This window comes from Plecotus auritus (genome assembly GCF_963455305.1).
Source record: "Plecotus auritus genome assembly, chromosome: 6".
Taxonomy (NCBI): domain Eukaryota; kingdom Metazoa; phylum Chordata; class Mammalia; order Chiroptera; family Vespertilionidae; genus Plecotus; species Plecotus auritus.
Window position 1 is genome coordinate 52,554,183 of NC_137773.1, and position 50,651 is coordinate 52,604,833.

Consider the following 50,651-nt stretch of genomic DNA (forward strand, 5'->3'; position numbering starts at 1 on the left):
TTAGTTTGTTTACTTAGTTTGTTTACTAATACAAGAAAGCAGGGACTCTTCAGTACTACTCAAAAATATTACCAAACTCCAGTATGTTGCAGCCTTTGTTTTCCATGATAAGGCCAGGTAAAAGCACACAGCTTAGTTAGAAACCTAAGTAGGTCCCACTTTTTTCCTGATGCCAGAATTCTAAGCTTAGGACTTAACCACCATTAAGCCAAGCTACATAGAAGAAGGAAATCTGAGAATATGAGAGAAAGAGAGGAAGTCAATCTTCCCAGAGGGACAGATCTGGCTCAATATATTTGCCAGTTACATGCAAATAGGCAGTCACATGCACATGACAATTTAATGTACAGGGCCCTGCTTCCAATAAGTGCAGTTCAATTCCTTTCTCGGGTTCTGACCAAACAGACTAGCATTCTCTTCTCTTGGAGAAAAAGATGATTGAAGTGGGCCAACAGGCAGCATGAAGACAAGAAGAGCTCTCTGCACTCCCTACCTTCAGTACAGCACATTGAAAAGGTAAAAGGATTCTATCACTTTGTGACAGGATTATATCACTTTCTATTTCACAAAGGTCTTGTGAACAAATGCAGAGACCCCTGAAACAGAAGTTTGTTTCTACTTCTTAATTTGCCAAATTGGCTGTATATTTTGCCTTTCTGAATCTTCTTATGTGCAATAAAAATATTCAATGAGGTGATCTTCAAGTTCCTTTCAAGACCTAAGATTCCATGATTTTATTATTATATGTCCAGATTTCATTACCAAGTTGACCATCAGTTGCTTCTAGGGGTGGGGATAATGGCTTATGCAAGCTTCACATGTCTAGTGTTTTACAATTTTTTAAAAATATATTTTATTGATTTTCTTACAGAGAGGAAGGAAGAGGGATAGAGATTTTGAAACATCGATGAGAGAGAAACATCTGTCAGCTGCCTCCTGCACACCCCCTCCTGAGGATGTGCCGGCAACCAAGGTACATGCCCTTGCCCGGAATCGAACCCGGGACACTTGAGTCCGCAGGCTGACGCTCTATCCACTGAGCCAAACCAGTTAGGGCTAGTGTTTTACAATTAGTACCTCTTAAAAAATGTTGGTTGAGGTGTGGAAAAGTGTGTTTTACTGCTTCAATTTGTGTTAACAAGGATATGAAAGGAATCCTATCTAATAAAGAGGGAATATGCTAATTGACCATCCTCCATCACAAAGATGGCTGTACCCACAGCTGAAGCCAAGTTCCCATAAAAAGCCTTAACGAGCAATCAGCAGGGACCTGAGGCTACACCCTCCCCAACCCCCGTAGGGCTTGACAGGGGACCTCAGGCTGGGGGACCTCAGACCACACACCCTTCCCCGACGCCAGACCAGGGGACCTGAGGCCATGCCCCCCACCCGGAGGGGCTTGACAGGGGACCTCAAGGTGCACTTCGCGTCCTGGTACTGGGCTAGTGGACCTCAGGATGCTCCCCTAGCTCCAGCGCCAGGCTGGGGGACCTCAGGCCGCGCCCCCCACCAGGTGGGGCTTGACAGGGGACTTCAGGCTGTGCCCCCCACCCTGGCACCAGGCCAGGGGACCTCAGACCGCAACCCCCGCCCAGTGGGACTAGACGGGGGACCTCAGGCCACGCCCCCCACCCAGCACCGGGCCAGGGGACCTGAGGCTGCACCCCCCTGCCTGGCTGGGCTTGACAAGGGAACTCAGGCCATGCCCCCCACCAAGAAGGGCTTGACAGGGGACCTCAAGGTGCACCCCCAGTGCTGGGTCAGGGGAATTCAGGCCTTGCCCCCCACCCAGCGGGGCTTGACGGGGGACCTGAGGCTGCACCCTCCCCCCCGCTGGTGGGGCTTGATGGGGGACCTCAGGCCATGCCCCCCGCCCCAGCACTGGGCCAGGGGACCTGAGGCTGCGCCCCCCGCCACAGCACCGGGCCAGGGGACTTGAGGCTGCGCCCCCCCCGGCCTGGCGGGGCTTGACAGGGGACCTCAGGCCATGCTCCTCACCCAGCGGAGCTTGACGGGGGACCTCAAGGTGCACCCCCAGTGCTGGGTCGGAGGAACTCAGGCCTTGCCCCCCCACCCAGCGGGGCTTGATGGGGGACCTGAGGCTGCACCCCCCTGCCGGTGGGGCTTGATGAGGGACCTGAGGCTGTGCCCCCCTCCCGGTGCCGGGTCAGGGGACCTGAGGCTGCACACCCCTGCCTGGTGAGGCTTGACAGGGACCTCTGGCCATGTCCACCCAGCAGAGCTTGACAGGGGATCTCAGGCCATGTCCCCCACTTGGCGGGGCTTGACGGGGGATCTCAAGGCATGCCCCCCACCCCGGTCTGGGCTGGGGGACCTCAGGCCATGGCCCCGTCCTGGTGCTGGGCCAGGGGACCTGAGGCTACGTCCCCTGCCCGGCGGGGCTTGACAAGGGTGGGACTGGCCAGGTCTGGATCTAGCCCAATGGGGGTGGGAGCCGGCTGGATCTGGGTCTCACGCGATTTTGAGGTGCATGTGGGTGGGCAGGGACTTGACTCTGGGTCTCATGATACGCCCCAGACTCTGACAGGAGGGAAGTTTCATATATATTTTAATAATTTTCTTTCATCTCTGACACTTCTATTATAGAGAAAGGGCAAATAGCAATATTAAATTATTTCCTTTAATTAATCCCCTTTTAATGTGCACGATTTCGTGCACCAGGCCACTAATATACATATATATACACACTTACACAGAATATTCCTGGAGGTTTAAAACAGAAACTAATACTGCTTGTTTTCGAGCAAGGGGGCTCAAGCACCAGGAGTCTTGGGTGTGTGTGTGTATAGGTGGAGTTATTTTTCAATATAAATTGTCCTTTATACTTACATTCTGCGTTTCCCTTGTTCTTTCTCCTCCAGCCACACTGGCCTTCTTGCTATTCCTCCAATTTACTAAGTATGTTCCTGGTTCAAGGCCCTTGAACTTGCCGTTCTAGTGCCTACAATACTTTCTCCACGCACTCATAAGGTTCACTGCCTTACTTCATCTGGACACTGCTCAAATGTCACCTTAACACAGAGACTCCCCTGACTACCTATATGTAAAAACTCCCTTCCCCATATGCCTTATTTTAGGACCACCTGGCAATAAATATTTGTGTTTATTTACTGTAAGACTACCTTTTGGAACCCTGACTGGTACATAACAGGCAAACAAGTGCTTAAATTAAGAGATGAGACTTTTTAAAATCAGTACATACATTTCTTTGTCAAGAAAAACAACCAGAGGGAAAAACCAAGATGGCGGCATAGGTAAGCACCTAAACTGCTGCCGCGCACAACAATTTCAAAACTACAACTAAAAGACAGAATGGACAGCATCCAGAACCACAGGAAAGCTGGCTGAGTGAAAATTCTACAACTAGAAGGAAAGAGAAAAGCTCACAGAATTGGAGGTACGGCAAAGGGTCTTTGTGCGCGCAGAGAGAAAGGGCGGCTGAGAGCCTGGCTGACTTTCTCTGGCGGAAGGGGGAAGGAAGCCCCCGACCACACTGAACCCCAGTTCTGACTGCACTGAACCCCAGTTCCGGGCGAGCCCCTGGGGCCCATGCTCTTGTGGGGGGAATCTGGACTCTCGGGCGGAGACTCGGGAGCCGGGGAAGGCAGAGGTCTGAAGGAGCACGTGTGCCAGTGCGCACAAAGGCTGCGGAGGTTGCCACAGGCTTTCCCTAGTGGAAGGGAGTCAGAAGCTCCTGACTGCACTGAGCCCCAGTTCTGACTGCACTGAACCCCAGTTCCAGGCGAGCCCCTGGGGCCCACGCTCTTGTGGGGGGAATCTGGACTCTCGGGCGGAGACTCGGGAGCCGGGGAAGGCAGAGGTCTGAAGGCGCGCACATGCAGGTGCGCACAAAGGCTGAGGAGGTTGCCACAGGCTTTCCCTAGTGGAAGGGAGTCAGAAGCTCCTGACTGCACTGAGCCCCAGTTCTGACTGCACTGAACCCCAGTTCCAGGCAAGCCCCTGGGGACCCATGCTCTTGTGGGGGGAATCTGGACTCTCTGGCGGAGACTCAGGAGCCGGGGAAGGCAGAGGTCTGAAGGCGCGCGCGTGCGCGCAAGGGAAAGGCTGACTGGAAGCCAAGACTGTCTGCTCCGCCCTGAGACTCCACCCCATCCAAGCTGAGCACAGAGGCTATTGCAATTTGGCAAATCTAATCCTATAAGGCTGTCTCCAGCACCGAACTTCTCCCAGCATAGACACAGCTGATCCTTACAGCCAACTGGCCTGGAGGTCAATTCCTCCTAGTGATACCAATAACAATCAAGACTTAATTACAACAAGGCTGTACACACAGTCCACAAAGGGGTGCACCAAGAGTGTCCACCTCAGGTTAACTGGGGAGGCAGACCCACTGGGCCATATAGGAAACCTAGCACACAAATCTACCCTACTAACTCAGGGAAGCAGTGAAAATGCGGCATCAAAGAATCAGATCACAAACGAAAGAAATGAAGGAAAACAAACGACTGGATATAGAATTCAAAACCACAGTTATAAGGCTTTTCAAGAATATCCTAGAAAAGGCCGATAAATATAACGAGACCCTCGAAGATATGAAAAAGGACCAACTAGAAATTAAACATACACTGACTGAAATAAAAAATATTATACAGAGACCCAAAAACAGACTAGAGGAACACAAGAATCAAGTCAAAGAATTGAAATACAAAGAAGCAAAAAACACTCAATCGAAAAAGCAAAAAGAAAAAAAAATCCAAAAAGTTGACGATAGTATAAGGAGCCTCTGGGACAACTTCAAGCGTACCAACATCAGAATTATGGGGGTGCCAGAAGAAGAGAGAGAGCAATATACTGAAAATCTATTTGAAGAAACAATGACAGAAAACTTCCCCCACCTGGTGAAAGAAATAGACTTACAAGTCCAGGAAGCGCACAGAACCCCAAACGAAAGGAACCCAAAGAGGACCACACCAAGAACCATCATAATTAAAATGCCAAGAGCAAAAGACAAAGAGAATATTAAAAGCAGCAAGAGAAAAACAGTTAATTACCTACAGGGGAGCACCCATACGACTGTCAGCTGATTTTGTAAGGCCTTGAAGACCCCCGGTGGGTCCTTTGGCAGAGCGACGACCCCAAATCAAACGCCGAACTCGAGTCTCGATGCAAAAGCAAGAGGTTTCTTTATTCAAGTGCAGCGCAGGGACTCACAGGCAACAATTCTCACAAGAGACTGCTGACTGGAGCCCTGAACCAGGGTTGGTTACAGGCTTTTAAAGGCAAAAAAACCACACGCAGGTAGGGGGCAAGATAGAATGTTGACTTATTCTCACGGGAATGGTATGTTTTATCTCACAGAAAACTTTGTGAAAACAAGAACTTTAACAGAAACCAGAAGCTAGGACGTTTACTGATAAGCGCTGAGGGGGAGGTCAGCATGCTCTTCTCTGGGAACAGAGCTGTGCCTGCTTTATTTTAACTATTCCTGCGCCTGCTCTGAGAGTGCGTTCTTTCAATTTCTCAACAGAAACTATGCAGGCCAGACGGGAGTGGCAAGAAATTTTCAATGTGATGAATAGCAAGAACCTACAACCAAGATTACTCTACCCAGCAAAGCTATCATTCAGAATTGAAGGTCAAATAAAGAGCTTCACAGATAAGAAAAAGCTAAAGGAGTTCATCACCACCAAACCAGTATTATATGAAATGCTGAAAGGCATTCTTAAAGAACAGGAAGAAGAAAAAAGTAAAGATAAAAATTATGAACAACAAATACATCTCTATCAACAAGTGAACCTAAAAATCAAGTGAATTAAAAACCTGAGGAACAGAATAATCTGGTGAATATAATAGAATCAGGGGCATAGAAAGGAAGTGGACTGATAATTCTCAGGGGGAAAGGGGTGTGGGGGGTTCAGGAAGAGACTGGACAAAAATCATACACCTATGGATGAGGACAGTGGGGGGGAGGTAAGGGCAGAGGGTGGGGTGGGAACCGGGTGGAGGGGAGCTATGGGGGGAAAAAGGAGAAACAATTGTAATAATCTGAATAAAGATTTATTAAAAAGAAAAAAAAGAAAAACAACCAGTTAAGGAATAAGTGATGAATTAACAGTTAGATGTTTATTATTATAGTACTAAGTCCAAACTTCTTTCCTCAACATACTGGACTCTCCTTATCTGCCATTGATTAGCCACGAACAAGTTATTAAACGTTCTGTTTCCTCATCCGTAAAGTGGGACCATAAATAATTACAGCTGACCTTTGAACGTGGGGTTGGGGTCCAATATACAGTAGAAAATCCATGTAGAATTTAAGTCGGCCCTCCGTAAATGTGAACGGCAGGTGGAAAATACACGGAATTAAGATTAAATGTAGGTGAAAGCGCAATGATAGCTATCAAAAGCACACTGCTTCTTCCGCGCCTGGGGTGTAGAAGCCGCACACGGTGTCAACTTGCGCAAAAGACCGCGAGAGAAGGCTCCAGACCAGCCCCAGGTGAGACCAATCTTTGGGGCGGGGCGGGGGCGGGGCGGGGCGGGGCGTGCCTCCAGGTAGCCGTTGCTAGGGAAACCGTCTAGCGTCCCTTCAATATTTGCACGCGCACGCCAAAGCAACTCCGCTAGACCCTTCTTGTTGCGTTGGCAATTGGTGGAGCAGGGACCAATCAGAGGAGGCCGGGGGGCGGGGCGGGGCGGGGCGGGCCACGTCTCGGGAAAGGCGTTCCCGTTGCCTTGCTCCCCGACTTCCGGGTCACCGTGCTAGTGGGGAACGCAGTGCGAGTAGCGTCGTTTCCGTTGCCGGCTGTTTGCAGTTGGGGAAACCGAGGCAGACTCCAGCTTCCCCTAGTTCTTCCGCTCCTGTGAGGTGGCTGCTCTTTCTTTTCTCTCGCCCCGTGCTGCTTCCGTGCGGGGGCGCGAGCCCCGCGGTGTCCCACAGCAGATCCGCGGGGCGCCGGACCGGCGGGGCTTTGTGCGAGCCGTTCCCTCCCACTCGCGGGCAGAGATGGAGCCGGGCTCCTCGGGGCTCCTCCGGGCTCCGAAACGGGCCCTCGGCCTAGCAACTCCCCAGGTCTGGGGAGCTCAGGCGCCGCGAGGCTTGCTCTCCCTCCGCTTGGCAGTTCTTTTGTCTCCATGAGCGCGGATGGGATGGGTTCACGTTCACGTTACAGTTCAGCCCATCTCTGATGAGCACCGTTTCTGCTCTGACCTGCGGGGATTTCGAAATTGACAATCTCACAGGCCCTGCTCTAGAGATGATGTATAAGTGGGAATGTCTAAGACAGGAAGGAGATGAGCATTTTTGTTTATTTTTAAGTAATTACTCACTTGAGTTGCCCCCATTGCGCTTCATTTAGGAGCTGAAGGTTTTTCTTACGACGTAAAGATTCCGTTTTATTGAGGGTGTAGTCCATTTCCCTCTTTAGTATTCAGCCCTTCACCTGTTGGAAGGAAAATCAAGACTTAGGCAGAATTTGATCTACTCAGTGTTCGACTTGTGTACTTAAATTTGTAAGCCATGTTAGTGTTTTTATTTGCTGGCATCACCTGACAGGAATAGATGCAACTGGAATCATCCACAAGGAATTAAGAAAAGCTTATTCCTTATAATAACCGTTCTGATACATGGGGTATTTTATTTAGTTGTTGTTTAGTTGGGTGTTTTGTTGTGTTTTTTTTTGTTGTTCGTGAACTGTTGAGCCCCAGTTCTCAAAGAATGAAAAATTAAAATAGGGAACTGGGAGCTTTAAGTAAGTAGTTTTGATTTGACAGTTAATTTTTTAAAAAGTGATAAATTGGCCATTTGACCAGCCATCATTTAATCTAAATAGTATATATTACACCTGTCATTGTTTCCTTAGATTTCTAAAACACATCTACAGTGGAATAGCATAAGAGATATTATAGTTTGAGATTTGGTAAGTTGGATAAACTAATTTTTTCCATTTTAAAATCCAGTTTAAGGTAATTAAACCTGTCATATATTTCTTTCTCCAGGAAAAAAAAATGTTTATTTCTTTGTGGGACTTCTTCTATGGGCACTTTTTTCGATTTTGGATGAAATGGCTCTTACGACAGATGACTGGAAAGTGTGAATTGCAGCGAATTTTTGATACCTATGTAGGTGCACAAAGGACACACAGGATAGGTAATGTTATTTGAAAAAGAATAATTAAAACTAATGAAATTTTTACTCGGAATTAATATTTTTTTTCTCAATATTCAGTGACAGATGCACTCATTGTGTGTCTTGATCAAGTCACCTAAACTCAGTTTTATAATTGTTGGAATCTAGCATTGAATCCTTTCAGCTCTAAAACTATGGCCTTGTAGAAAACGAAAAGGATTATTATTTAATTTCCCATCTGTATGAATAATTATTTTCTCTGGCTCCTGAAATTCATTAGTTGTGCCTTAGATTATAGTTATAACCTATATTCTAGAGAAAAATCTCTAGACTTTTATAAGCCCTTTGAAATTTTCATCCAAGTGATTAGAAAGAGCGAGTATCTCTATCTAGATCCATTTTTATACTCAGCATCCTTCATCAATCTTTTAATTTCTTATGTAATTCATGAAAGGACAGTACTAGGTATACAGTGATCCCTAGGAATCATTATTAGACTCAAAATATGCACTGCTTAGTACTCTAGCTAGCCAGTAGCCACAGGCGTCGATTGGGCACCTGAAATGTGATTTGAGTGGAAGTATAAACTATGCACTGGGTTTTAAAGAATTCATATACAAAGGCTGTAAAAATATCTCATTAGTAATTCTTCATATTCATTATATGTGGAAATACTTTGGGTATATTGGTTTAATATATTTTGGATATGTTGGTTTAAAATAGTAAAATTTATTTTATGTTTCTTTTACTCTAATGTGGCTACTCGAGAAGATTTTAAAGTACACATGTGGCTCACATTTTGTCTTGCATTATATTTCTCTTGAACAATACTGCTCTAGTACCTTTTGAAGTTCATCCTTTCAATGCATAATTGAAAATATTACTTTAAATTAGAACACAGATGAGTGACAAATGTGGCAGAGGTCATTTCTCTTTGTCCAGGGCAAAGAAGGCCAGGGATAAACTGCAGTTGATGCTCACTGTGTTGAATGGAAAACCATGACTTAACCAGGCTTTCTTTGAATTGAACAAGGGTACTTCAACTACGAAATCCACCCCTGTAAGATCTGGGGAGTGGGTGTTGGTATCCAAGGCAACATGAAAGGATGACAGACATAAAGAGAGAGTAAGCCTCAGGGCAGCTGGATGATTGAAGTTTGTTTACTTCCCGACTTCTCTCACAACTTTGTGGCTGACTTAAATTATTGCCTGCTCTTTTGATTTGCCCTTTTAACTGTTCTGAGAAGAACAAAGTACCTCTTGATAAGAAATCTTGGCAGCATTGGTGTTTTATAGTGTGTTTGTGTGGAGGGTGGGGGGACATACATTAATGCTTTACTTTGTGGCAAAAGCATTTTTCTGGAATTTTTCAAATTGCTAAGAAAAACACTTTAAGCAAATATGCCAGAAAAAAAATGTTTAATAAACCAATAAAAATGTTACTCATTCTTATTGAAATAGAAAGCAAGAACAAAGAAGCTGTTTTGCTATTTGTCTGGTTTGAGGATGGGTAAATAATCTAAAGTCTTTTCATTTTTGCCACTGTGTTGTTTGATTCAGTTGCTAGCTCCTGAAATTGAAATGCTTACTCCTTAAGGCTAACAAATGAAGAAAATGTAGTAGAGAGCACTCTCACTTTAGTCTTACCACGAGTCTCTGGGACATGAGCTATTCCGAGATAGCCATGTGTGAATTTGCGGTGTTTAGTACACTTGGAGGTCTGCACAGAAACAGATGATGGGGAAATTAGGTTGACCTCACCACTTTGGTTGTAGTATGTTGTGTTGGGTTGAGGATTTTGGAATCATTTAGTTATCTATAAGGATACTGTAAGGATAAAATTTTTAAATGTTTGCTATGTTATTCAAGTAAAAGTAATATCTTCTAGAACTATGAAAGTAATGTATTATTGGCTTGATATTTATACTCTTTGACTATGGAGTAATTTACAAACAATATTTAAGTGATAATGTCCTCTTTTTTTTTTCATTTCAGAAAATTCCTTGATGTACTCCAAGAATAAGGTAGGATCATATCAAGGTGATAATTCCAGAAAATTTAACTGCGAGATAACTTTCCTTTTAAAAGGATGCTTCAATTTTATTTTATTTTATTTTATTTTATTTTAAAAAATATATTTTATTGATATTTTTACAGAGAGGAAGGGAGAGGGATAGAGAGCTAGAAACATCGATGAGAGAGAAACATCGATCAGCTGCCTCCTGCACACCTCCCACTGGGGATGTGCCCGCAACCAAGGTACATGCCCTTGACCGGAATCGAACCCGGGACCCTTGAGTCCACAGGCCGACGCTCTATCCACTGAGCCAAACCGGTTTTGGCAGATGCTTCAATTTTAGAATTAATTATTAATGTCCTACCAGAAGAGTCTTTCCTGTATAAAGTATTGAGTGAAATTTTCCCACTTTATAAGTAATTTTTAATTTAAAAAATATTTCCTCTGCGTGTGTATGTGTGCGCTATTCATGCCCAAAGAAGGTATTTGAATAATTTGTCCTGTTCTTAAGTTTTGCTTGTTTATTTTGTCTCAAGACTCGATAGTTTTGGGGGAAGCAGGTCTTGGGGGAAAACATTCTTTTAGACTGTGTCCTTAGGATAGGTTCTTATACACTTGCTTATTTCATGGAAGGAAGGATCCAGTGGACATTTATAGGTTATATTATTTAAGAAATCTGTTTTGTATGCATAGAACAAAAACCAGAGGCATATATGCTAATCTGTTACTGGTGGCTATCACTGGTGGTAAGATTACAAGATTATTTGCGTTTTCTACTTTGTGTTCTTCTGCATTTAAAATTTTTTTTTCTGACTTCTGCCTTTAAAATTTTTGTACATATACTTTTATGTAATTTTGAATTTTATAAAAAGTGTCTACTTCATAAGCACACTATGGTGGTTGCTCATTCGCTAAGAGAACCTGTTCCTTTTCAGTTAAGGAAGTTTTCATCTGAAACATGTTACTTCTCTTTCAATTAATTAATTGCTTGAGTGATTTAAGCCCTACTGAAAATTTGAAACAAATTTGGTTTCGGTTTGCATTTAAAATCTGCATTGTAGAGTTGACTAAATACTTCAAAATTTACTGTTCTTTTTCAGTTGGGGATTTTTCTCAATCAGCTGTTTATCACATCTATAGGTTTTACAGAAAGCAACACTTGTTGTTCAGAGTGAAGTGGACAAGTGCATAGAAGATATAATGAGAGAAAAGAATATCAACCCTGAGAAGGATGTCAGGTATGCTGTTTGACAGGTTCTTTTTTGTTATGCGCCTACATCCTGTGAGTTGTGGTGATCACACACAGTTGGAAAGCGTTAGAGCTGAAGGGGTTGTGGAGAGCATCTGATTCCATGCTTTCAGGGGGTCCAGAGAGAAGAGTGACAGAAACAGATCTAAAGCCGGTATCTTTTGGTTCCCTGCCCAGTACTGTTGCCTATTTACCATCTGCCTTCTTTAAGGTAACTTAAATAACTGCAGCTACTATATGTCCTTCTTGTCCTTCAAAATTCAGTTGCCCTGTCCTTCTCCAGGAAGGTCCTCCCTGGCCCCTCCAGTCTGTGTTAGGGCCCCTGCTCTGTCCTATCACAGAGCTCTCCATCATAGCATAACCCATTGTACTGTAATCATTGATTTACTCTTGTTCTTCCCCAATAAATTTTAAGTTCTATAGGAGATGGACTTGACTTACTCCACTTCTGAGTTCTCAGGAACAGTACTTGACTTTTAAGTATTCAGCAATTTGTTCTTTAGTCAGCATTTTCTGTGTAAATATATAGGAAGGAGCAATTTATTTTGGCTGGAACAGGGAAGGGTACTGGAAAGAACTGTGAGGATAGTGTCACAGAAGAGGTGACATTTGAGCTGGACCTTGTTGAATGGGTAGGGAGGACATGCCATGCAGAGGAAGAATACCAGCTGGGCACAGGTGCTGCAGTATCTGGGAATGATCGGGAGTCTTTGTAGCTGGGGCATTGAACTCGTGCAGAGTGGTGGCTGGAGGAATGGAGTGCTGGACTACATCTCACACTGAGGGACAGATGTTGTTCTCTGGGTTTCTCTTTTTTTTTTAAGCTAACAAGTCATATTATCAGATACGTATTTTGAAGAAAATAGATGATAGAAAATTTGGGATATGGGAGGCTGGCAGAAGGAATAAGAGAGAACAGTTAGGAAACTTGAGTCCTTCAGGTAAGAGATGACAAAGCTATAAATACATCAGCATAAATGAATAGATGATGATTGCTGTGAGGGACATTTCAGAGACAGAAAGGATGAGGGTTGGGGATCTTTTGATGTATTGGTGCAGAGTGGAAAGTCAGAGCTCGGAGGGTTCTAGCTTGGGGAACTAATGATTAATGAGGTCATTAATAAGGTTAGCAACTTGTTAAGAAAAAGCATGTTTCCTCTGGGAGGACAAGCTGTTGTATTTGGGAGAACTGAGATCACCTGTCCTGGACTTGTTTGTTATATACGTACTAGAGGCCCAATGTACAAAGATTCGTGCAAGAATAGGCCTTCCTTACCCTGGCTGCCGGCACCGGTTTCCCTCCAGCACCAGGACCCGGGCCTTCGCTCTGGCCACTGCCTCCTGCCTTCACTCCAGGGTCGGGAGCTACCTCCCACCTTCACTCTGGGGCCAGGAGCCGCCTCCCACCTTCGCTACGGGTCTGCTGCTGCCATCTTTCCATGTTAATTTGCATATTCCCTCCTTATTGGCTGTGGGCACCACCATCTTTGTCGTGAAGTGATGGTCATTTTGCATATTCCATCTTTATTAGATAGGATTCTTGGAAAATTCAGTCTGTTGGTGATAATTGGCTGTAAAGATTTGGGAATATATGATATTGCCCAGGAAAAGCATGAAAAGAAGACACAGTTGCCAAGCTTGCCCTTCCTACCATGTCTTGTCCGCTTTCCAGATTCTGATTTATTATACGCTTCCTGATACTTTATATAAAGTTTTGTGTTTAAGGAGGCTATTGATGCCTATTGTATTAAACTGAAAGCTAGGAAATGGTTTCTAAATAGACTTATGAACCACAAGCTATGGAAGGCATTACTTTATTGTGAAGGAATGATTTTTTTAATAATTTTGTTATTTTCAGTTTTAAAATCTGCATGAAGGCATGCTTACTGCAGATATCTGGTTACAGACAGCTCTATTTGGATGTAGAAAGTGTGAGAAAAAAACCGTATGATTCTGATAACCTCCAACATGAAAAGCTGCTTCTCAAGGTAAGTTTTGTTTTCTGCATTTGGAGTTAGTGAACACTACAAAAATAAATCAGGCTTGAGCTAGTAAGGTCTGTGTGCAAGTTCTCGAGGCTTGTACAGCCATCCAGTGTTATTGCCCCTTAGAGAATTTTGTTCTGTCAGTGAAAGATTTTTAGTTAACTCTTTTTGTAATTTTCTGATAAGCATCATTAAAATATATTCATATAAATGTTATTTTAAATGCTTTTAATTCTATTAAATATTATAAATATATAAAGGGAAATCTGTTAATAATTTAAAGAAGGACCAGATAAAACCCAATCTAATCACTGATTTAGCTTCAGAGCCAGCAAAGTCTTACCCTATTTTAAAGCAGGGTCACAGGTCTTTGCATTTTATTTTGGGTAGCAGGATACTTTTATTAGAAGCCCTTTACTTAGCAATGCCTGAAGTTGTAGTGAAAAAAACACATATTTCTGTTCTTCCGATTTTCAGAAACTTATCAATTTTGTGAGTCTGTTTTGTTTGATGATGTGTGGTGTCAAATTTAGAAAATGATTAAGTATATTAAACTTTATGTTGCTATCTAACACTTGAAAGCTGTCTTACGTTATGTCATAATAGCTGCCTGATATTTTATCTCGGTCTTAAGGAATATATTCAGTTAAAACCAAGTCATATTATTTTCTTTTTTTAAAGCAAAAAGCCCTCATAGACACAGACAACAGTATGGTGATTACCAGAGCAAAAAGGGGCATGGAGGGGATAGAAGAGGGTTTAGGGGAGATAAATGGAGATGGAAGGACACTTGAGTTGGGATGGTGAACACACAGCACAGTAGACAGATGATGTATTATAGAATTGTACACCTGAAACCATTATAATTTTATTAACCAATGTCACCCCAATAAAATCATTTGAAAAAATAAAAAGTAAAAAGAAAAACCAAGGGGAGGGAACACAGTAGTTCACATGCAACTAACTAGTAAATTTGCTCCCCATTTTGGGAGCAGGGTAGTTGATTAAGGAGTTCCTAATCTCATTAATTAAACAAATCATATAAACTAATCAAAAAGTATATTTATATTAAATATTGCACCTTTGTTTTTTGTTCAGATATTCAAGTCAAGTAGTTCTACTGGAAAAATCCTAGAGTATTCAAGTTTCTGTTCCTTAACTAGGAAAACCTTCAGTGAGATTATTGAGAGAATAAAATTAAGATACTGGCCATTAAGAAATAGGATTAGAGGAAAGACCATAGACAATTCCATTTAACTGAACGAAGAAAGGCCAAAGGGGAGATAGAATAAATGAAACAGTTAACAATTATGATTGCCTAGATAAAGATCTTAAAGTAGCCGAAACCGGTTTGGCTCAGTGGATAGAGCGTCGGCCTGCGGACTGAAGGGTCCTGGGTTCGATTCCAGTCGGGGGCATGTACCTTGGTTGTGGGCACATCTCCAGTGGGAGGTGTGCAGGAGGCAGCTGATCGATGTCTCTCTCTCATCGATGTTTCTAGCTCTCTATTCCTCTCCCTTCCTCTCTGTAAAAAATCAATAAAATATATTTAAAAAAAAAAAAAGATCTTAAAGTAAAAAACATGAAGTACAGATCTGGCACTAAAAATGCTAAAGAAAAATCATTAGCAATCTTCAGAAGTGATATATTAGACTTAAGGAAGAAGTCCCACAAAAAAATTAAAGCTATGAAAAATTTTTAAATAGTAATAATATGGGTTGGAATACTCTATTATTTTTTCATAATCCCACTGTTAGAATAGAGCCTACTTAAATATATAGTATCAGAGGAAAGGGCCAAGTACATAACACTATTCCCATGGAAGTACTTTACCAATTCTGTTATATAATATACTAGAGGCCGGTGCACGAAATTCGTGCACGGAGGGGTGTGTCCCTCAGCCCAGCGTGCACCCTCTCCAATTTGGGACCCCTCGAGGGATGTCTGACTGCCCATTTAGGCGATCCAGGGAGAACTGGATGAAAAGCATGAAAAGAAGACACAGTTGCCAAGCTTGCCCTTCCTACCTGGATCAGGCCTAAACGGGCAGTCGGACATCCCTCTCACAATCCAGGACTGCTGGCTCCCAACTGCTAGCCTGCCTGCCTTCCTGATTGCCCCTAGCCACTTCTGCCTGCCAGCCTGATCACCCCCTAACCACTCCCCTACCAGCCTGATTGATGCCTACCTGCTCCCCTGCCAGCCTGATTGCCCCTAATTGCCCTCCCCTGCAGGCCTGGTCACCCCTAACTGCCCTCCCCTGCAGGCCTGGTCCCCCCCACTGCTCTCCCCTACAGGCCTGGTCACCCCTAACTGCCCTCCCCTGCAGGCTTGATTGCCCCCAACTGCCCTCCCTTGCAGGCCTGGTCCCTCCCAACTGCCCTCCCTTGCTGGCCATCTTGTGGCGGCCATCTTGTGTCCACATGGGGGCAGCCATCTTGTGTGTTGGAGTGATGGTCAATCTGCATATTACTCTTTTATTAGATAGGATAGAGGCCTGGTGCACAGGTGGGGGCCGGCTGGTTTGCCCTGAAGGGTGTCCCGGATCAGGGTGGGGGTTCCCTTGGGGCGTGGGGAGGCCTGGGCGAGGGGCCTGTGGTGGTTTGCAGGCCAGCCATTTCCCCCCCCCTCCCCCCCGGCGACCCAAGGGGAGGCACTGGTATCTGGGATTTATCTTCTATAATTGAAACTTTGTAGCCTTGAGCAGAGGCCAGGGCCAGCCAGGAATTTTGACTTCCTCCATCACCAGGGAAACCCAAGCCTCCTGCTCGCTCCATGGCCACAGCCATCTTGGTTGCGTTAATTTGCATACTCGCTCCTGATTAGCTGGTGGGCCTGGCTTGTGGGCGTAGCGGAGGTACGGTCAATTTGCATGTTTCTCTTTTATTAGTGTAGATATGTACTAGAGGCCCAGTGTATAGATTCATGCACCAGTGGGGTCCCTTGACCTGGCCTGCAGGAATCGGGATCAGTGGACCTCCGCGCAGCCACAGCCCCACCTTACCCACCAGCTTGTCAGGCTCCAGCCTGCTGTTCACTTTGATCCCTCACAGCACGAAGTAGTATGCGAAGCAACAGGCGGCCAGGGAGGAGCTTGAGCCCGGGTTGGGCACCGTTCCCGCTCATCTTGGCCCCGCTGTGCCTGGCACCCACTTGGGCGCCCAGAGGGAGTGTCCCCGGGAGAGGCTCTCGGCACCACAGCTGTGCTCGCCAGCCATGAGCCAGGCGTCTGGCGCCTGTTGGTCAGCTGAGCAGCACTCCCACTGTGAGAGCGCACTGACCAGCAGAAGGCATCTCCAGTGTTGAGCGTCTGCCCCCTGGTGGTCAGTGCGCCTCATAGCTACCGGCCAGTCGTCTGGTCATCCAGTCACTTAGGCTTTTATAAAAATGATTAGTTAGTAAATAAAGACATCTCATTGTTTTAGATTTCTGTATATGTGTTCCAAAACTTTTGTATGTCTTTTAAGTTGGAATAAATATACTACATTTTTTATGATAACTGAAAAGTTCTCTAAACACAGTCTTTGTCAAATCTATAATTTGTCTACAAAAGTTGTTTAATTGAAAGCATTTAACATACTAGTTATATCAGCTATGAGAAGGAAAAAATCTTGGTAACTTAAGAATATCACTATTATTTGTAATATGGAAGCATGTTTGTACAGCTTTGGAATCTTTTAATGCCCACGAAAAAATTGAAGGCTAGAATCTCCAAGCAATGGGCTGACATTGGTTTCCAGGGTGATGATCCCAAAACGGACTTCAGAGGCATGGGCATACTTGGATTAATCAACCTTGTGTAAGTGAAAATAAACTTCCTTTTCTTCTCCAAATGAAATTACATGTAATCTCCAATTTAGTTTCCTACTATCTCTAAACTTTAATAGCTGCAGTGCTAAAAGTATTTACTAAAGTGTTGACAACAATAGGAGGACATTGGAAATGTACTCGTGTATGTGTGTGTGATTTCTTTACTTACCAATACCTTTCTTCTTCTTTTCTCTTCCTGGCCTCCCTTCTGATACCTCCTACGGAATTATTTACACTCTTTTATTACTTTTAAAATATATATATGTATTGATTTCAGAGAGAGGAAGGGAGATGGATAGAGATATAGAAACATGGATGAGAGAGAAACATTGATTGGCTGCCTCTGGTAAGCCCCACACTGGGGATCGAGCCTGCAACCCCGAGCATGTGCCCTGACCAGGAATCAAATAATGACCTGGTTCAAGTACTAACGCTCAACAACTGAGCCACACTGACTGGGTTTTTATTACTTTTTTTGACCCTCTCACCTTTTGGTTGTCTGATTCCATTTTAGGAAATGTAACCAGATAAAATGATAATGAAGTCTCTTCATACTTAATCTTTACCATATGTGGCAGGTGATCTAAATCCCACGCTTTCAGAGTCTGTATGGAGTCTCTCTCCTTTTCTTCTTCAATACTTACGCTTGGGCACATTATATATGAAATTGCAAAATATGTAACTAAAATCACAATTGATAGCCAGAAATATTCTAGAAAATAGACTGGAATATAACTTTTCTCCTATAAGGTATGCAAATGAAGAGATTCTGGTGTGTGGGTGTATCCTTGAATTGTGATTTATAGATTGCAAAATACCTGGAATGGGAACCCTAATGATTAACAAGGTTCATATAGTTACTATAAAGAAATTAGTCCTGAAATTGAGCTTCATTGTGTTACAATTGAGAAAAAGTAGAGAAGGGAAAATCTGGTTAGAAATTTTATGCTTTATGAAAATTTCAGTGATTGTGCTCTAAAATTTAAATAAAATATGTAAATCTTCATCAACATCCAGTCAGTCATCATATATGTCCATGTGTATGACTCCTAGTGTACTGTGAGGTGATTTAAAAGTTGCATAGGCTCTGGCTGGTTTGGCTCAGTGGATAGAGCATCAGCCTGCAGACTGAAGGGTCCCGGGTTTGATTCCGGTCAAGGGTACATGCCCAGGTTGTGGGCTTGATCCAGCAGGAGGCATGCAGGAGGCAGCCGATCGATGATTCTCTCTCATCATTGATTTTTCTATCTCTCTCTCTTCCTCTCTGAAACCAATAAAAAAATATATATAAAAAAAAGTTGAACAGATTTAGTCTCTACCTTTAAGACTCAAGAGGTTCTATGAGTTCAAGCCAACAGGATGGATGAGCCTACAAAGAAATAGCTTTATCTGTTTCTCCTAATATTTCTGTTTTATGGCCAGAATTTTAGTTATACCACAGATCAAGGGTGGATTTTTGAGTGCAAAATGGAGTTTATTGACATTCTTCTAATTGCACTGAAAGTAGTATTAAACAATGCAGACTTAAGTTGCCATAGAAGAAATAAGCCCACGTGAAAGGACGAATGTCCTAACAGGTACGCATTGACTATTTTATAGAAAATTTAGAACAAACAAATAAAAAGAACTCTAGACTTTTTCAAAGGTAGGTATAAAGTCTTTTGTTAGTTCACTTACTTGTTACAAAAAAATCTTAAAGCCTTGTCAACGGTCTGTGGCCTGTGCTAGAGAGGCCTGATAGTTCAGAATTAAATTTTGATTGATTCAAAAGCATTCTGAGTCACTGAAATGATTTTGGATGGAGATTGATTGGGATGATTGTTGCAGTACTAGGATTATTATTTCGACAGTAACTTTTTAAAATTGCTTCTGGACAGCTCCTGTTTGAATGACTTCTGTTAATTTCATTATTTTTCTTAAACCTTTTTAGGTATTTCAGTGAAAATTATACCAGGGAAGCTCATCAGATTATTTCCCGTTCAAATCATCCAAAATTAGGGTAAGCCAGATGTATTAAAGAAACTGTAAGTTCTTAAATTTAATTGGTTAGATCATCTGATTTGAAAGTATTTCCCGAGTTATTTTTAAAAAGAGATTATCCTATCTAATAAAGCGGGAATATGCTAATTGATCATCACTCCGTTACAAAGATGGCTGCATCCACAGCTGAGGCCAAGTTCCCTTAAGGAGCCTTAACAAGCAATCAGCAGGGACCTGAGGCTACACCCTCCTGCCCCTGTGGGGCTTGACAGGGGACCTCAGGCCGTGCCCCCCACCCTAGTGCCAGGCCAGGGGACCTGAGGCTGTGCCCCCCACCAGGTGGGGCTTGACAGGGAACCTCAGGCCGTGCCCCCCACCCCAGCACCAGGCTGGGGGACCTCAGACTGCACCCCTGTCCTGGCAGGGCTTGACAGGGGACCTCAGGCCACACACCACCACCCCCGCCCCAGCACCAGGCCAAGGGACCTGAGGCTGTGCCCCCCTGCCTGTCTGGGCTTGACAGGGAACTCAGGCCGCGCCCCCCCACCAGGTGAGGCTTGACAGGGGACTTCAGGCCACGCCCCCCGCCCAGCAGGGCTTGATAGGGGACCTCAGGCTGCACCCCCCGCCCCAGCACTGGGCCAGGGGACCTGAGGCTGCACCCCCCTGCCTGGCTGGGCTTGGCAGGGGACCTCAGGCCGTGCCCCCCACCCAGTAGGGCTTGATGGGGACCTCAAGGTGCACCCCCAGTTCTGGGTCAGGGGAACTCAGGCTGCATCCCGGCCTAGTGGGGCTTGTCGGGGGACCTGAGGCTGCGCACCCCTGCCTGTGGGGCTTGACGGGGGACCTGCGGATGCACACCCCCGCCTGGCGGGGCTTGACAGGGGACCTCAGGCCATGCCCACCCAGCAGAGCTTGACAGGGGATCTCAGGCCGTGTCCCCCACCTGGTGGGGCTTGACGGAGGACCGCAAGGCACGCCCCCCGCCCCCGTCTGGGCTGGGGGACCTCAGGCCACACCCCCCATCCTGGTGCCAGGCCAGGGGACCTGAGGCTACGCTCCCTGCCCAGCAGGGCTTGACAAGGGTGGGACTGGCCAGATCTGGATCTAGCCCAATGGGGGTGGGCCGGCCGGGTCTGGGTCTCACGTGATTTTGAGGTGCATGTGGGTGGGCGGGGACTTGACTCTGGGTCCTGTGGTGAGTGCCAGACTCTGACAGGAGGAAGGTTTTCATATACATTTTACTAATTTTCTTTCATCTCTGACACTTCTATTATAGAGAAAGGGCAAATAGCAATATTAAATTATTTCTTCTAATTATTCCCCTTTTAATGTGCACAGATTTCGTGCACCGGATCACTAGTTTTAATTGATAAGAACTTTATTTATTTTTTTTTAAATATATTTTATTGATATTTTACAGAGAGGAAGGAAGAGTGATAGATAATCAGAAACATTGATGAGAGAGAAACATCGACCAGCTGCCTCCTGCACACCTCCCACTGGGGATGTGCCTGCAACCAAGTTACATGCCCTTGACCGGAATTGAACCTGGGACCTTTCAGTCCGCAGGCTGACGCTCTATCCACTGAGCCAAACCGGTTTTGGCTGATAAGAACTTTAAAGGCTATTTCATGATATATTATATTTAAGGCTGCATATGATCATATACCAATTTTGTATGTATTTAAATATTTTCATCACAAGATTTAGTTTATAAATGAGGATAAAGGACCTTTATAAAGATTTTTTGAGAAATAGATTTGAAAATAGAAATAGGAAATAGTATTGAAATAGGAATATGAGAAATAGCTTTGAAATTTGTGCCATGAAATGCAAATTGAGGTCATATTATTAGCTTTATCATATAATGTTATTTTATTTTTATATTCCAGTGATGCCTATTTTTGAAAAAACATTATAACAATATTACATTATAAAAATAAATATCCTGATAATAAAAGAGAAAAGTCAAATTACCCAGTGTATTTTAGAAATCAATGAGAATATACACTGAGTGGCCAGATTATTATGATCTCTGAACACATAATAATCTGGTCACTCAGTATATATATTAGAGGCCCAGTGCATGAATTTGTGCATGGGTGGGGTCCGGCCAGCCTGGCTATGGGGAGGGGACATGGGTGGTTGGCCAGCCTGCCTTCTGGTTGAACTCCTGGTCAAGTGGACAATTTGCATATTAGCCTTTTATTATATAGGATATACAATGAGTGGCCATATTATTATGCATTCAGAGATCATAATAATCTGGCCACTCAGTGTATATATATATATATATAGTATTCCTTTTAGTTTTTAAAGGATTTTGGTTTTAGATGTTCATATGACCAGAGCTTTATTTTTATTTTTTCAGTTATATCCAGAACATCAACAGCTTCTAAAGAACAAATTTTTTAAATCTATTCTGGTTATTTTTCTTAATATGTAGAGATTATTGTAAAGTCAGTACTGTGTTAGAAATGAATCAAAGCAACTAATTCCTTGCATAATTTCAAATTTATGACCTATTTGGCTAGCTAGTATAACTAATAATGTTTCTGACATAGGTATTCTTATGCAATAGTTGGAATCAATCTGACAGAGATGGCTTATAGCTTACTGAAGAGTGAAGCTTTGAAATTTCATCTCTATAACTTTGTTCCTGGTGTACCAACAATGGAACACTTTCATCAGTTTTATTGTGAGTATTAAAAGGAGTTAATTCTAAGGACATTTTAAAATCATTAGGAAGATATAATGTATAATTCCTCTATCATTTTGTTATTTAGGATCTTTGGAAAAATGGAAAATAATGGAAGATGAGTTCCCTGAAGTATTTTGTATTTCAGTTTCTTTATTTGCTGATTTAAAATATTCAGTGAGGCAATGTTTTCACATGTATGCAAATGTAGTGTTTATGCAGTTTTCTGTAGATATCCATCTTTTAATCAACTATAAAATGAACTTTCCCTCTTGAATACTATTTAATGAATGTTATTGACTATTTGCAGATTATTTTGTTACTCTTGTAAGAAAATTCAATTTAAAAACATCCTCCTCCCCCCTTCCTCCCCCCCCCCCGACACACATTATTTCAAGTACAGGTTGTCTTGTTTTGTTGGGGCTACTTAATAGATTTTTCTCAAGCAGTCATATTACCACTATTCCATTAGCCTTTATTATGATGACATTTGAACATTGATGATTTAATTGCATGAACTTCATCTTCAAAAGATATTTCTCAGAAGCAAAGAATTCAGATCCAGCTTAATTTTTATGCTCTACTTTTTTAATCCTTTTATGTCTTTAGAATGTCACTTACATGTTGGCAGAAAATTACTTCAGTGTAAATGGCCAAATTATAACTTCAACTCCATGCTTGAAGGTGTCATCCAGGTCTCTTTTTCCCACAATCTCCCCATCTTTATTTAATCCTTAATTCCAGGATTGTCTACTTCCTAAATTTCTTTTGTGTTCGTCTACTGTTCCCCGTTCCCGTTGTAACTGTGTGACCTCATGCCTTTGTTACTAAGTCCCTGAAGTCACCTTTTCACCAGTCTTTCTGTGATGACCTCTGGTTCTTCTCCACATTGAGGGTGCAGTTACTTAAAATGGAAATCTAGTCATTCTACTCTATGCCTAAAGTTTTCCAAAAGGACCCATAACAAGGCCTGCATAATCCATGCCTGCTCACCTCTCGGGACTCATCTTCTGCCACACACCAACTCCCCGCAGCCTGAAGTTTAAGCACACGTCCTCTGTTATTTGCACAAACATGTCATGCTCTCTCATGACTCGACCTTTCACCCAGCCTGGAACAGTTCCTGCTCCCTCCGTTCTTCCCAGGTTTCTCATAGTCACCTCGTCAATGTCAGTTTAGATGTGACCTTCTGTGGGAAGTCTTATCAGAGACTCTGTTCCTTCAGTTATCCTTTCTTTCTTTCTCCATTATTCACCTTCCCATGAACATGGGTAACTGGAGTACCTTTGGCTACTGTGGACCCCAGTGCCCTCAACACCAGCATCTTGTTTGGCTCTGGTCTAGGATGAGCATCAAAGTAGTATCTGGAGTAAAAAAGTCATTATAGGTTCAATTTAAATAGGGTTTATGAGTGATTTTAAATTCATGCTTTTTGTTATAAATATATTTTAATATTTATTTGCATTAAATACTTTTAACATATTCAGCGTTAAATTAGCTACTATAATGAGGACAGAAAATAAAAATATGAAGTCTATTTAGAGCTTATGTATTCTTTTGTTTTTAATATATTTTTATTGATTTCAGAGAGGGAGAGAGAGATAGAAACATCAGTGATAAGAGAGAATCATTGATTGGCTGCCTCCTGCACGCCCCACATCGGGGATCGAGCCTGCAACCCCAGGCATGTGCCTTGACCGAGAATCAAACTGTGACCTCCTGGCTCATAAATGGAAGCTCAACCACTGAGCCATGCTGGGTGGGCATATAGTTTATGTATTCTTTTTAAAAAGAGGAGTTGCTGATAATTCATTGGAAAAAGTGGAAATATCTCTGAATTTTAGAAATCAAATAGAAAACAGCTTTCTTGTAATTTATCCTTGTCCAACATTTTCTTGTTACTTTCATTTTTGTGTTTCAGGGGTCTCTGGGAATAATTTTTTTCCTATTCTCAAGGTATCTTTTGACAGTATTATATCTTTTAAGTTTGAGGGATTTTGTTGAAATTGCTGTTTATTTTGAACATTCTTTTAAAATGCCTCAAGTTTCTAGTAGTTTCCAATGGTTTATGATTATTATAGAATGTGGAATTCAGTGGATGTTTATATACTTTTAAAATGAGATGGTTTGGATGGCACTATTAAGCACTATGTGTTTTGTTTTTATTTTTTAACTACAGGTTATCTTGTATATGAATTTGACAAGTTTTGGTTTGAAGAAAAGCCAGAAAGCATTATGTATTTCAACATATATAGAGAGAAGTTTCATGAAAAGATTAAAGGACTCTTACTGGATTATAATGTATCACTTACTTTAAAAATATGAATCATTCCTAGTATCTTCTATTTCTACCACATTTTGCACACACAACAGAATTTATATGTTGTAATAGAAATTATCTGATCAATTACACTACGTATATATAATTTCCTACAGAAATATTTCAGAAGTTCTATTTAAGAAAGCTAGTGGACAATCAGTGTATGTTTACAGTTGTTTATACACTGTCCTCCAAAGGTACCTTATCCTTCCAAAGATCCCCTTTGTGGAGTCATAGGAACTACAGTTTGGAACTTGGGACTTAACCCATTTAGTATAAAAGTACAAATCAGGTATTTGTATTAAATTGGTTGATTAAAATGTATAAATATCAGTTTTTACTTTTATGTGTTGTAGTTCTCAAGTTGGTATCTTTGCAAAGCTCTTAACATGTTTTGTTTTTGAATTTGGAAATAATTGTTCTTTATTTTCTTTCTCTTATTTTATTTGTAGGTTAATTAGGGGGGAGAGTGGTTCTTTGTGGTTTTTTCATTTGACTCAGTCACATGTCAGTGTTGCTTCATTAGTAGCAACATGTCAGAGAGGAGGAAGAACCTTTTTGGTTTGCCTGACTATTTAGCATAATAGATAAGAGAACAACAGTATTGGTGACTAGTTTTTTTGTTTTTAAACACCACACTTTGAAATATTGCAATGTTATTTTAAAGCTTAAAGACATTTTCTCATATTCAGACTTTGCTTTTTGTCAGTTGTAGAAAAGAACCGTAGTTAATGCTTGGTATGAGAACCTTTTATGGGGTTTTTCTAGCTGTCTGTGTTTATGAAAAGAGATGTATTTGCTCAGAATATCTTGATTGTATTCAAAGGACAGTTGCTGTTTCAATAAAGCTGTCTTTGAACTTAAACAGAAAACTTAAAGCTTTATAAAAATCTCAGTTAAACGTCATTGGTTTATTTTGCTTACTGTTAATTCTTGCTTCTCTGCTTTACTCCATAGTGTTTCCAGATGATGATGTGTGAACTATATGAGTATTATCTGAGTTAGCAATTTGTGGGATTCTAAAGTAGCCTGAGGATGATGATTGTGCGTTTTGTACAGCCTTATCCTCCTAAAGTAACAAGCATGTTAAGGATTACATAGTGATGAGATTCTAATGGGAATAGTTTGTTCTGCATATGTTTTTGACATTAATTCTCATAGCAGAACTAAAAGAGTTTGAAGATGGGTTCATATGATGATAAGTTCTCCTTAAGTCCTACAGAAACCTGCCTGTTAAAGACATAATTTAATCTAAAACACGACGACAGTTGGTATATCCTTTAATATGATCTGTATTAAGTGTTGAAGGACTAGCTCTTATGTGATTTATCAAGACTTGAGACTTTTAAGTATTGTTCATGCTTATTAACAACCCACTCTTCAAACTTGCCAAAGAGAGAGTGGTAAATTATTCGATTGGAAAATAACAGATGTGGTGTTGTAAGGAAACCTTTGGAGCAGTGGTCACCAACCAGTGGTCCGCGAACCACTGATGGTCCATGAGGTCCAAAAGGTTGGCGACCGCTGGTTTAAGGAAACCTTTGGAGTAGTGGTTGCCAACCGGTGGTCCGTGAACCACTGATGGTCCATGAGGTCCAAAAGGTTGGCGACTGCTGGTATAGCACATTAAAAGTACATGCATTAAAATTATGATAAAGCATTTTAAAATTGCATTCATTTTATTACAATCATGGCAGTTTAGCTATTCAATATTACATGAGTTTAAAAATTGGTTTCTTGTGAGTATCTTAACTTGATTTTTTAAATGTTTTTAATGCTTTATCATCCATCTAGAGTTCTAGTTGTAGCAAAATCCTGATGAGGATCAAGTGTTAACCATTAAAGTTCCTTTTATCATAGGGTTTACTATTACATGGAAAGCAATTCTGTTAGTCTTTGAATTATCATGTTGAAAATACTTACCTTTATATTTTAATCTTTCAGCAGCTGAGATCTTGAACTGATTCAAATCTTTGTCGGTATCTTAATAAAAGAATGACTCAAGTATGAAAGGAGAAACTTTTTAAGTAATTTAAGTTTTTCCTTTCTAGGGAGAAAGAAATATTTTTATAATATTTTTTTAAATGTCATTAGCACGTTTCCTCAATATTATGTTCTTTAAATCCACCTCTATTTGTATAGCATAGATATTGTTCTTTTTTTTTTTTTGCTTAAACTAATCAGTAACCATTTCAGATAGCTCTATATTGAGCTGGTCTAAGCCACCCACAGATTCTTAGCTTTGACAGTCTGGAAGCCAAGCTGAGTGTCACTGGTTGTAAATTAGAGTGTGACATGTGCCTTCTGGCTTTTAGGTAAGAGGGACATAGATGAAAAGAGAAATGGGATAATTGTGTCTGCCTTCCTCCTTTTCCTTGCTGTCCACATATGTCATGTTAGAATTTTATGTAGTCTTAAAATCCATGTTGAGAACTTTTCCTGTTTCTATAATCATAACTACCAAGGTAGTTATAGAACTGAAGTAGCAGGAAAATTATGATTGTTTTAGCATGAGTAAAGTGAATCAATGTTGAAATGAACTGTTGTATGTACTAGATTGAAGAGAGTGTGCCAGTGACAAGATAGTCTAAAAAAATAATTAAGTGGTTGTAGTTCAGATATGTTCTGAAAGACAATCTTTAAAGAATGGGAGAAATCAGGGGATATCAGTGAACCAAGACCAACCTTTTTTTTGTATTAAATGTGATATAGTTAGATAGAAAAATTAGTGTCTTACTGGCACCATTTACAGTTTAAAAAACCATCCTTTTATTGAGAATGTCCATCCTGAATTTTTCTGTTTTAAGAGCTACTTGAATTTGTATGTATTTTTCTGTGTGAAAACATATGTACTCTTCATTCTTATTCCAGTGTCCACAATGGTTTATGTACATTTCTTTCCTTGGTGTTCAGTGAGGTACAACTTGCTCAAAGATTTGCCCATTACATGAGTGTGAAAAGTGAACACTCATGGCCAGAACAGGAAAGATTGCATGTTTTCATGGCATGGAAGAGAAGAGGTTTGGCTTGGAGAGCAATAATGCTTGTTATCCTTTTTGAATTAGTGAAGCAGCTATTTCCTCCAGATAAATGGTCCACCCACCTTCTCTATGAACAAGGCTGGGGAGGCTTAATTTCTATTTTCATACTTACGAACTTCTCCACATCTGCATTTTTTTTTCATGAAAATTAATGGAGTCGTTAAAAATCTGGGAGAAAAAAATCATGAGTGAACTTTTTTTTTTCTGACTTCAGCTTTTGACAAGAGAAATTTAAAATGTAGTACAGGTAAGATCCAAGTACTACAATATTATGATAAGGCGATTCCATAGTTCTGTTAAAGTATCCAGCAAATATTTAAGCAGTAGCTTTCCCTGAAGGAAAAAGCTAGTTGTCAACTTAAAAAAATAGATTTTTGTTTACTTTGGATAAAGCAGCTAATTTCTATGTAAAAGCAATAGTTGAAATATGATGTCATTGTGTTTGGAATGTTGTGAGCAAATAAAAAAACATGTTGAAACTATTGTAAACCTTGATGTTAATACTTCTCTTTTCCCATCCTCCCATCTCTTATTGAAGTCATTTGTGTTGCTGCAACATAAATGAAACATGGTTATTTAATCCTTTAGCTATGTTTCTGTAGAGTAAATCAGAATACACAGAATTCTTTTTTGTGACTTTAACTCATCTGCTAATTACCTGTTTAAGAACAATTATTAGAACAATTTGAGCTTCCTGGCTCTTCTGCCATTCCTTGTTTTACCAATATTCACATCATGGGGGTGCCGGAAGGAGAAGAGAGAGAGCAAGAAATTGAAAACCTGTTTGAAAAAAATGATAGAAAACTTCCCTAACTTGGTGAAGAAAGTAGACATACAATTCCAGGAAGCACACAGATTCCCAAGCAAGATGAACCCAAAGAGGCCCACGCCAAGACACATCATAATTAAAATGCCAAGGGTTAAAGACAGAGAGAGAATCTTAAAACCAGCGAGAGAAAAGTGGTTAGTTACCTCCATGAGAGCTCCCATAAGACTCAGCCGATTTCTCAACAGAAATTTTGCAGGCCAGAAGGGATTGGCAAGAAATATTCAAAATGTTGAAAAGCAAGGTTACTCTGTCTAACAAAGCTATCATTTAGAATCGAAGGACAGATAAAGAGCTTCCCAGACAAGAAAAAGCTAAGGGAGTTGGCTCTCATAATTCTTTTAATCTCATTTATTCTTTCCCTACTTCTTTTGCACTCAGTGAGTAGGCATGAAAAAGGTTACTACAGGTTTTAATGACAAACTTGGCTTTGCTGGAAAGAGGCCCTGAAGATTCATTTTTGCCTGAGTCTGCTGCTAACCAAAGGTACCTCGTAGATCTAAAATTCTGTGATTTTAGGAAAGATGCCATGATTCTAAACGACAATGCCCAAATGGATATGTCTTAGCATAGAACTTGTTATAGATGTCATAAAACATAGACAAAATTTTAAAACGCTAATAATAACAAGGTAAGTTTCTGCCTCTTGATTCTAAAGACCTTTGTACGGAATGTTGCTCTACACAAATATTGTAGGTGAACTTCAACTCTTACATTCACTATAGACCCAAAAAGACAAACTTTAGAAGGTATTAGCAATACTTTATTGAATATATTCACTGACAACTGGGTTAGTATATAAAAAGAAAACAGTAATATTTTTTATACCTGCTCATTTTAAGTATTTATAAATATAAAGGACACTTCACTCAATGTTCCTTTTTCATCAGTTTGAGTTATAATTAAGACGTTCAAGTTTCTCATATTCAATCATAAACCACCTCCCCTCTACACACACACACACACACACACACACACACACACACACACACACACACAATGGTAAATCAAATGCAGTAACTTATCCAGACATTACATTTGCCAGAGTGAGTACTGAATGTCTTGCTTTCCCCTCCTTAAAACACAGAATAAAAGTCACAAGAAATAAAAGGTATTAGTTTTCCTTTCGGGGGGCGGGGAATAGTTGACAATTTTCTATTCTACCAGAATTCCTTTATCTTTTTCGGTTGAAATAAAGGGAATAGTTTTTTGTTTGTTTTTTTAATCATCCAGTTGGCAAAGGCTCGCACTGGTATGTCCCAGCCTTTTCCTGAAGACGCTCATGTGGCGCTGTCTGCGGGCTGCCCTGATTTCATCAACTCTCGTTTCAGCCGCTCAAAGCACACAAACATAATGACGTTCCAGGATGCCAGTCGCAAGAAGGAAGGTAGTAACCTGGAAAAGTGCACGGCACTGGTATATTAGTTTGCTTGACATTCTCAAAGCTATTATAACACAGGCAGCTTTTGCTTTTCATGTTGCCACTCTTAAATGAAGATGCTTAAAAGTACCTGTTCTTTATCTTTTGCCTAAAATAAAGTTTCATCTATTTTTTCACCTATACTGCTTCAAAACAGCTATACAAATACATTCCCACCAAACCAAAGCTTGTCTCCTCCTTTTTCATAGCCTTTACTTCTTTTCAGAGGGGAGAGGAAATTTTTGTTATTAGGGAACGATTAAAAGATGAAGTAAGAGGAGAAATCAAAGACCATTTTCCAGAGTTGAGAAATTAGTGCTGTGTAAATGTTGGCAATTCTTATCCTTAGAGAGACTGCCCCGTGTCTAGGTATATTTTTGGGGTTTGTTTTTCTTTTTTGGTTGTTTTTTAAGAATTCTGCCAAACTGTGCAGAACAAATCATTGATTTTGAATGCTGTTTGCAGCAATGAAATATTCCAAGAGAAGATGTCATCAGTTAAATCTGCCTTGAATAAATTTTTTAAAAAGTGATCTAGCCGCCCGGCCAGTGTGGCTTAGTGGTTGAGCATTGACCTATGAACCAGAAGGTCATGGGTTCGATTCCTGGTCAGGGCACATGCCCGGGTTGCAGGTTTCGATCCCAAGTAGGGGATGTGCAGGAGGCAGCCAATCAGTGATTCTCTTCATTGATTTTTCTCTCCCTTCCTCTCTGAAATCAATAAAAACAAACAAAACTAACCCAAACAAAGAGCTAGAATATTTTTTTTAAAAAAGGTGATCTGGCCTACAGATAATCATCCCCAAAGATTTTTGGAGGGGTCTTCTTAGCATATTTCTCCTGACTCTTGGATGTGTGTATAGTATGTGTTTTAATTAAGGTATAAAGTATGCCTAACTAATTTACCATATTAACCATTTTAAGTGTATAATTCAGTAGCATTAAATACATTCACTTTGTATGCAACCATCATCATTATCCATCTCCACAACCTTTTTATCAACCCAAACAGAAATTCTGTACCCATTGAAAAGTAGCTCATTGCCCTGGCCAGTGTGGCTCAGTTGGAGCATCATCCTGTGCACTAAAGGTTCACAAGTTCCACTCCAGGCCAGGGTACATACCTAGGCTGTGGGTTCAATCCCCAGCCAGGGAGCATGTGAGAGGAAACTGTTCTCAGGTGAGGACAAAAAAAAAAAATAGTTCCCCACTCTATCTCCCTCTCAGCTCCAGGTAACTATATTCCACTTTCTGTCTCTATAAATTTGACTACTGTAAGTACCTTAGATAAGTAGAATCATATAATATTTGTCTTTCTGTATCTAACTCATTTTATTTAGCATTACATTTTCAGGATTCATCCTTGTGACATGTAGTCCCCCAAAAGGTTTTAAATTTGAAAAAATTATTGTTTAATGGCTGATGTGAATAACTGGCATATCCATTTAAAGTTAATTTTATAATGTATTTCATTTGTATTAATGTACCATAAACAGATTATGGTGAAGTCAAACCTTTTGTATAGTGTGTATAGTGAATTTATGTTTATCTTACTAGGTTTGAGACATTGCCTTACAATATTTAAGGGTTATAGAATTTTGTTATTTTACCACTGGTATAATCCTTGTTGAATATATCCATAAATTAGTTGATAATATATTTTCTTAGGAAGGTCATTATAATATAATAAAATATTGCTTTATGGAAATGTGATCCACTGTACGTTTCTATGTGAGTGTTTCTGCATCACTTTTCTAGATCAATGACAGTGATTTTTCTCTAGTTTTGCTTTAATACAATCTGAACTACAGTCCATTAAATTTAAAAAAGCAAATTCTGTTTTCTCAAAGTCCTCTATTATGCTTTTCCTTTGCTTTGTAGTTCTTCCCAGAGAAGGCAAAATATTGTCTACATTTCTAATAGATTGGGACCAATTTCTTATGTCGAATAAGTCTCATATCAAGGTTGAGAAAATTAATTTTAATTTTCCTGCACAGTGGAATTATAGGTGAGAGAAATCTATGGCAAGGAAAAGGAAACACTAATTATACTGCATAGTATACAATGTCTGCTCAGCTACATCAATTGTTTAGCTGAGACAGTGTCCCAAAGTGTGTAGATAGCCTAAGCACATATCATAGATACGGAAGATCATAGCCTACCCTTTGAAAAAAGCTGACGGTCCTTCCTTAACGAACATTGTCATTGCACAATTGTGCGCACTCTTGTACTGTCCTGGTGTGGAATTTATAAATCTGGTTTTCACTACATCCATTGGCGAAGACATAAGCGTTGCGCAAAACCCAGCGATAACAGCCGACACAAAGTGGCAGGGTAGGTCATCTAAAATGGATCAATGGAACAGGTCAACATCAGACTTTAGGGAGGGGCTACTAGTATTTATATCACTGTAAATCTGGAAGTCAACATGGGATGCCTTATAAATAAATATAATAAAGGAGATTATACTTACAATGGAAAACAGTGGCAAATAGTACATGCATTAGCATAGTGGGTTGTGTTTTAGGAAAATATCCTGTCAGTTTTCTCTGTGCCTTTAGGGTCTGGCATGATGCCTGGTACACAGACATCAGATACTTGTTTATTAAAGTCATTGTCCAAGAAGAATCTCAATGTCTTGAGAACCTATTAGAATATTAACTTCAGAAACCTATTTGATGGCTCTACATTTGGATGAAACTGCTGATGAACTCATGTAACTAGCTCATTTGGATACAGTGCAGAATGAACTCACCGCCCAAGTCCTGCTATTCTATATAATAAATATGTAATATGCAAATTAACCCTCACACCCTCACAAGATGGTTGCCTACAACCAGGCCGGCAGGGGGTGCGTGAGGGGCGACCTGGCCGGCAGCGGCGGGGGGGCGGGGGGGTGTGGTGCTGTTGGGGGTGACCAGGCTGGCGGGGGGGGGGGGGCAGTAAGAGGCAACCAGGCCAGTGGGGGCAGCAGTTAGGGGCTACCAGGCTGGTGGTGGGGGGGGGGTGCTGTTGGGAGTGACCAGGCCAGCAGGGGGGCAGTTGGGGGCAACCAGGCTGGCGGGGTGGCAGATAGGGAGTCCCGGATTGGAGAGGGTGCAGGCTGGGCTGAGGGGGACCCCCCTCAGTGCATGAATTTTGTGCACCGGGCCTCTGGTATAAAGAATAAGATGCTGCCAAAACCGGTTTGGCTCAGTGGATAGAGCGTCGGCCTGCGGACTGAAGGGTCCCGGGTTTGATTCCGGTCAAGGGCATGTACCTTGGTTGCGGGCACATCCCCAGTGGGGAGTGTGCAGGAGGCAGCTGATCGATGTTTCTCTCTCATCGATGTTTCTAACTCTCTATCCCTCTCCCTTCCTCTCTGTAAAAAATCAATAAAATATATTTAAAAAAAAAAAAGAATAAGATGCTAACAAACGTCCCATTTGTATTAAATGAGAGTAATGCTGACATAAGAATATAGTTGCATTTTGTTTCCATTGCAAAATTTGTTGCAATGCAACTTCTAAAACTTAGGGTTTTAATCTTTTTCTGCTCCTCAAAAGTTATATTTATATGTTCAAAAGTACTTCAAACTATTACAATTAAGGGATTCAGTAGAATGTGGCAAGAGAAGCTCCAAGATGAAATTGTAAATATGCAGTCCTGTTTGTTACGTCACATGGGAAGTTACCTGCAAGGATTTCGTTTTTCACAAGGGTGTCCTTCATTAGGTCGTATGCTACTAGCTCTGTACAATTGATGGTGATGTTTCTTGCCAAATTAGGAGTAGTCCCTGAGGAGATAAAAAAGAAAATGTTTAATAGCTCCCTTATATGATAAGGTGCTAATTGGATATGTGTGTTTTAATGATTTTAAAATCTACCTCGGAATTAGTTACCTTTCCAAAGGCCAGAGAAGCCTTCCGTTGTTACTATAATTCTGTAAGCATTGTAAGTCCCAGTGTAGCGAGGTTTCGGACCATAGAGATGGCTCTGCGCCTGAAGTCTGACCTTTGCGACCTCTGTGGGTTGCCCAATGAACACGGACATTCCTCCAGTCGTCAGCCCAGCTAAGATCCTGCCTCCTAAACTAGCTGTTGAAATCCACAAGGAAAAAAAAAAAATCAAGCAAAATGAAAAAACCATCAAGACCCAGAATGCAACTACATGCTTTTTAATTTTAGTGGTTAGTGTTATTGTATCTTTATATCTTTTCTACTTCCCTAATACCTATGCATGTGTGGATCATGCACTAAATACATGCTAAATCATAGTGGGGTAAGAAGACTTCAAAGCTGAAATTTTTTTTTTTAAAAATGAGGATTTTCAAGGAAAACACAATGCCTATTTAAACAGTGGCTTAGTTATTTCCTATATTTAGGTCTTTTTTTTTTTTTTTTTTTTTCAGTCCTTCCTAACTGGGGGGAGGCACTGGTTCAGATACTGAGGTTTGCTTGCCAATTTTTTCTGAAGCCCCGCACCCTGTGGGAAACAGTTTTGAACAGAGTTGGGCACAGCGCATGTCTCTGGCTGTGGGCCCAGGAATGCTGGTCGCTTACTTTCTCTGCCCTCGGTGAAGTACTCCTGGGCGGTCTCATAGAGCCCGATCCTGAGAGAGGCAGAACTTATTTGTCTCTGGAGGCCAGCAGGCAGTCCGTTATAGAGCTTCAGTGGCCCTTCCGTTTTTGCCAGAGTGATGATTGTTCTCAGGACGCCTTTATACTTAGGGGCACCGGAGTTCGGGCATTCACCTTGAATCTGGGAATGAGAAAGGTATAGGTCAAAGGGAAGGGAAGTTGACTAAGGGATCCTTCCTGGTGAGAAAATGGCAAAGGCTGGTATCAGGCTGTCCTCTGTGGAGAGACCTCAAGCCAAGATTTCTCCAGTGTTCCTATTTGAAATTCCTCTTCCCTTCCCAGCAACATCTCCCCTATCTTTCCCTTTATCTACCTGTCTTTCTATTTATCTGTTTATCTATCTAACAGCTATCACTACATACATATGGAGCATGACCAGCTACAATGTACTTTTGAACATTCACCGCCCCCCATCCCCACCCCCCATGAACTCTCCAGAAGGCAGGATGGGAAGATGCCCTGCTGAATCAAAAATGGAAGAAGAGCCCTGCCATTGTGGCTCAGTGTTGAGCGTCCACCTATGAACCAGGAGGTCACGGTTGGATTCCTAGTCAGGGCACATGCCCGGCTTGCAGGCTGGATTCCCAGTGTGGGGCGTGCAGAAGGCAGCTGATCAATGATTCTCCCTCATCACTGATGTCTATCTCTCTCTCCCTCTCCCTTCCTCTCTGAAATGTATAAAGGAATGGAAGAAGAAAGAGCTTGGCTTATCTACTCCAGAAGGCTAATATGCTTCGCTCTGAGAACACGTAGTGCCCCCCTAACATTTGGGGTTAGATAGTAATCATTCTCCGTGGCCCTTGCGATTTTGCAGTTAATCTTGGAAAAGTTCCGGTTTCCCACCCTAATGCACCCAGTCCCGAGGCAAACTGGTGTTGAAGGTGGCCACCTGCTCTACCTACCTTTGCTCAGGCAAATCAACGCTGGAATCAGATCTCTCTGCTCTGAGATGCACTCCCTCCCCATCCTGCTCCCTACCTGTTGTCGGACTTTGGCCGTGTCCAGCGGGAAGGTGATCACATCCGCCACACAGGCCGCCAATCCGGCTGAGAAGATCTTGATCCCCATGGTGGGATGCACCTCCGCGGCTGTTGCGCCCTCCATCCTCGCTCAGATTGCGGAGCGAGGCGCTGGCGCCGAGGAGAAGGGCTGCAGTCCCGAAGGTGGAAGTTCAGTTCTCTCTGGCCCTTTACTGCCGTCAGCTCGGGCAGCAACCCCGCTCTCTCACCCTGGGGAGGTGGGCGGCTGGCAGCCTGGTGGTCCGCGGCGGGCACAGGGGGGAGGAGGAGCGCAGGAGTGGGGCCGAGTCGGGCAGTGCCTCCCTCCCCACCTTCTCCCCAGGAACACCCACTGCGCCCTGGCTGGCAGCGCGTCGCGCCCTGCCCTCGGTGGGGGACTTATGTAGTCCACAGCTCCGGGCTGACCCACGCCAGATCTCGAAAGACCCGGGCTTGGGACCTGCGGGGCGGGCCCTGGGGCGCTGAGTCCCTCCCACCCACATGCACCGTCGGCGTCTGGGGAGCCTCCCTTCACCCGGAGAGCGCTCAAAGCCCACCTGGTCGTCTGCGCCCTGAGCGCGGCTCTTGAGTAAGGCGCACCCTTAGCTGGCACCCTCCGTGGCTTCTGTTACCCTTTGACTGCGCCCCGGGGCTGGGCGGGGAGCAGCTGTCCCCCCACCCCCGAAATAAGCGCAATCTCAGTGATTCTGGTACAAGGTCCCGAGGATCTGGGGCTGTCCGAGGCAAGAGGGGGGTCCCCAGGACCTTTGCAGGCACCATCTAGGCTTCCCTTTTAACGCATCCTCCTTTCTCCTCTCTAATCACCAAATCCAGACCTGGAAAAATCCCAGGCAGAAACCAAGAACACCGAACTTTTCAAATAAATTTTTGTTTGAGCATTTTTTTTTTTTGTAGGAGGATGTCCAATGAGATAATAGACATATAGAAAGCAACTGGTAAACTGCTAAAGTGCTACATGAAGTGAGGTGTCACTTGCTCCTTTTCATTTCTTAGAAGGGTGAGTGGAAAGGTCAACGCAGGCCACTTGGCTCCAGGTGCAGCTCTGCTGCCTGGTCACCCCCCTGTGATCCCGGGACAGTCACCTGCACTCCTAGGATGTGGTTCCAGAGCCACCCCAGGTGAGAAGTCCTGCTGCTAACTTACCTGGAGTGACAAGTTAAACATTGTAACTGTGTTTGTCATGGGGGGAGGAGCTTTACCTACTTCTGTCCTTGTGCACAGATCTATTTGAGCTGCACTTATCCTTCTGGTCCCGGAGCAGGAGCAGGAGGAGCATAAGATGCTGCCCCAGAGAGTAACCCCGGTCCTCTCTAAGAGCAGGTTGTGTCCTGTGCCGGGAGCCAGTCCTCAGGGGCTTCCACGGGATGTCAGGCTGGAGGGACTGAGGAGGAGGAGACTGGAGTTTCTCCTCCGCAAACACCTGTTGAAATAAAGAGCCCTGGAGGCAAGCAAGTGGAATATTTGGGTTTGGACTACAAAAAAGAAGGCTCAGCACATTTTGAAGGAGAAGCAGGGTAAATTAAAAGTTGTTTTATTGCCGGGCCAGCATGGCTCAGTGGTTGAGCATCAACCTATGGACCAAGAGGCACGCGATTCCCAGTTCTAGCATGGGGCGTGCAGGAGGCAGCCGACCAATGATTCTCTCTCCCTCTCCCTTCCTGTTTTGTTTCCATAGGCACATGTTTGCATGTTTTAAAAAGGCTGAGTATGACAAATTAGAGGAGAGGGTGAAATGGAAGCTATTAGAAGGGGAGGGAATATGAACAATACATCTGTTAGAAAGTAGGAAATGTTGTAGTCCAAAGCTGGTAAGGACAAATCAGGAGAGGGGACGCATATATTTGAGACTGTGAGGAAGAGAGCCAGCAAGAGCCGCTGGGTTATTAACAGGTGTGGTCGGTTAGAGACTTCTCCAAGAGACAGTGTAGGTCGGTGGTGACTGAGCACCTGAGAGGCTGGGCACAAGGCCCATTCTCAGGGTCCAAGAAGAAGCAGAAGTCAGAAGCCTCATGAGAGTTCTCAGGATTTAAGACTCTGAAAATGGTTCTGATTTTAAGGAGTCTGCCAGCTCTGGGAGAGGCACTGGGAAGTAGGCAAAAGTTTGCCTCAGGTTAGAGAGAACAGTAGGGGAGAGGGTGGCGTCCTTAAAGGGTCAGAATTCTGCTCTTCTGGCACAAAGAAGGGAGGAGGTAAAGATAGGTCAGTGTGGGAAAGGGTAGCGGGCCTTTCATGACGTAGCTAAGGAAGGGCAGCAAGTTCCCAATGCACTAAATTCCTATTTTCCTCTTTTAAAATTGAGAACATTTACAACTGTCCTTGCTCCAACTGTGATTGATCAGGAATGATGAACAAATGTCTTCACAGTAAATAAAAAAGATAACAATGCTGTACATTTGAATCATGCTCTATATGCTCCCATAATTCTCTCAGCCAGCAGTAGGAAATATCAAGTTGTAATTTATGTACAAACTAGTGGCCCAGTGCATGAAATTCGTGTGGTGGGGGGGGGGGGGGAGGGTGTCCCTCAGCCCGGCCTGCACCCTCTCCAATCTGGGACCCCTCGAAGGATGTCCTACTGCCGGTTTACAGGGATTGGGCCTAAACTGGCAATTGGACATCCCTCTCCCAATCCGGGACTGCTGGCTCCTAACCGCTCACCTGCCTGCCTGCCTGCCTGCCTGATTGCCCCTAACCACTCTGCCTGCCGGCCTGCTCGCCCCAATTGCCCCCCCACCAGCCTGATCACCCCCAACTACCCCCCATACCAGTGTGCTTGCCCCCAACTGCCCCCCCCCCCGCTGGCCTGCTCACCCCCAACTGCCCCCCTGCTGGCCTGCTCACTCCAAACTGCCCCCTCCTGATGTCCTGATCACCTCCAACTGACCCCCACTGATGTCCTGCTTGCCCCCAACTGGCCCCGCTGCTGGTCTGCTTACCCCCAACAGCCCTGCCCCCCACCAGCCTGGTCACTCACAACTGCCCTCCCCTCTTGGCCTCTAACCACCTCTACCTCAGCCCTACCACCATGGTTTTGTCCAGAAGAACGTCTGGAAGGTCTCCTGGAAGGTCTCCCAGTCTAATTAGCATATTACCCTTTTATTATTAGAGTTAGAGGCCTGGAGCACGGGTGGGGGCTGGCTGGTTTGCTCTGAAGGGTGTCCCGGATCAGGGTGGGGGTTCCCTTGGGGCGTGGGGTGGCCTGGGTAAGGGGCCTGTGGTGGTTTGCAGGCCGGCCACGTCCCCATGGGGTGAGGGTCCCCACTGGGGGTGGGGGTGTGGCCAGCCCGGGTGAGGGGCTGAGGGCTGTTTTCAAGCTGGCCACACCCCCTTCAGGGTGGGCGTCCCCGCTGGGGTGCCTGGCCAGCCTGGGTGAGGGGCTGAGGGCTGTTTGCAGGCTGGCCAAGCCCCCCAGCGGGGACCCTCACCCCATGGGGGTGTGGCCAGCCTGGGTGAGGGACTGATGGCTGTTTGCAGGCTGGCCATGCCTCTCGGCAACTCAAGCTCCCACCTCCTCCTGTTTTTCTTTTTCTTTTTTTTTTCAGCGCCTCCTTGAGCAGAGGCCATGGCCAGCTGGAAGCAGGTATCTAGGATTTATTTATCTTCTATAATTGAAACTTTGTAGCCTTGAGTGGAGGCCAGGCCTGGCCAGGGCGGGCAGGAAGCTTGGCTTCCTGCATTGCCGGGGGCAACCCAAGCCTCCTGCTCACTCCAGCTCTGTGGCTGCCGCCATATTTGCTGGGTTAATTTGTATACTTGCTCCTGATTGGCTGGTGGGCATGGCTAGTGGGTGTAGCGGAGGTACAGTCAATTTGTATGTTTCTCTTTTATTAGTGTAGATGGCAGAAAAGACAATTTATAAAAGGAGAAATACAAATTCTACAAGTAGGGGGGGTATATTTTATATCAATAATAAAGAAATGTACCTCTTTTACCTTATAAATCAATCCCTTGTCCCTACCAAAATTATAATTATTAAAACATTTGCATATACATTTTAAATTAAATACTATAAATATAAGTAAATAATGAACGTTAGAATTATAGGTTATAAATATTAAAACAATTATAATACTAATGCTGTATAAGAATGGCATTTTACATTTACATGATTCTTTGAGAAAACAATTTGGCACTGAGCCAAGAAAATTGTCCATAACCTTTGATCCAATAATTCCATATCTGAATCTCTACTCTAAAATAATTAGCCAGAATATGAAAAAGTCATATATAGGATAATTCTTATTACAGCTTAATATTTAAAACAGCAAATAGTGGGAATGGCAACCTCAGTTGGGATCTAGATGGGAACTAGATGTGTTTGTCTGAAAGCTGTGCAACTGAGTGGTGTGCAGGTGCCTACATATATGAATTGTTATGTAAGTGGGCAGGGAGGCTGCCCTCGGGAACAGGGAGACAGTGGGGAGAGGACAGAATGGGGTTTTCTTGGCCCAGCCCAGCCAATAGAATAAGACAGAACTGATGCCCAAAGAGAAAGACTAGCAAGTTCTATGTTAAGGAGAAAGCATTCGTTTCTATTCTGATTAAGGGGCTATATAGTGTAGTGATTAGGGTACTAGCTGTGTGAGTATGAACAAATTAACTTTTCTGAACCTCAAATTCTTCACTTTCCCAATGAATATTCTACATCTTTAGATTATTCTTAATAATAGCTCACTCTTGTGCTTAGCACTGATGAATGTAACCCTCATAACCCTATGAAAGATTTATCCACTGCATGCATTTAATACTTACACCGTGTTTAACAAGTGCTAGACTCTGCTCTAAGCACTTGACAAAATTTAATGCATTTCATCCTGATTGCAGCCCCCTGAGGTTTGTACTCTTGTTATCTCACGTCACAGATGAGGAAACTTTTGAGGCCCAGAGGAGTTAAGTAACTTCTTCTGAGTCCCATAACCACTGAATGGTGCTCTTAGGACCTGTCTGACCCCACACTCTCAATCACCACAGGGCACCCAAACTTCCTTCCCCAGAGATTTATGACATGATACTTCCCAGTGCTTTGAAGGTGTACAATGGCTAGATATGCTCATATATTTTTTCTATAAGTCACATCAAAAGTTATCAAAAAATCACATGAAATGTATATCCTTTACTTGGTTTATATACATTACTAGGGGACCTACAAAGAGAAGATTAAACATTACTCCATGTTTACTTTAAAAAGTACTTTATTTCATTTCATCCTCAGTAGAACCCGGTGGCAGAGGTGAGGAAGGTAATATAGGAGATCTAGGGAAATGAGATTGAGAGGTATGAAGGCCCAATGGGGACCAGCAAATGAAGAGGAAGAGATGGCTTAGCAGGGCATCCCTGTCCTCAGACACTCGAAGTCAGAGCCAGTGCACAGGCTAGATTCATTCTGTCCAATTAAGGAAAAGAACTAGTGCTGAGAGGGGCAATGTGTAAGCTGACAGATTTTAGATAAGGGTTAGAAATGTTCTACTGATCACTGTGATCTGGGATGAAATGTGATGCTATTTGGGTAATGAGTTCTCTATCTCTTTAGATACTACATTTCAGGTATTTTGGTGTAATATTAATTCAGAGCAGCAGATTTCATGTCACAAGGACCTGGGTTTGAATGTGTCATTTGCCACCTATGTGACTTAAGGCAACGTATTTAATCTCTTTATATTTTTTTCCTGTCTGTAAAATGGAGACATAATCAGAATTATAGTGCTGTTGTCAGGATCTAAATAAATACCACTAGTAAATATCTTAGCACAATAACTACAGCATGGCATGTAGAAAGGGCATAAGAAGTGATTATTGCAATTGCATGTTTTATTAATGACATTTGAATGACCACACTGCAGGTTGTTGTAGGGAACCAAAGCATTGACCTTTATAAAGGTTTTACTGAAAGATGTGCGGGGTCCCTTACACTCTGAGATCCTGAGCCCCTGACTTAGTGGCCCACCCTGGGACACAGTTATCACATAGGAGAAGCAGGACTGGATCCCAGGTCTCTTTATTTGGAGCAGCCAGGAGGGCACAGGGGTGAAATGGAGACATTCCAGCTGAGAAAAAGCCTCGAGGCTCCTGGTTCTTGGGCGCTGCTGGGGCCTCCATTTGGATGAAGATATAGTTGCCGGGTCAGAGGTCATAGCGCAAGTCCAGGACCCTCTCCTTCCATCATCCCTCCTCTTCCCAATCTCCCAGACAAGTGGAAATTTCAGAGTTGTGCGTCGTGCCTGGCAGAGAGGCTTTGGCTAAAGGTCCAGGATTGCAGCGTAAGTGTGAATGTGACCCAGACACCGGGGGAAGGAGCAAAGACTAACTGAGGTCACCTTGGAGCAGTCTTGTCTGCGATCATTGCTTCAAACACTGTTGGCCTATGTCCAACAGGACGTGGAAGTTGGCCGCTCCAGAAGGCCTTCTCGGAGTGCGCTGGCTGCGAGCAGCCCCGCAGCAGCCCCTGTGGGATGAACTGTTGGTCCTGGGTCTGGGAAAGATGAAGCCCTGACATTAACAATAAGATGGATTCACGCCTATGTGGGACATTAAACTGAAAGCAACAAATGAACAAACAAGACAAACAAAAATGGAAAGGAGAGGGAAGAAAAACATGGGCTCTGTGAACGCCTTTAAAAAAAATTTTTTTTATTGATTTCGAAGAGGAAGGGAGAGGGAGAGAAAAATAGAAACATTAATGATGAGAGAGAATCATTGATGGGCTGCTTCTTGCACGCCCCCTATTGGGGATTGAGCCTGCAACCCAGGGACCCTTCAGTCAGCAGGCCGACGCTCTATCCACTGAGCCAAACCAGCTAGGGCTATGCACTCTTTATAATGTGCAAATATATCTGTGTGCTTAAAATTCCATAGAAGCTCTCTCTTTTGCATTTTACTTGTGTGGTTAATATGATTGTTGCAAACACATACGTGACAGATTTTAAAATGCCTGAGTCTCACACAAGAGATTAAGCTTTCTCTCCATTATTTTCCTATGACCTGCAGGATGACCTGTTGCTCACTCTCCCGGAGGGTTTGCCCAGCTGAATTTCACAATGAAGCAGCTCTCGGGAGTCTGGTTTGCTTCAAGTTGCCCTGTGGCGCTGTGCTCTGCTCCAGGTTCCTGGGCCTTTTCTTGACCTTGTGTGGTGTACCCTCTTTGGATAGATCCTTGGCTAAACTTTCTTGTTCAGTATTTCTTGGTAGGGTATGAAGGGGAATTTGTGGTGGAGCTGTCCTAATATTCTTGGAGTAATGGTTGATTCAATGAATGCCTATTCCACATGCCTTTATTGAGCACCCACTGCATACACTGTGTGAAAGTCTGAGGAGAAGGACACATGAAGAGATTGTGATACAATATGCTAAAGGCAGTGTTAGAGATGTACCCAGGTGATTGGGGAGCAGGGGAGAAGGCCACCTCACTCTGACTGGGCATTTGGGAGTTCCTGGAAAAGGTGCACACAGATCCAAGTCTTGAAGAGTGAGTAGGAGTTACCCAGGCAAGGGACGGGGGCAGGGAAGTGACAAAGATAATTCTGTTTTAAATGGATTTATGCAGCTCTGGGAAGGAAATCTCGAGGGCAATGAGGGGGAATCTGTTCCATGGCTCTCCCCTGGTTTCTGGTGGTTTTGGGTAATCATTGGAGTTAGAGCATCACCCTGATGATCTCTGCCTTTTTTCACAGGGTGAGCGTGTGTGTGTGTGTGTGTGTGTGTGTGTGTGTGTGTGTGTATGTGTGTGCGCGCCTGCACGTGTGCGCGCATCAATGTGCCCCTTTTTATAAAGGACACCAGTCATTGGATTAGGGCCCACGCTAATGATCTTATTTTTTAAAAATGTATTTTATTGATTTTTTACAGAGAGGAAGGGAGAGGGAGAGAGAGTTAGAAATATCAATCAGCTGCCTCCTGCACAACCCTACTGGGGATGTGCCCGCAACCAAGGTACATGCCCTTGACCGGAATCGAACCTGGGACCCTTGAGTCCACAGGCCAAGACTCTATCCACTGAGCCAAACCGGTTAGGGCTATCTCATTTTTTTCATCCAACAAAAATTAAACATATTTGAGGTGTATAACATGATGATTTGATATTCACATACACAGTGAAATGATTATAATACAGTCAAGCCAATTGACATGTTCATCTTTTCACATAGTTTTTTTGTTGTTGTTGTTTTTGATTTAGAGCACCCGAAATCTAATCTCTTAGCAAATTTCCTATATTCAACACAGTATTATAAACTATAATCATCATTGGTACTAACTGAGCAATTTTTACTGTCACTTAAAGACAAAGGGGTTCTTTTTACTGTAAATAGTGAGAAGCAGCAGAGAAGTTTAAATTTCCACAGTAATGTGATTCTGATGTTTCCTGGGGTGAGGTGGCCTGTGGGCAGAGAGGGAGTATAAGGGACACCAGCCCCCATCATCCAGCTTGTCCAGCTCATACTAAGACCAAGCGGGACATAGACACCCTGAGGGAAGACTGCCTGAGGCCAGGCTCCCCGCCAGGGCAATGGAGAAAAGCATGGTGAAATGCTAGCAATTCTCAAAAACAAAACTTGAATGCTAATATTTGTGCCTAACAAAGGTTTTGAGGAATTCTAGCATCCAAAGCTCCGTTTCTTTAGAGGTCTGGAGATGAGATATGTTTGAAACTGAAAAGTTGCCAGATTCACTTTTATTCCATCAAATTGAAAGCAACACTCCGAGGCACAGTTTCCTCCTCTGCAAGATTGGGGCATTTGGACTGAGATCTTTGCGATTCTTTTCTGTAGTAAAATCTTATTCCGTAAATATGGGTTTTGCCAAACTGTGTGGGTAGAACGTTTGGCTGCTGTTACAACCAGAGTTTAGCGCTCTCGCTGTAGCTAATTGGGCTGAAGTCAGCCAGCTTGGAATTAGGAAGTTCATTGGTGTCCACCAATACTCCTCGAGTGCCTGAGGCTCATACAGGCAAAATGACATGATTGCAGCTTTTAAAAGAGCAACTGAGGTTGCTCCATGGCAGAGAAAAGAAAAAGTGTGCCATAGGATAAAATGACCTTGGAGCGGTCATTCTTTCTGAGGTTGAAGGGCGACCTGACTTAGGTCATACTTTTAGACATCCTGCAGAGGGAGCAGAGGAAACTGGCCTCCGTGGGAGGTGCCAGATGTGTGTTAGCCATGGAAGATGGTGCTCTGAGCCCCATGAGACTGGCTGGTGGAAATGTGTTATTGGCAGGGCTGGGGAGGGAAATGTTGCCACCTTAAGGTCACGGACGCAGGGGAAATTACATTTTTTTTAAAAAATATATTTTATTGATATTTCACAGAGAGGAAGGGAGAGGGATAGAGAGCTAGAAACATCGATGAGAGAGAAACATCGATCAGCTGCCTCCTGCACACCTACCACTGGGGATGTGCCCGCAACTAAGGTACATGCCCTTGACCAGAATCGAACCCGGAACCTTTCAGTCCGCAGGCCGACGCTCTATCCACTGAGCCAAACCGGTTTCGGCAGGGGGAAATTACATTTTAAGCAGAAAGAAATCCTGGGGAAATACACTGAGTGGCCAGATTATTATGATCTCTGAATGCATAATAATCTGGCCACTCAGTGTGTGTGTGTGTGTGTGTGTGTGTGTGTGTGTGTGTGTGTGTGTATATATATATATATATATATATATATATATATATATATATGTATGTATTAGAGGCCCAGGCCTGGTGCACAAAATTCGTGCGGGGTGGGGGTGGTGGTGCCCCTCAGCCCAGCCTGCATCTTCTCCAATCTGGGACCCCTCAAGGGATGTCCAACTGCCCGTTTAGGCCCGATCCTACCAGGTCAGGCCTAAACGGGCAGTCAGACATCCCTCTCACAATCCGGGACTGCTGGCTCCCAACTGCTCGCCTGCCTTCCTGATTGCCCCTAACCGCTTCTGCCTGCCAGCCTGATCACCCCCTAACCACTCCCCTGCCAGCCTGATTGATGCCTAACTGCTCCCCTGACAGCCTGTTTTCCCCTAACTGCCCTCCCCTGCAGGCCTGGTCACCCCTAACTGCCCTCCTCTGCAGGCCTGGTCCCCCCCAACTGCTCTCCCCTGCAGGCCTGGGTCCCCACCAACTGCCCTCCCCTGCAGGCCTGGTCCCCCCCAACTGCTCTCCCCTGCAGGCCTGGGTCCCTCCCAACTGCCTTTCCCTGCAGGCCTGGTTGCCCCCAACTTCCCTCCTCTGCCGGCTTGGTCACCCCTAACTGCCTTCCCCTGCAGGCTTCATCGCCATCAACTGCCCTCCCTTGCAGGCCTGGTCCTGCCCAACTTCCCTCCCCTGCTGGCCATCTTGTGGTGGCCATCTTGTGTCCACTGGGGGCAGGATCTTTGACCACATGGGGGCAGCCATCTTGTGTGTTGGAGTGATGGTCAATTTGCATATTACTCTTTTATTAGATAGGATAGAGGCCTGGTGCACAGGTGGGGGCCAGCAGGTTTGCCCTGAAGGGTGTTCCGGATCAGGGTGGGGGTTCCCTTGGGGTGTGGGGCGGCCTGGGCGAGGAGCCTGTGGTGGTTTGCAGGCTGGCCATGCCCCCTGGTGAACCTAGCAGAGGCCCTGGTATCTGGGATTTATTTATCTTCTACAATTGAAACTTTGTAGCCTGGAGTGGAGCCAAGCCTCCTGCTGGCTCTGTGGCCACAGCCATTTCTGTTGGGATTTATGTATCTTCTATAATTGAAACTCTGTAGCCTTAAGTGGAGGCCTGGGCTGGCCAGGATGTGCAGAAAGCTTGGCTTCCTCCATCACCATGGGGAACCCTAGCCTCCTGCTCTTTCCAGCTCCATGGCTGCCGCCATTTCTGTTTGGATTTATGTATCTTCTATCATTGAAACTTTGTAGCCTTGAGTGGAGGCCTAGGCCGGCAAGGGCAGGTGGAAAGCTTGGCTTCCTCCATTGCCGGGAAAACCCATGCCTCCCTCCTGCTCTCTGTGGCTGTAGCCATCTTGGTTGGGTTTATTTGCATATTTGCTCCTGATTGGCTTGTGGGTGTGGCTTGTGGGCGTGGCTTGTAGGTGTAGCGGAGTGATGGTTAATTTGCATATTACTCTTTTATTAGATAGTATTAGAGGCCCGGTGCATGAATTCGTGCATGGGTGGGGTCCAGCCAGCCTGGCCAGGGGGAGGGGACATGGGCACTTGGCCGGCCTGCCTGCTGGTCCAACTCCTGGTCAAGGGGACAATTTGCATATTAGCCTTTTATTATATAGGATATACACTGAGTGGCCAGATTATTATGTGTTCAGAGATCATAAAAATCTGGCCACTCAGTGTATTTGATGTTAGATAATGTTTGCATCATGAAGGACATCATCTCTCTTCCATTTAATCTTTTCTTCCTTGATCCTTGGCTTTTGGTGTTTGCAATAGAATCAAGTGCAGTTTCTGCTGAGTGCTGCCTGAGCAGAGATTCTGTTAAGCTCTACATTTCAGTTACCCTTGAATTCAAAGCTCTGCCCCCTTTCTGCTCTAGTTGTCTGGAGCATTATGGAGGAATTGATCTTTTTAGTTTTGAATGAAGAAACAAAACTTTACCCAGAATCTATTGAATGTCACAGGGAAGGGTCTTTAGCTCAACATCACCCCCTAGTGGGACACAATAGATTAGCTATTAATTCAGATGCAACTTAAGGTCTAACTAGAGGCTTTGTAGCAGGTCTGCTCTGTGGCAACTACAAATGGCTATTAAGAACCACTTAACCATTTACCTTCCATTTGAAAAGTCACTAATCTTCAGTGAGGGAGGAGCAACTTATTATGCTTTATTATGATCTCTGAACGCATAATAACCTCCTCATCCTCTTTCATTTTATTCTCTCATTGTCATAGTGAATGGCATTGAAGAAGTAGGAAAACAAACAAAAAACAGAAGCCCTATCTACCTAAAAAGATCTCATGAAAATTGAACACTATTGTAAAACACAAGACACCAAAAGTTAGAAGACAAATCCAAAAGAAATCTAAAGGACCAGGAAACACTTCAAAAATTATTCACCCTCCCTGCTATGAGAAAAGTCCCAGGGAAAACAAATAATGTCTTTCATTGATCAGATTAGTTAACAATAAAGAGTGCTGACTTCACATGTCAGGGAAGGTGTGTGAGAAGAGATCACTGGTGTTGATGGGAGTGTGGCCAGCAGCCCAGATGTGACTGAAGAAGGCAGATTGTCCGTCTGGCGTGGCTCAGTGGTTGAGTGTCGACGTATGAACCAGGAGGTCAAGGGCACATGCCCGGGTTGCGGGCTTGATCCCCAGTGGGGGCTGTGCAGGAGGCAGCCCATCAGTGATTCTCTTTCATCATTGATGTTTCTATCTCTCTCTCCCTTTCTGAAATCAATAAAAATATATTTAAAAAAAATAAAAAGACCAAGCAGCTTTAGGTTTAGGCAAGCTGTAGTCAGCGACTAGGCCCAGGCCTGCCTGAGACAGGGAGGCTGCTACATCTCCAGTGACAGCAAAGGGAGGAGAAACCTAGCCTGCTCCCTACTTGCTGTGACTAGATTGGACTGTGGGAGCTGCCATCAGCCAGCTGCCAGGGTTCCCCGCCTATGTACCCAGATGGGGCGAGGGCATCCTTGGGACACAAGCCTTCTCACTGCCTGTGGCTGCCTTGCGGCACTTCCTGTGGCATATTGCCCTCCTGCCCAGACAAGACCAGAGTCATACTGGATGGGAGGGTGTGGTGGATCTGCAGTTTCTCTGGCACACTATGTTCCTGGTGCACTCACTGTTCCTGGTGCACTCACTGTTCCTGCACACTCACTGTTCCTGGTGCACTCACTGTTCCTGGTGCACTCACTGTTCCTGCCACACTCACTGTTCCTGGCGCACACTGTTCCTGCACACTCACTGTTCCTGCATACTCACTGTTCCTGCACACTCACTGTTCCTGCACACTCACTGTTCCTGCACACTCACTGTTCCTGGCACACTCACTGTTCCTGGTGCACTCACTGTTCCTGCATACTCACTGTTCCTGGTGCACTCACTGTTCCTGCACACTCACTGTTCCTGGTGCACTCATTGTTCCTGGTGCACTCACTGTTCCTGCACACTCACTGTTCCTGGTGCACTCACTGTTCCTGCACACTCACGGTTCCTGGCACACACACTGTTCCTGCTGCACTCACTGTTCCTGCTGCACTCAGTTCCTGCACACTCACTGTTCCTGCTGCACTCACTGTTCCTGGCGTACACTGTTCATGCATACTCACTGTTCCTGCATACTCACTGTTCCTGCACACTCACTGTTCCTGGTGCACTCACTGTTCCTGCTTCACTCAGTTCCTGCACACTCACTGTTCCTGCTGTACTCACTGTTCCTGGCGTACACTGTTCCTGCATACTCACTGTTCCTGCACACTCACTGTTCCTGCAGCACTCACTGTTCCTACATACTCACTGTTCCTGCTGCACTCACTGTTCCTGCACACTCACTGTTCCTGGTGCACTCACTGTTCCTACACACTCACTGTTCCTGCATACTCACTGTTCCTGCACACTTACTGTTTCTGGCGCACTCACTGTTCCTGCTGCACTCACTGTTCCTGCCGCACTCACTGTTCCTGCCGCACTCACTGTTCCTGCTGCACTCACTGTTCCTGCCGCACTCACTGTTCCTGCTGCACTCACTGTTCCTGCTGCACTCACTGTTCCTGGCGCACACTGTTCATGCATACTCACTGTTCCTGCACACTCACTGTTCCTGGCGCACACACTGTTCCTGGCACACTCACTGTTCCTGCACACTCACTGTTCCTGGCGCACACACTGTTCCTACACACTCACTGTTCCTGCCGCACTCACTGTTCCTGGCGCACACACTGTTCCTACACACTCACTGTTCCTGCATACTCACTGTTCCTGGCGCACACACTGTTCCTGCTGCACTCACTGTTCCTGCCGCACTCACTGTTCCTGCCGCACTCACTGTTCCTGGCGCACACACTGTTCCTGGCACACACACTGTTCCTGGCACACTCACTGTTCCTGCACACTCACTGTTCCTGCCGCACTCACTGTTCCTGCCGCACTCACTGTTCCTGCACACTCACTGTTCCTGCCGCACTCACTATTCCTGCCGCACTCACTGTTCCTGCACACTCACTGTTCCTGGCACACTCACTGTTCCTGGCACACTCACTGTTCCTGGTGCACTCACTGTTCCTGCATACTCTCTGTTCCTGCACACTCACTGTTCCTACACACTCTCTGTTCCTACATACTCACTGTTCCTGCTGCACTCACTGTTCCTGCCGCACTCACTGTTCCTGCCGCACTCACTGTTCCTACATACTCACTGTTCCTGCTGCACTCACTGTTCCTGCTGCACTCACTGTTCCTACATACTCACTGTTCCTGCTGCACTCACTGTTCCTGCTGCACTCACTGTTCCTGCCGCACTCACTGTTCCTGCACACTCACTGTTCCTACATACTCACTGTTCCTGCTGCACTCACTGTTCCTGGCGCACTCACTGTTCCTGCACACTCACTGTTCCTGGTGCACTCACTGTTCCTGCATACTCTCTGTTCCTGGTGCACTCACTGTTCCTGCATACTCTCTGTTCCTGCACACTCACTGTTCCTACACACTCTCTGTTCCTACATACTCACTGTTCCTGCTGCACTCACTGTTCCTGCCGCACTCACTGTTCCTGGTGCACTCACTGTTCCTACACACTCACTGTTCCTGGCACACTCACTGTTCCTGCCGCACTCACTGTTCCTGCACACTCACTGTTCCTGGCGCACACACTGTTCCTGGCACACTCACTGTTCCTGCACACTCACTGTTCCTGGCGCACACACTGTTCCTACACACTCACTGTTCCTGCCGCACTCACTGTTCCTGGCGCACACACTGTTCCTACACACTCACTGTTCCTGCATACTCACTGTTCCTGGCGCACACACTGTTCCTGCTGCACTCACTGTTCCTGCCGCACTCACTGTTCCTGCCGCACTCACTGTTCCTGGCGCACACACTGTTCCTGGCACACACACTGTTCCTGGCACACTCACTGTTCCTGCACACTCACTGTTCCTGCCGCACTCACTGTTCCTGCCGCACTCACTGTTCCTGCCGCACTCACTGTTCCTGCACACTCACTGTTCCTGGCGCACACTGTTCCTGCATACTCACTGTTCCTGCACACTCACTGTTCCTGGCACACTCACTGTTCCTGGCACACTCACTGTTCCTGGTGCACTCACTGTTCCTGCATACTCTCTGTTCCTGCACACTCACTGTTCCTACACACTCTCTGTTCCTACATACTCACTGTTCCTGCTGCACTCACTGTTCCTGCCGCACTCACTGTTCCTGCCGCACTCACTGTTCCTACATACTCACTGTTCCTGCTGCACTCACTGTTCCTGCTGCACTCACTGTTCCTACATACTCACTGTTCCTGCTGCACTCACTGTTCCTGCTGCACTCACTGTTCCTGCCGCACTCACTGTTCCTGCACACTCACTGTTCCTGGCGCACTCACTGTTCCTGCACACTCACTGTTCCTACATACTCACTGTTCCTGCTG

At 44.0% G+C, this 50,651-nt stretch overlaps 2 protein-coding genes across 4 annotated transcripts; one reads left to right on the top strand and one right to left on the bottom strand.

The window, feature by feature from the left end:
- The first annotated feature begins 6,726 nt into the window (after positions 1 to 6,726).
- ELMOD2 (ELMO domain containing 2) lies at positions 6,727 to 27,699 on the top strand. 3 transcript variants are annotated; one of them, XM_080672546.1, is made up of 10 exons: positions 6,739 to 6,850; positions 7,845 to 7,901; positions 7,981 to 8,131; positions 10,106 to 10,134; positions 11,268 to 11,365; positions 13,235 to 13,364; positions 17,027 to 17,160; positions 19,102 to 19,170; positions 21,719 to 21,852; positions 24,032 to 27,699. In XM_080672546.1, exons 3-10 carry the CDS (start codon positions 7,990 to 7,992, stop codon positions 24,175 to 24,177), a joined length of 882 nt encoding a protein of 293 aa, XP_080528672.1. In that variant the 5' UTR covers positions 6,739 to 6,850; positions 7,845 to 7,901; positions 7,981 to 7,989; the 3' UTR covers positions 24,178 to 27,699. The 3 variants fall into 3 exon arrangements, with proteins under 3 accessions (XP_080528670.1, XP_080528672.1, XP_080528671.1); XM_080672544.1 differs by lacking the exon at positions 7,845 to 7,901 and having other exon boundaries at positions 6,727 to 6,850; XM_080672545.1 differs by lacking the exons at positions 7,845 to 7,901; positions 19,102 to 19,170 and having other exon boundaries at positions 6,757 to 6,850; positions 24,032 to 27,693.
- A 1,620-nt stretch (positions 27,700 to 29,319) lies between these two features.
- UCP1 (uncoupling protein 1) lies at positions 29,320 to 35,180 on the bottom strand (the record flags this gene model as incomplete). Its single annotated transcript, XM_080673968.1, has 6 exons — positions 29,320 to 29,434; positions 31,621 to 31,801; positions 33,132 to 33,233; positions 33,339 to 33,533; positions 33,999 to 34,197; positions 35,055 to 35,180. The coding sequence occupies 6 exons, from the start codon at positions 35,178 to 35,180 to the stop codon at positions 29,320 to 29,322; spliced, it is 918 nt and encodes a 305-aa protein (XP_080530094.1).
- Between the last annotated feature and the right edge of the window lie 15,471 nt (positions 35,181 to 50,651).

Bases quoted from the DNA above. Each gene is read 5' to 3' on its own strand.
- ELMOD2 (XM_080672544.1), top strand. From the start codon at position 7,990: ATGTTTATTTCTTTGTGGGACTTCTTCTATGGGCACTTTTTTCGATTT. The intron at 8,132-10,105 runs GTAATGTTATTT...TTTTCATTTCAG, and splicing joins ACAAAGGACACACAGGATAG to AAAATTCCTTGATGTACTCC. The intron at 19,171-21,718 runs GTAAGCCAGATG...TTTCTGACATAG, and splicing joins TCAAATCATCCAAAATTAGG to GTATTCTTATGCAATAGTTG.